This window comes from Ambystoma mexicanum, chromosome 1q (genome assembly GCF_040938575.1).
Source record: "Ambystoma mexicanum isolate Mex_15411 chromosome 1q, UKY_AmexF1_1, whole genome shotgun sequence".
Taxonomy (NCBI): Eukaryota; Metazoa; Chordata; class Amphibia; order Caudata; family Ambystomatidae; genus Ambystoma; species Ambystoma mexicanum.
The window spans coordinates 1,036,186,265-1,036,258,353 of record NC_090922.1 but is presented as its reverse complement, the minus strand read 5'-3'; positions in this window follow the sequence as shown (position 1 = coordinate 1,036,258,353).

Genomic DNA, 72,089 nt, shown 5'->3' with positions numbered 1-72,089 from the left:
CATCTCTGTAGCAATATTGTTAGAGTTAGACGTTATTTCTCTGGTTGGTGCATTCCATTATGGTGCATACCGTATGCATTTGCTCTGTTCGTTTCATAAGTACACAGTTTGCAGACCTACTGCATCTGTCCTTGCAATTCACATATAGGGTGCTCTTTGCATATGTTCAGTGTCTTTGCTGAATGGTACCCCTGACTTTAGGAGCAGGTTGGTTGGTACCCGATATCCGCGAACAGACGCACAGTCCTTAGTCACTGTGCCCATCGGCATGGCGCTACCGATTTTGTATGTTGTATGGTATATCTATACAAACTAAAGGTATCCTGGTAAAAACCTATGAAATTCAGTGAAAAAACATTGTTAAAGGGACGTTATGGTTAATGTCATGGTTTTATTTTGTAACATATTTTATTGATTTTCACATTAAGCATTTCACCACACAACATTAGATTCTACGGGAGTCGAACGACAACAACTTTCTAACAACCTTGGATCCAAAATGTCCAATCACAATGCTCACAATTCGACATTACCATCAGTATTATACCATTTATATGGGATAATGCATGTTCTGATATTTAGTAGTTCATGAAGCGTCTTCCCATTTCTGCCAGATCTTTTGGGCTAGCTGTGGACATCCTCTGGCCCTGTAAACCAGTTGCTCCATTGCTATGCATATATCCACATCAGTAACCCATTATTCATATTGCAGGGTTATATTAGATCCCCAAAGTTTCGCTATATTCCTCTTGATAACTGTTGGGGTGGTTGAGAGCAGTTTTTCGTATTGTGTCATTGCCCCTTCTTCCTCCACTCCCAGTAATAAGAGTTTAGGGTCTCTGGGAATAACATGTCCCAGGACCCTCGAGAGTTTGTCACAGCATTGCTGCCAGTACTGTTGAATTTGGAGCACTCCCTTAGTATGTGATAGAAGGTACCCTCCTCACGCTGGCATCGCAGGCAGTTTGAGTCTGTGATCCTGCCCCAGCGGTAGAGTGCCACCCTTGGATAGTATATTGTGTGTAATATTTTGAGTTGAATGAGCTGGAGTCTGGATGATATGGCCACCTCACAGGGGTACATCAGGATCGTGACCCAGTCTTCTGGGAGGATGACGCCCACCTCCATCTCCCATTTGGCCTTCAAGCTTGCTAACTCAGGTGTAGCAAAGGAGGTTATGGCGCTATACATAACCGAAGTAATTTTGGTATTGATACTGTCTAAAACTATATTTCTCTCCAAGGGAGAGCTTTCAGGCATGTCAGACAGGGCCGGGAGATGTTTTCGTAATGCGTGCTGTAGTTGTGGTTGTGTATATCGGTATCGTTCAGTAGCAGGGAGGCTGGGTCACCAACCCTTGTTATTCCAAGTGACACCTAGTCTGGCCATCCAGGGAGTTTGTTTCCCTCAGAGAGATTCCTGTTGTCCCATAGGGGTTGTACCGGGGTGATTTTTTTGTCCCAATCAATATGCTTGTGGGATTCTGGCCATATTAATGTCACATGTATGGACATTGTCCGGGGGGGGGGGGGTGTAGTGTCTGTTGTCTTGTAGAGACAGTTTAATGGGGACAATCTTGGTATCCCAGTGGTCGTCATTCTAATGTGTGGTAGTGTTGTATCACTGTGTAGCATATCATTAACTACTGTCATTTGACTTGTCCAGGAATAGGTCTGCAGGCGAGGCAGCCCAATATCCCCCTCCCATATGGACCATTGAAGTGTACTGAGTGCTGTACTTAGGCATCCGCCTCCCCACAGGAGCTTCCTATATATGCCCTCAATCCTATGGAACTCACCCGTTGGGATGTGAAGCGGGGTGTTCTGTAGAATGTATAAGAAGTGAGGCAGGGCCAACATTTTAAATAGTGCTGCTTTTCCAAGTAGGGTCAGAGGCAGCGAGACCCTGTGGCTTACATCTTCTGAGAATCTTGTCACAATTGGATGCAGATTTCTGATTACGTATTCGTTTAGGTCAGTTGTGATCTGTATTCCTAGATATCTATAATGGCTTGTTTCAACACGGTAGGGACAGCCATCCGGGATGACCTTTCCTATTTTGTTAATCAGGAACAATATAGACTTGGACCAATAAGTCGGCGAAAGATTTGTATCTCTCCAGAAGACGTGTTACTACAGGGCAGGAGTTAGCTGAGTCTTTTAGATAGAGCAATAGGTTGTCTGCATACAAGGAGCCCTTGTCCTCCCAGTCGGCTGCCCAGCGGAAACCGCTCCATCTTTGTGTGTTTCTCAATAGCCCAGCCATACAAAGGACAGCCTTGCCTCGTTCCCTTCCCCAGTTTAAAAGGTCTCGATGGCCATCCATTTACCTGAGTCTCCGCTTCGGGGGAGTTATACAGGAGTTGCACCCAGCCTATATATTGTTTGGTGCATTATTTCTGACAACGCCTCCCAGTATGCTGAATCAAAAGCTTTTTCAAAGTCTATCGATAATAGTGCTAGGTGGTCTTGGAGATCTTGTGCTCTTTCAAGTGCTAAGTGCAGTCTGCATATATTCATGCGCGTGGATCTATTCGGCATGAATCTGCATTTGATCCGGGTGTATCAGTGACATTATGACTCCCTGTAGTCTGTTATTTATGCCAAAATTTTGGTTTCACAGTTTATTAGGGAGATTGGCCTGTACGGGCTACATTTGTCTGGGGGTTTATCTGTTTTGGGAATCACAATTATGGTGGCTTTTCTAAGATATGCCAGCAGGTGGCCTCACAAGTGCAAATATATGCTCAGCAGGTGTGGGGCTATTTCATTTGTCCCTATCCTTTTCCAAATCTCAATCGGCAGACCATTCGGTCCCAGGGTTTTCCCCGATTGGAGTTGCGATATGGCCAGTGTCAGTTCCTCTTCTGGAATGTCTTTATCTAACATAGTTCTTTGGTCAGCGCTTAGGGAGGGGAGGTTAACCTCATCTAGTACTGAGGTGTCAATGGGGTCGCCAGGAATTTCATACAGTTTAGCATAATATTCTGCGAAGCCCTCTGTTATTTCCTGATCAGTTAGCAGTGGATCTCCCTTATCTGGTTTGATTGCTCTAACTTGATTATGCCCCTCATTTCTACGCTCTAGCCATGCCAGCATTTTTTTCCTGCTACATCGCCCATTTCATATATTCTGGCATGCATTGCTCTGTGGGCTTGTTTTGCGCAGTCTAGGGCTATATTTTGGAGGTGTTTCTGGGCCTACAATAGTGAGCGATGTGTATCGGGCAGGTCAAGTGCAATGTGTGCCTCTTCTGCTTGTTTTACCTTCTCTTCAGCCTCATGCAATGTTTTTTGATGTGTTTTTTTGTGCGCAGTAGTCCAGGATAGAATTTCTCCCCTAAGTACTGGCTTGTATGCTTCCCAGAGTATCCCAGGATCAGCCACCGACCCGGTGTTCAGTTTGAAATATGTTTTTGTGGCTTCCTGAATATGGTCTATAAAGTCTGGAAATCCAAAGTAGTAGTTATTAAAAATGCCACGATGGGGGGGGAGTGATCTCGCTGTCGTTATTTCCATCAGGAGGGGGGAGTTGTCTGAGATGCCCCATGGGAGCAGAGTTGCCATGGTTGCTTTATGTATGTCTGTCACAGGGAGGAAGAAATAGTCCAATCTCGAGAGTGAGGCATGGACCCCAGAGTGATATGAGTATTCATGTGTATCAGGATGTAAGTCTCGCCACACGTCTCTCAGCCCTATTGCGGAGGTGAAGGTAGCAAGTTTGGTATGAATTCTAGGATTTCTCCCTCTTACGTGCGATCATTTCCACGTGCGTGACTTCGTTGAAATCTCCCCCTAGGATTAAAGTATCTGACGTGTCTCTGGTGAGTATAGGTGTGATATCATTTATCAGTACATTCATTAGCAGGGGCGGTGAGTAGATTGGTAGTATAGCGATGGTCTGGTTCCATAATGCTCCTGTAATATGCACAAATCTACCCCCCGTGTCCTGTATCACGTTGGAGAGAGTGAAAAGAAGCCTGTTGTGTAGCAATATAAGCACCCCTCATGAGCCCATGGTGAAACCAGCATGTATCGCGGTGCGATAGTTGGTGAGCTTAAATAGGTTACATGTTGTGCCTGCCAGTTGGGTTTCAGTGAGGTGTACCACATCTGGTGAGTGCCTATTTAGGAGCTGTATGACTAAACATCTTTTGATTCCACTGCCCAGCCCGTTGACATTCCATGTCAGAAATCGTAAGGTTCTCAGGTCATTCTTAGGTGAGGCCATTATGTGTGGGATGGATGCTATGTGTCACTTTGCTGCATTCTCCAGGTGGATAGTTGCATGGTAGTCTTGTGATGTGTTGCAATTTTAACTAAATATATGTGAAATGGATCCGTGCATAACAAAAACAAATAAAGCAAATAAAGAACCCTCCCCCTCCCTATACTCCACCCAACCTGAAGCATCTGTCGCCCGAACAGTAAGTGACCGCTGATAAAAGAACAGTCAGCTATCAGACAAGCAATTCACTCTGAACAACACTTATCCCAAACAATTTTGTAGATAACCCTGAGTTTATCTCTAAGTCCCATCCATCCCAACAGTGGGGGGGTGATATCCCAGGGGCGTGGGGGTTTCCGTTCGAGGCGGCTGCTCGACTGTATGTCTATCAGTACGTGGAGTGGGCAATAATTGTGTGCCATATGGAAGTAATTCCTTTACTTTCCAAACGTTGAAGTATAAGGTTTTACCTGGGTCATGGTTCTCCAGGCTCTACTCCTCTTCTATCTGCCGCAGTGGATCATGTGCCAATGCCAGTGGTGGCAGGGCCGGTGGACCTCTCTCAGGCAGGGGTCGGGGGTTTCTGTTTCTATTGCCCCGCGTGGTTTTCCAATCCCCCTCGAATGTGCTGTTCTGCCCATTTCCATGCGTCCTTGGGATCCGTAAAGTGGACCGTCGTGCCCTTGTGATATATTTTGAGTTGGGCAGGGAACATTAGGCCGTATTTTGTATTTAGGGCTTGCAGTTGTTTTTTGAGTTGGTCAAATGATTGCTTGGCCTTCTGGATTTCCCTGGTGTAGTCTGAGAAGAACGCAATCTTGGAACCATTGTACGTTATTGTGCCTTTGGCGCGGGCCATTTGTAATAAAGCATCACGGTCTCTATAGTTCAGTAGCTTATCTATTATTGTGCACAGAGGTGCCCCGGGTACAGGGCATCCAGTAGGCATGCAGTGGGCTTGATCGACTGAGAAGAATTTAGAAAATGTCTTTGGTTCAAACATGTCAGCAATCCATTGCTCCAGGAACAGTTCCATGTTCGGAACCTCCACTTTTTCTGGTACGCCTAGGATTCGGATGTTGTTGCGTCTTGACCTCCCCTCACCTTTGTCCACTCTTTCCTCCATTGTTTTTATATGCGCTGTGACTCTGGCCAGTTGTTGTTCCAGATTTCGTAGCCCATCTTCTGTTCCAGATATCTGTTGCTCTGCCTCCCCAGTGCATGATGTCAGCTTCTGTAGGTCATGTCGGAGTAGCGAGACATCCATGCTAATACCATCTATGTTTTGCTCCAGGGAGGCACGCAAATCCGCGATTGCAGCCATCACGTCTCTCAGAGATATTGTTCTTTCTGATTCCAATATGGTGCCTGGGTGAGTTTGTTCCATTGGGGTGGTTGTGGTAGATGTGGTGAATTGGTCCATCCTGGCTTGGGTGGTCACTTTCTTGGGTTTGTCCTTGCCCATGACAGGCTTCACTGCTATGAGATTGCGGCGTGAGGCACTGCTTCACTGAGTCAAACCGGAGAGTGATATCCGGAGTGTATGCGAGTCTGCACGGACTGTGCTGGTCGCCTACAATTTAGTTTCAGGTTGGTAGATTCCATCAGATCATTAATGCAAGACTGCCAGTGCTGGCTGGGATTGTCTGGCTATGGTGTTCTTTTCCATCTCTGGTGTTGGTGCTGAGTTTGGGGCAAGCGGGACACCAAATCGTTTTGGTTTGCTCTGAGGAAGGGGGTTCCCCAGGGGCCATCAATGTGGTCTGTTGCTTACAGCCGTTGTCTCTGCAGTTAGGGATCTGCTGATAGCTCAGCTCTGCTGAGGTGGCAGTATTTATTTCTATGACATAGGAGAATGGGGTTAGTTGGAGTGGCTAGGGTCTCCAGTCTATCTGGTATGGTGTCGAATCCCGCAGCGGGTAGCCCACTGCTTCTTGTCACCTCAGTCAGGGGCTTTCTCTTTGGTTCGCCCCTTGGCAGGTACTCAGTCTGCACCAGGTCCTAGGTTATGTAGGATTACTACCAGGCTCTGCTATGCATATCCTGTTCACAGTGTCTCTCAGTATCACAGCTATCCATTTGTTCTTCCCCACTGGATTGTCAGAGGTTCTCCTCTAAATGGCAGACCAGTCAGTTTTTCTGCCCAGCAACAGATATAAAATGACCGTGCTGGAGATTCGGGGAGGTGGAGGGGTTCTTTGTTGTCCTACAGCGGATGGATCAGTGTTCAAATATTCTTGTTTCTTCTTTCTTCCGGTTCCTAGCCCAAATGTACTCGCTGCTTATGATCTTGCCCCCCACTGCACACAGTCCCCTTGATACAGGATGAGTCTGCAATATTTATCTAGTTGTATTATGTGAGTCTTCGTGAGTTCAAGCGTGCATCCTGCTCACACGGCCGATTTAAGCAATTCAGCATGTCTCACGCGTATCCCCTGCAGTTAGTATCCCACAGTGTCAGGGCGAGTCAAGCAGGGAGAGCATTCACCTCCGCCCCACCCAGGTAGCAGTTCACTGATCGCACTTCTGCCCCGGTCCCAGGGATGGAACACTTACCAGTTTCATGCTCCTCCACTCACACGCCTCCCCCTGCGCTTCGGTCGATGCGTGATTTTTCTTCTATGTATAGTGTGGTTTGCTCAGTGTAGTTGTTTGGGTGTTCCATGCATCGGTGGATCCAGGGTGAGTTAGTCGCGAGGTCACCGGCCGAGCCTTTCCCCCCGGAGCTTCCGTCTACCCAGGCGTTCACAGATGTAGTGTAGTGTTCCAGTATCAGTGCTGTTTTGACCACTGCAGAGGTTATCTGTTCCTTCGTTCGGTTGATTCTGTGCTATTGTCGAGTGTTTAAGATGGTCTGCGTGGCCTGTCACACCGGCTCCTTCCACCAACAGCATGGTATTGGTGTCCCGCTCAGATTGTTTTGGCTCGTATCCGCAGGTGATACGCCATCACAGCTCGCCTTCAGGGGTGCTCTTTTTGGGACAGGGTGTTGGGGCACGCTCCCTGCTCAGTCGCCAGCGTGTGTGGACCCAATGGTACAAACCACAATTAGCTTGTAGGGGAAATCTAGGGTGAGGAGGGATCTCGTACCTCCTTCCTCCTCACAGGGCCTCTCTCCGACCCCAAGGCAGTTTATCGTTAAGGCCCTGGAAAGTAGGCGTTGGACACTCACCGGATCCACTCTCTCTGGCTCGCTGGCAGTCCTCCCCTTGTGTCCGAGGTGGGACTGTTTCATGCAGAGCTGCATGACTTGTCCGCCACGGCTGATTGGCTGCGTTTAGAACGGGAGGTGAGTGGGTGATTGCCTCGTGGATATCACCTCTTGCGGCCCCGTCATTCTTGGGTATAGCAATCCTCGCCAACGATTGTAGTCCCAGGGACAGTGCTGTCTATGTTCCTCTGGGTGCCGCTCCGTATGTGTTGATCCCTGTCCAGCACTAGGCAGTTGCTCAACACCCGTGGATTCTCTACCTCCGGGTGGTGTTGTGGCACTGATGTTCTCTCCCTGGATTTTCAGATGACTGCTCCAAGGTGACAGGTAATCCCGGGGGGGCCTCTGTCTATATGCACTTCTCTCTCATGAGCCACCGCTGCAGGTAGGATTGCCACTTTTGTATGATTTTGTTCGGGCGGGAGGGCTCAGGCGGCCTCCTCCGTAGCCGTGTGTGCTTGCCGGCTGTGGGTCAGCCCGCGAAGCAGTCCGAGACGCAGGTCACATCTACCCCAGTTTGGTGTCGGACTGGTGGTCACGTCCGCTTGTTTGCTCTAGCCAGTAGCACTCCCCCATCATTGCGGCGTCAGTGTGGAGTAAGTCGCCTCAGCCCTCTCCGCTTATGGGCGGTAGCCCGTGCTGTATGGATGGTGTGTTTCCCGGGACACAATTGCGATGCAGTGATTAGTTATCCAGTCACTAGGTTATGGGTCACACCTCCGCACTTCGGTGCCAGCAACCTCCACTTACGGGCTTCCCCTCATTTTCTCTTTCGGCGTCTCACCACTCGCGTTGGCTTCCCAGTTGCAGCATGGAGGTTGCGGTCATTTTGTCCGCAGTTTGCCGCATTCATGCAGGTTCTGTTCTTCGGCTCCGAATTCATTCAGGTGGTTGCCATCAGGGCTGTTATCGCACCTGGTTGTTCCAGACACGGTACACATGCGATAGAGAGGTTTTTCTTTTCAAATCTGATACGGATAGCAGGCTATTATGCAAGATTTATACGGCGGCCATGGGAGCTTCAGGGACTCATGTCCGCATTGCTCTGCTGCTGGCCACGCCTCCCTCAATGTCATGTCATGGTTGATGTCATCGGTGTTAGTGCTTGCAGTGCACAGTGGTGGCGTGAGTTGTGGTTGCTTATGCCTACCATAACTGGCGAATTTCTTGGGTTTTTTGGTTTTACTTGTAGACATCATATGGATAGGTTGTTATAAGTGGAAAGTAATGGTAATGTCCCTGCAGAAAAGATTTTGCACTTACTTTGATAGGTTTTTCTTAGGGCAACTGAACCAGAATGTCCCCTTAACAACATTTTTTCACTGAATTTGATAGGTTTTTAGTAGTGCAGCTTAACCATAACATTCCTGTAACAAAGTTTTTTCACTGAAGTTGCTAGGTTTTTAGTAGCACAACTTAAACATAATGTCCCTTTAACAATGTTTTTTCACTGAATATATATATATATATATTCAGTGAAAAAACTTTGTTAAAGGGACTTTATGGTTCAAAGTAAAACCGAAAACCCCCTGAAATTCGGCAGTTATGGTAAGATAAGCAACCATAACTCGTGCCACCATGCACTGCTAACACTAACACCCAGGACATCAAAGATGACATCACAAATGTCATTGATGACATCACTGATGACATCACATGTCTGGCTCTCCCTTTTTTCCCTTTACTGACATATCTAGGCCACATAGTTTTCTTCAGTAACAGTCAGGAAGTAAAAATTGAAAAGGTACTATATTTGTAGACTTAGGGTCAAGTCACATCATATGAAACATATACATAGCGGAAGACACAGGCTTGAAAGAGAGCAATCCTTTCTGTGCATGAAGATAATCATTAGGGTTATCAGCACTTTCTCATATTTTTATTTATATTACTCTACCTTCCCTGTATATGCTCATATTTGTATACATTATACTCACTTTCCTTTCCTTTGTTTCCTTTGGGTGCAGTCACATCATGTGATACACATACATATGGTAAGTAGCAGCTTTGAAACAGAGCAATAGTTTCTCTGCATAAAGACAATCAGTTATGTTATGAACTCTTTCTGCTACTACTTCTGCTTTTTTGTTTACTTCACTGTCCCTGTATATACTCATATTTATATGTGTTGTTGTCTCTTTGTGTTTTCTCTGTAATAATTATGTATTAAGTGGGTTTTATTATCTACTTATTACATGTTTCACAGTACGCAAAACTCTAATAAGAAAGCAGTTATCATTTCACTATTCAACATGGCAAGATTATGAATATGACACCTTCATCATGTATGCTGCACACACTGCCTATGTTTCTGCATGAGTAGCTTAGTATACTGGATAGAACTTCATAATAGAATGCTATTTATATCAATGCATTGCTTAATGCACTAATTAGCTCATGATATTTATCCCAATGATCCTTGACAGTTTTTGGCCAGCATTATAAGAATCCCTTGTACAGAGTTTTTATGAAAAGTAAATGCACATGTGATGTCATCAGTGATGTCATCAATGACATTTGTGATGTCATCTTTGATGTCCTGGGTGTTAGTGCTAGCAGTGTACGGTGGCGTGAGTTATGGTTGCTTAACTTAGTTTTTTATTAGAACACAAACAATATACAAAGATGGAGTGTAAAAAGCAATTTCTTCTAACATTTCCACTTCACTCTCTGTGCCATTCCCTCATTGCATACAGCTAAGCAGTCACACAATACGGAGAACGTCCACAGAACACCCCCATTTTGTTTATTTTCAAACATTTCAGGACACTGCGAGTGTTCTTATAACACATGCAACTTGCCAGCGAACAATACGGACAACGTCCTCAGAACACCCCCATTTTCTTTATGTACGAACATTTCAGGACATAGCGAGTGTTCTTCTGGCTCACTCTTTTTTCTTTTGCTGACATATCTAGGCCACATGGTTTTCTTCTGTAACAATCAGAAACTAAAAATTGTATTTTATTTGTAGACGTATCCTACAAGTAGGTTCTTATAGTAATTCTCTTAGAGTCCAGTCACATCATATGAAACATATACATAGGGGAAGACACAAGCTTTAAAGACAGCATTATTTTCAAGCAAATAAATGACGATTTCTCTGTTTCAAAGCTGCTATTTACCCTATGTATATGTATATTGGTATGTGTTCTTGTCTCTTTCTGTTTTCTCTATAGTAATGCAATTATGTAATACATGGGTTTTATTAGCTACTTATTACATATTTCACAGTACACAAAAATCTATTAAGAAAACAATTATCATTTCATTATTCAACATATTAACATTACAAATATTATATCTTCATCTTGTACGTTGCACACAATGCTATGTTTCTGCATTAGTATCTTAGTATAGTAGATAGAACCCCATAATAGAATGCTATTTATATCAATGCATCGTTCAAAGCACTAATTAGGGTATGATATTTATTGCAATGATCCTTGACACTTTTTTCGCAACATTATAATAAGAATCCCTTGTACACATATTCATGAAAAGTACATACACATGTGATGTCATCAGTGATGTCATCAATGACATTTGTGATGTTATCTTTGATGTCCTGGGTTGTAGTCTTAGCAGTGCACGGTGGTGGCACGAGTTATGGTTGCTTAGCTTACCATAACTGGAGAATTTCAGGGGTTTTTCACCTAATAACAATCATGTTGAAACCCCTAATTCTCCTGTTTTTGTTTCTGTTTCTGCCTCACCTTCATAAATTATTAATATATGTTAAATAAAGTTTAATCTTTATATTGTGTTGTAAATAGTTTGGTTTTTTTTAAAAATAAACAATGTAGGTGTCCACGGACAGTGCAGGTGTTCTGAAATGTTCGTAAATAAACGAAAATGGAGGTGTCCTGAAGAACACTATACCTGTTCGTACTGTTCGCTAGCAAGATGAAACTATTCTAAGAACACACGCGGTGTCCTGAAATGTTCATAAAAAAAAAATAAAGTGTCTTAAAGAACACTATATCTGTCCGTAGTGTTCGCTATCAAGTTTAAACTCTTCTAAGAACACAATTGGTGTCCTGAAATGTTTGTACGTAAGCGAAAATGGAGGTGTCCTGAAGAACACTATACCTGTTCGTAGTGTTCGCTAGCAAGTTCAAACTGTTCTAAGAACACACGCGGTGTCCTGAATTGTTCGTAATTAAACGAAAATGGAGGTGTCTTAAAGGACACTATACCTGTCCGTACTGTTCGCTAGCAAGTTGAAATGTTCTAAGAAAACAATTGGTGTCCTGAAATGTTCGTACATAAACGAAATTTAACGTGTCCTGAAGAACACTATATCTGTCCTTACTGTTTGCTAGCAAGTTTAAACTGTTCTAAGAACACACGCAGTGTCCTGAAATGTTCGTTTCACATGCAACGCAATTTTAATTAGTTCAGGACCTGAACAGTGTCCGTAGAACATCAACGCGAATACGCTAGCCAACCTCCATGCATTTGGTGTCCTGCGGACATGCGCTTCCTTCGCAGACTTGTTCGCGCACGGATCATATGACCGCACCCACGCTGATCGCGTGTTCTGAATGCGGACACTGTTTGGTTCCCCGAACAAATTAAAAGTACATTTTCAATTAATCCATAATATTTTTCCATAAAATCTCACCATGGCACAAGTCCCATATAGTAATCCTGAGTTTCTACATACCTTTTGAAACTTTTCAAACCTTTTTTTGTCTTCGATCTGTCCGCGGACAGCACGCATGTCCGTGGACCGCGCACAAGCACCCCTATAAAAGGCTACACCCTAGAGCTCATTCTTATTGTGCTTCTGGCTTTTCTACAGAGCACAGTGAATTTTGCTGTCAACTGCAGATTTCCATCGCATCTTTGATGGCATTCCTGGCTGCTGAACTGCCACCTGGTGCTGCACCTGCTTCAGCACCACCCCCACCCCCTCCATCACCACCATCTCGTGGGAAGCATGGTAAGTAGAGCTTTGGGACCACTACTATGAAGCGACACCTGACGTCATTTCACTCTGGGGCTATTTGCAGGGTTGTACCTTGCAAAGAACGTAGCAGGTTGATTTCCTCTACTTCATCCTCTGTTTCTGATCCTGTCACCACAAGGACCACCTCTGTGGGACAGCGTCTTCCTCAAGCTGCCTCACAGGCCATACAGAATGCTGATGACCCTTACCTTTCGAGGGTCACAGTTGTATGTATGTACTGTGACACAGTACTCTGCAGGGGGGAGCAACTTCGTAGTGCTTTTGAGACTATCGTCTCAGAGCACGAGAAGCTCTGCTCACTACCCAAATAAAACCCACTCTACATCTTCCTCTCTCAGCTCGCCCATTCTTATCCCTGTGGTTGGTGTCCCCCCTTTACCTTCCTTTCCCCTCCTCTCCTAGTGTGTCGTGTATAAAAAACAAAAAAAAATACAAAATATCAAAAATCAAAAAAAAATAAGGCTCTTTTCAGAGCCGCCTTTCACAGTTAAAAAATAGAAGTGAAAATAAATGAAGCAGGGCCCTTTGTATTTTTTAGACGTCCGCAGACAGTTCGCGAACATTTAAAAAATTGGGTTGTTACCCCATCACAAACATTGCAATTTTCTCTGGGAGGAAGTGGTGGTTCTGAAAAGAGCCTTTGGGAGGTGTCTGTAAGTCAAAGATTATAAATGCTTAACACCTACTTCAAAATGGATGTTGTAATTCCAAAAAAGGTCGCAATGCATTTTGTACATTTCCCAGAAAAATCTGATTGTCACCATAAGTAAGATGGACTCCATCTTTGCGAAAAATGTTTTTACTACGAAACAGAATATTTTCATTGTGAAAAGAAGACATGCCAAAATCTTTTAAAAAGACACAAACAGCTTTATTAACATTGCGCCTTGCTTTTTCCATTTGTGGACCAAATGAAGAAGAACGAAGCCACATTTGCCTCTGCGCAATCCATGAAAATATCACTTGAGAATTAGGAAACATGTCCATAACCTTCCCAAGTCCTTCTTTCATAGCAAATTGTAAAAAAAACTCCAGTCACATGTCCTAAACTGTTCCCTCCACAATGAATCACAATTATGTCTGGATGTTGCTCTGTCTCCAAAGCAGCACAGAGAGGTAGCAAGTCTAACCACTTCATTCCACGTACTCCATGTCAGTGCACTTCCACATGCGGGAATCCAAGATCTACAGCTACTCCACAGCTTTCTGCATGCACCTTCAACCAATATATCCATGAATCTCCCAAAATCCATACACAATCTTTTTCCTAAAATACACAGACATAGCTATCTGTTGTTCTCTCAGAAAAAACAGTATATGAGAAACTCTCTTCTGGAACAACACACCCACTAAACTTTCCTGACCAATCCCTTTTAGTACTCATTCTCATTTGCATGACTTCTGAACCCAAAAATCCCCGGATGTAACTCCCGATGCCCGCGAACTACCGCCATGTCCGCGGACCTGTCGTAACACGAACAGCCTTTCTACCATTTCCACTTCACTCTCTCTGCCATTCCCTCATTGGATGTAGCTAAGAAATCACATGACCATGCACCAATCACATTCAAGACGTCTACATCTAACTGCATCATCATAGATCAGCACTGCAAATGTACTGTGAATCTCTCTGAGTACAAGTGTCATATCATTGGCAAGCACCATCTACCAGAAATAATGTACAAGTCTCCATGATTTCTACTTGCAGCTCCATGCATATCCATATGCATGAACACAAACTTCAGGTATGCATATTTTCTGTACAGTAGATGAACACATTTTCAAACAGACTTTTAGCTTGTGTAATCTGTAAAATTAATTTACTGTATTTTTTTCAATTTCCTAAAATCAACTATCACTTATAAACCTTTATACTATTTACTTTCTTTATACACACACACTCAAATCATGTTAAACTAACAGTTTTTAAATTAAATATATAGACTACATATATTCAAACAAAATTGCATGCAAGCACAATCTATGTTTAAATCTTTAAAAATAATACTTATACAATTTGATATTTTTTTGTTTTTATTTATTTATTTACTTAATTACTTTAATTTAGACATGACATTGAGGCGCTATTACCTAGAACAGCTTAGTTACAGAAATAGTGATATTCACTGGTATATTATAAATTTCACAAGACATAGTAAAGATATTTTTTTGTTTTGCTACAGTTAGTCATTCAATACAATTTGTTCATTAAGAACATATCATATGTACTGAACTGATGCAATGTATCTTATGTAAATACATTATTTTAATGGTTTTAAAGAAGGCACTGAGGATTTCAATTAAAAAAATCAATATCTAAATTAAAAACAGCGCTATATACAAACAAAGTTACTAATTTTAAGCTTTTACAATTGCAGTGAAGCCAAGTCTCCTGAAAAGAAGCAGCTGAATTTGAAGAATAAAGAAGAACTAAGAAGTTACCTGTTAATTTAAGAAAAAAAGTAAGTAGAATATCACCATAATATTTGTATTATTACTCAAACATACTATAACGTTAATACAAGCTATTTCTGTGCCTAAAAATAAAGATTGTGTACCATTTTGTCCAAAAATCTCCATGTCTTAAACAGTGATTTACAGCCAGAATGACCCACAAATTCCTATTTTTGGACACACAAATTACCCAACTGAACCGCTACAATTTTCATATTATAGAACAAACAACTGTTTTAATTGTATACATTAGATTTACTATTTGTACTTTTCTGCACCACTATCTTACTTTTTTTTTGTCATCTGAACCCCAGTTTAGTAACACATAAATTCAAGAATACCTATCCCTACTAGTTGTAGTTCCCAATGCACAATCACACACCATTACATACATCTTTATCATCTTACTCAAACACTCATGCACACAGCACACATACATTCCAGAACACCCCAACTCATATCTTCTTTATTTTTTTCAACAGACCCTAAAGAATGCCTACCAAAAGTCAAGTCCGTAGAAAGCAACACAAAAGTAGAGCAAATGAAAATAAAAGTGTCCAACATAAGCATCCATCTCTAGCAGAATTTGTAAAAAAAGTTGAAACAAAACAGCTAATACAGTCATTTAGTGAAACACAAGGGGGCCGATTCATGGAACAAACGTGCGCAGAAAATCCATGCGCAAGCAGGCGCAAGGGAGCGCAAGCGCGAGAAACGCAGCGCATGCGCACGCGTGCGATTCAATGAAGACGCTGCGCGTGTTTCCTGCTGTCCATGCGCCCAATCCAGCCATGGCGCACGCAGGCATACACGGCGTGCGCTACGCGCACAGCAAAAGCGCACATAGCGCGGCGCACACAACCAAAGTGGGCGGAACAGTGGGCGTAACATGCGGAATGGGGAACAACGCGTGAAAAAGAAGGCGTAACTGGGGAAGTACTGCAGGGAACTACACGGAACGCCCACACGCACGCGAACAATCCGTATTCATGGATTCGAATACGGGAAACCCGCGCACGGCAAAAGACGCGCACAGGCATCAACGCGTCCGCCACACGAAGGCAGGCGGAAGCGTCCCCACGCACAGTACAAATGTGCGCGCAAACAACAAACACGTATATACAGCTACGATGAATGCCCTATTTGTCGCAGCACTGATCGTGGGACACCGCAGGAGGAGGAGAATAGCCAGGGCACGCATTTTCGCACCACGGACAAGCCTTTTTGGGATGCCTGACGACCAGGTCTATGGCAGGTATAGGTTTCCACCCCATATCATCCTAGACCTGGTCAGGGAGTGGGAAGATGACCTTACATCCCCCACCCTTTGCTCCCAAGCATTGAGCCCCTTGGAGAAGCTGCTCAATGTTCTGCATTTTTTGGCCACTGGGTCATTTCAGCAGACTACTGCCATAGTGGGGGGGGTCTCACAGGCCACGCAGTCACGCTGCCTACACCAGGTACTGGCAATCATGACAGTGCGCCCCTCAGTTCGCAGGCACATATACATGCCCAGAACATCCGCAGAAAGGCAGGCCGTTGTCCTGCATTTTTTCAGGGTGGCACACTTCCCCAAAGTGCTCGGTGCCATAGATTGCACCCATGTGGCCCTACATCCACCTAGGGCCACTGAGCACATCTACCGAAACCGCAAGCACTGGCATTCCATCAACGTACAGGTGGTATGTGATGCAAAGGGAATCATCACCTCTGTCTATGCAAACTACCCTGGCTCCACCCATGACAGTTTCATATACAGAATGTCCGCCCTGAGCCGGGCTCTGGGAGCTGGGCAGCATGGCGACACATGGCTCCTAGGTGAGTACAAATGCCCTTGCACATGCATGCAAGTCACACACAGACAAATACCCAAACCCTAATAATCTCAACTATTATCACCTCCCCAGGGGACAGTGCCTACCCTCTGAGCAACCACATGATGACGCCAATCCAGAACCCCACCACACCACCCCAGGTAAGATACAATGCCGCCCATATTGCAACCAGGGCCATAGTGGAGTGCACATTCGGAGTGCTCAAGTCACGTTTCCGCTCCTTTGACCGCTCTGGCGGGCAACTACCCTATGCACCACCAGTAGTGTGCAGGATCATTGTGGCAGCATGTGTCCTGCACAATGTTGCAACACGGCAGGGTGTCCCGGTGGACATGGTGGTGCCCCCACATCCCCAACCACAGGCGCTGCCCATGGGAGGGGACAGGGCATGTGGCGAGGAAGCCCGGACCCAGCTTGTGGCCACATTCTTCACCTAAACTCCCACCCCTGCGGAGTGCACACAGGCCTGGCACATACCAGGTGACAATCGATGATGACAAAGAGACAGTCAACTGTCACAACCCTACCACCCTGAGACAGTTGCCATGGAAGTGCCACATCGTCTGCATCCCTAGCTACTTAAACACAAGCTATCCTGTGTGACCAAAAGGCACACATATGACATATGATATGATATGGCCTATACACAAGTATTTCAAGGTGCGATGATGCAGGGAGGGGGGAACAAGGGAAGACAGACAACAGTACTACTAGGCCAGGTGCTATTTAGATTGTGCAAGTGCAGGGGTAGGGGGAAGGGAAAAGTGCAAGGGGAAGGGGAGGGGGGGAGTGCAGTACAGGGGAAGTAGACCAAAAAACAAATACAAAGGTCGGCTGGTGGCAACTGCAAAGGTAAGTGCAGACAAGTGCTGGGAAGGGGGGGCTGTAGGGATAGAGAGACAGTCCCGCAGTGCAGGGGTTGCCAGGGAGGCAGTGCAAGTGGAGAGTGGCTGGGCCAGGGACCGAGGTCGGTGAGAGTGGCCCAGTTGTAGCTCCAGTGCAGTTCCAGTGAAGAATTCTGCAAGGGAGAGGCAGAGAGAAAGCAGAAGCAAAGAGGAAGGTCTTGAGGTGCTTCTCGAACCGGAGATGGTTCCCCTCAAGTTCAAGTGAGGCAGGAAGGCTGTTCCAGAGGGAGGGCCCTGCCGCGGAGAGAGATCTACCCCCAGCTAGTTGCTCTGAGAAGCGGATGACCCTGACATGCAAGGTGTGAATGACACACACCTGCAAAACAGGCCATGGCCATCACTGTCATGTCACTCAAACCCTCCCAAACCACAACATGACATGGCAAGCAATACCCATACACCAACACAGTAACGATAAGGTACACATTGCCATGTCCAAAATCTACAGTGGCATCAGACAATGATGCCTGACCTGGAATCAGAAGAAATGACAGACCAACAACCTCCCACCCAAAATAAGTCATTTCAAAATGCATTACAAGAGTTGTAGACGTAACATAACAATGAATGCTTGTATACATGCACATTGTGCATTGCAAAATCAACACTGCAGCTTCTGTGTGCTGTGTCTTACTCCTGCAACACACTGCTCAGTGCACTGCACAGTGAACAGCCATTGTGTGTGATGCACACCCTGAGCATCACATCTAAGTGACAGACCGCATCAAAAACCAAATTAGGCATGTACTGGATCCATAATTGGTCACATAACATGTGCTGCAGGGACACAGTGGCCACCAGAGGGCAAACAGTGTACACGTGGATATGCAAGGGTGGGAGTACATGTAGTGCATCAGAGTGCAAGTGTGTGGTTCTGCAAGGACATGCACTCCACATATGCATGTGCACTCAAGTGACCATCAGTGTTCTCTACACATCACATGTGAACATTCACCATGTGTACACCCCAGCATGTTAAACCACAACTATCCCCTCGCACCTGAAAGGTAAACACAACACATGAACATGCATTGATCAGCAGAACACAACATGTACATAGGATACCACCATTACAATGTCAGAGTTCCCATCACACTGCAGGGCAAGGCAACTATCAACAACAACCCCCCCCTCCCTCACAAATAACCATGACCCACTGAACAACTGCACCTGGGTCATGGAGCCTTCAAACCTCATTTCCACCTGGCCACAGGATCACCTTTACCCTTCGTCATCATCTCCCACCTTGTGTGTAAAAAGGAGCCTGCACCCTCAGAATCCACACTCATTTCCAAAATGACAAAATCCAAGCCAGAAAAACGAACCAGAACACCCTCCAGTAGATGACTTGACGTAGCAGTACCTCACAAAGGCCAAGTACTACCACAATGATGCAACAACCAAGGTAGCACAGTAAAACAATGTCACAACAGGATGTGAACCATGTGTGGTACATGACATAGGATGATGCACCATGAACGGATGTGTACTGTCACAGGTCCCGTGTACAGGCCCGGGAGTGTCACGAAACAACCACCCCCACCGTGTCCTGGGTGCCTGCAAGGTCAAACTCACACAGGCCCCTGAGACCCTGGTGGGGAAGGAGGTTCAGGGATATGCAGTCGGGACAGGTGTTGACACACTGGATGACTGGAATGAGTGGCAGGAGAGGGGAGGAGGAATGACACATGAAACCAGGGAATGCACGAAAATGTACTACCTGCATGAACACATACACAATCCAAACAAACTTGGACATCATTGTCATGGCCTTCTGTAGTCCAGGCTTAGGAGTGGTACGAACCAACCACCCCCTCTAGGGTTTTGGCGCCTGCAAGTTCGGGGCTTACACAGGCATCCGCAACCCCAGCGGGGAAAGAGGGTTAGGGAACGTTGCTTGGATAGGAACGGGAAGCAAGAACACCGGGTAGAGGGTACAGAGTTCAAAATTGCCTAGGATTCCGGGTGATTAGGGGGAAAAAACATATCAAATTGAACCACACATACATCCATGCATTAGTACACTCCCCAGCAAGCCTATGCAGAGCAGTTTGAAAGAAAAACAACAAGACACTTAGCTCTGGTTTTGAGTGCTGGCCTCCTGCCTGCACACTCTCAGGTCCAGTTACAGGAGCACTGCAATGCTGCAAAGAGAGCCACAGTCAACAACCTGTACGTGCCAATTACACAAAAACACAACACCAAACATGCCCCATAGCAACAAACTACTCTCCAAACAGACAATCTGGTGTAGATGCTTTGCACCCATATGTAACATTACCCCTGTGACGGGTCATATATTAGTCAATGCAGTAAGTCAGCCGCCGGTGGGTGCGTGGCAAATGGAACACCAATGTGTCACAATTCACACAACATGCAATGTTCCCTGGGTAAGCAGACAGACCCATATAGCAAGCCATGACTTCTGAGCAAGTTGCGTACCACCATGACCGAAACAAAGTTGTCAGTGCATTTATCATAAAGTACATGGAAATGATATGCACTGCACCCGAGTATGTCTCTTGCTGTATGTCCCTGTGAGCTGCCCCTTTCCATGTCTTGGAAGGCTACATGGTTGATACAAGTGCCTCAATGGACCTTGGTGTACCGGAGCGTATGTGCCACTGCCCCTGCACGTGTCCCAGACAACCTTACAATCAACAGCCATCAGTCCACCAACACATGTGAGCTGCATTGTGTGCTTCAACACCAATATTCGTCTAAGCTCACCCTCAGTGCTGTGACTAAGCCTGCATGTGCAACTCGCCTGGTGCAAGCTTTGCTGTGTTGTGGCCCCCCTGTGCTGCTCACTTTGCCTGGAGTTCCTTGGAACACGTCAGCAGGTCTAGGATGTAAGTCTGCAATCCCTGTGCCTCTGCTTGTGCACACATGTGCATGTGGGCACCAACAAACGTGTCCAGAATTCCGTCGTCCAATGGGCCATGTCTGCTGGCAAAGGTGCTCTGGAGGCTTATCCCCCTGCAGAAAGGGCATGAAACACATGATTAATGCTCCAAAGTCATCTGTGTGTGTCTCATCAGGCATCTCATTACTTGACCATGTCAGAGAGTCACATCATAAATCACACCATCAGTCCATCTTCCACATCCAAAGTGTGGAACACTATCTACAGCATGAAATGCAATAAGAATGTGTACAGTAAAGATAAGAAACATACTACACAATGCATAGCAATTAATGTACACATTAATCATGACACACCCCATCTAGCAAAAGCTGCACAGTGGACAATAAAACCAAAATCATCCCCACTAGGGGTGTTAACACAAGTCACACAGCACCAGACATGCCACAGATATGACAGTCCAAAGCCCTTGTGTAAAAGTCTGTGACACCGAAACATCCTTGCGAGCCCATGGATAAGGGAGGCAGGAGTGGCATATGTGAGTCAAGGACCCCAAGCAGCAAACACATACACAAGACAAGCCTGAAGGGCCCAGCTGGAACAGACAGTGGATGCCTTCAAAAGCCACAAAGCACCGCACCGTCACATGAAAGCACAATAGACAAACAATTTTAAACTAAATCAACTATTAACTAATTACACTAACAATGGAAAACCTACATTACCTAATTAAACTAACTATCAAACAGAAACTTAACTAACTAAACTAAAAGAAAAATCAAAAATGGCCACATACAACCCGGGGGGAGGGGAGGCACCCAGGAGGGGGGAGGTACAGGGTGCTGCTCAACATCCACATGCGATGATGCTGGGCCAAAAAAAAACCCTCCATGGGCTCAACGCCTGCACAGCCCGACCTATGTGGGAGATAGATGGTCGTCCAAGTCTGGCTCATCCTGGAAAGGAGGACGTGGCACAGTAGCCTGGCCATGCCTAGCCACAGCTTACCCCTCGTCGGCAGCAAGTCTGCCGGACCGGTGAGCCTGGTTATGTGTGGCGATGTGACGTAGGTCTGCATGCAGAACCTCACGTGATACACGTGCTTCCTCTTGTAAGGTAGCACGTGTAACACGGAGTTCCTCCTGCAAGGCCTGTTTGGACAACCGCTGCTCAGCCGAGATGGTACGCTCAAGCTGTGCAAACCTCTCCTCTGCCTGCTGCCTCTGGGACATCATAAGGACACCCAGAGTGGATCTGAGGGAAGCATACTCCTCCCTCAGGGCATCCATGTGCGCCTCTGCGTGAGCAGCAATTGCTTGACGCAGAGACGACATTTCAGCCTGGCGTGCCCTGTCTGAGGCCGCCATGCCCAGCCTGAGCGAGCGGGCCGTGGACCGTGCCACCTGCTGCTGGAGAAGCACCTGCCTAGCAGGGGGGAGCACAGATCGGGCCACACGCTCCATGCTCTCAGCGATGTTCTCCATTGCTGCCCCCTGCCGTTCGGAATTGGCAGTCATGTCTTGCTCCCACTCAGTATACTGCGGTTTCGCGCGGCGACTGCGTTGCCGGGCTTGACCCCTGCAGGACCCAAGGACCGGGGGTCCTCGCTGTGTTGGCACCACCCGCGGCTGCACGACTACATGCCCCGTCGACGTGATGTCCCAGGCACATAAGTGACTGGTGTGGAGGGTGACCCTGCGTCCCGATCCACCACGGGCAGAGGAACCAAGACTGTCTGATCCCTCAGTGCAGGGGTCGCAGACAGAGGAGTGTCCACATCAGAATCACTCACCCCTGACACATGGACTTGATGCTCATCCAACTCAACATGGACGTCAGAGTCGTCATCAAGGCTGGACTCATAGGCAGCCAGAGACAAGATGGACTGCAGCACTTGGGGGTTTTCGTGGCCTACCACCCCACGACCACCACTAGTGCCGGGTTGATGTGGTGGTAACAACCCTGTGTCTGGCATGACAACACCATCCTCCGCCTCCATTGCGTCATCACCTGAAAAATAGAGAGAAAAAAGGTCCCTACACATGTCAGAAGCACACAACACACACACACACCGACAGCAAACGCATCCGGCAGACATGTGACACACAACACATAACCTGGCATGCATGCTGGGTCAACTTTGAATAGCTTCTGTGATCAGACTTGTTGAAAGGTGGCAGTTTCCATGGAAGTGGGTCTATGCAGTGCAGAAAATGTGTACGTCACTCACTACCTACATGTACAAGGACTCCATGGTGTGTGCCAGGAAATGTGAAGGCAGTGCAATGTCAAATTCAGACATCACGTGCATTGTGCATTCAATGTGTACCATATCTAGAAGCCAAGCACCCCTCCACCCCAGTACCAAAGCTGGGATGCCCAGCATGGTATCAAAAGGCTGACCATACACCTGTGTATTGACAGGCAGTGTTGTCTGGCATCAACAGCTTAATGTGATTCAAGTGACAACACTGCAAATGATGCTGGGACAATAAGCAGGACACATGATGAAAACTCTGGATTCCGCCCATGTGTGAAGAAGACAAAACAACAGTTGGACAGAGTCATTGGCCATTGAACAGGCTGAGGCCTGTGAGCCACACAGATTGTCAGACCCTAAACATTTGTGCAACGCAGGACTGAGCCACAGTTGACATGAGAAGGCTGATGAGATGGCAGGCAATGTATGTAACCAAGGACTTGTATTACAGTGGTCATCCAGTCAAGGGCACATAGGGGCATGCGTGCAATGCACATGGAGCAAGAATGGGCACTCATGTCCCTGCGGGACATCTGACCTATGCACAGTACAAGTGAGATACCCTTCATCGAGTACTAAAGCTGTACCACACGGCATATGTCTGGCAGATTCTACGCTGGAAGTTAGCATCTACACAGGACACATGAACAAGAAAGTACACATTGGCAAGATTGAAGCAGACCAGTGCAAAGGTGGAACTGGGGTGCAGAGTGGCAGAGGAGGGGCAAGGGAGCATGCCTACATGAAGTCCCCGCATGCAGGCAGAGGAGACATGCATGACGGAAGCTTTGCATTACTTACACATCAGAACCATGTACACGTCACATGTAGCGGCAATCATGCACAACACATCCCACAAGTGAAACACACACGTCCTCAACAAACACGCATCAACACTCACTGGACTGCGCATCAAAGTTCAGCATCTCTCCCACTCCTTCGACCAATTCAGGTGGTATGAACTCTGCAACGAGAGCCTCATGCGGAGTGAGCTCTTCCTCCTCTGGTGCAGGCCCACCGCCAGTCACCAGAGTCAAGTTGTAATTAGAGGCACGCTTAGCCTTAGTGCTGCGTTTGATGTCATTCCAACGCTTCTTGCACTCTTGCGCCGTGCGCACCTCATGGCCGAATGAACTGACATGTTCCGCAACATGCTTCCAGTGGGTGTCACGTTGGGCAGCCGTAGTCTGACTATTGGCACACACTAGCATGTATCGGCTGTGGCCCCGCACGTAGTCCACGAGGAAGTCCAGTTCCTGCTTACAGAAAGGCATCTTCCTCGACGTGCAGGAGGTTGTGGCTGTGTGTGGGGTCCCAGCCTGTGCTGCAGGTGCAACCTTCCTCCTCTTGGACTGTGGCGCAGACCCTGGCTGGCTAATGCCGCCCTGACCAGTATGTCCAGTGGGTTCGGTGGATTGAGCCAAGGGAGTGGCAAGTGGAGGGATGACCAAAGGCCTGACTTGTGTCAGTGGCAGCTGGGTGCCCACTAATGGACCCTGCGCAGCAACATCAGCTGTGGCAGGGTCATTGACCGCAACAGTCCTGGTTGGCAGACTCACAACCGGGGTGCTGTTGGGTGCATCTGCCCCTGCACTTGCCAACACCCGGCTGTTCGGGGCAGCAGATGACATGACTGCCCCAGGGACACGTGTCTTGGTCTGAGCAGCCCGGCCTGCCCCTATGGTTTCCCCCCTGGCCTGTTGGAGATCTACCAAGGGCTCTTCAAGTGCCAACGCAGCCTGCACTGGCAGACCCCGAGCCTGGGTGGCGGTGTCCACAGCTGCACCTGCAGCTACTACTACCCTTGGGCCCGTGGTAGTCGATGGAACGGACTGCCGGGTCAAATGGGTGCCAGTGCCAGATGCAGGAGCTGCATCCCCTGGAACCACAGGGGGTGGTGGCATGACTGCACCGACACATGGCACAACATTGTGCTCAAGTGGCGCACCCCTGCCTCTTCCCCCTCTGTGGCCGCCCTGGACACCCTGGAGTCCCCCTACTCCCTGGTCACCACGGCCACGTCCCCGACCACACCTGCCACGAGGAGGACGCCCAGCTGTGGCGCCCCTCACCTTTGGTGGCCTCCCAACCATGGCACTGATGTAGTAGTGCTGGCACAGATGGAGTGGTGCCAATGGGAGGTGTACACCACAATTGACCTGGGAAATTGGGGTGAAGGGGGTGGGAAGCAAGATGTTAACAGCCCCCCTGCACCTGCAAGGCTGTATGCGACCCCGGCGATGTGGTGACGGGTCATGCAACGCTCAGGCACCCCAAAACTGCAGTAAAACCGTGCATGCAACCCTGCAGCCTACGTGCATGGATTCAACCTCCCGCAGTACGCGGTGGCACCCAGTAACACGAATAACGCGTACGCGTGGGACACGCAGGCTAATATGACATTGAAAATGGGTGCGATAAACAGGGGCACCCGCAGTGGGAAAAAGAGCGTGTGCGACTCACCGTCTGACTAGCGCGATGCAGAAAAACACGCGTAGCCAATATCCCTGCCAAAAGAAGAGATACGTCCTTGATAGCTGTGAAGTTGTGAAACACCAGGAAGCAGCAACACACGTCGGTCTCCACGAAAGGCACATACAGCGAACTGCTGGGCCCACTCACCTTTAACCCTGTCAAATGAAATTGCGTATGCGTGCAGACGCGCTTACGCGCTAAGGGCCTTTCCTCGAATTACACGCTGACGTGCCGAATTTTCACGTGCCAAATCACTCCGTATCAAGCTGGCCACGTGTAAGCACACAGAAGACCACGCTCCTGCCCATAAGGCCGAACTACTGCCCCCCAGAGCCCCGAGCACGCTCCCACCTGCCATCTGCTGCTGCCTGACTGCCTGCTGCCCACGTGCCCTGCCATTTTCTGCCTGCACATCAGCAAGGGGTGCTGTTGCTGTGACCACCCCTGCTGGAACCGAAGACTCCTGAATGGGATTCCATCGCTCCACAGCCCAGCCCCAGGACCCAGTTGCCCACCCACTCCTGCCTCTGGGGTTGTCATGTCGGGCACTGCAACATCTGGCACCACTGACAACCCCCGGCCAGAGAAGCAGAGGGGCACCAGCTTCAGTGCCACCGAAGTTGGTGTCCTGGTGGAGCAAGTCCTGTGGCAGTATGATGCCCTCTTCGGAAGTTCCCGCGACGTCAAGGAAGGACGGACTCGGATCTGGACTGACATTGTGACTGCCATCAACGCGGAGGGGGTGGCAGCCCGCGACTTCCAACATGTGAAGAAGCGCTGGGAGGACTTCAGGTCCAGGACCCTGAACAAGGCCCGGCGCCTCTTGAAGGCAGCGGATGCCAAGGGGCGCCAGGGCCACTTGTCGGAAGATCAGATGAGGGTCCTGGAACGCATATCCCCAGCGCTCCACGTCCAGGTCCTTGAGAGGCAGACCCGTCTGGAGTCGAGCGGTAAGTGTACATGCATCCTGATTGTGAGCTGTGCGTGTGGTGATGTTTCAGTAGTGTGCAGGTTGCACATCTGTTTGTATGGGTTCGAGTATGGGTGGGGGTGTACAGGGCCATGGGGCTAACACATGCGAGGGCTGTAATGTGTGAGACATGGATCGTGCTTGTGTGTGTAGGCTTGCATGCCAAATGCAGTTGTGTGGGCACACATGTTTGGATGAATGTGTATGTAAGTAGACATCTCCGTGATGTCACGCATGTATGTTGTTTTCAGCTGCATGTATCAGCACTGCGTACATGTGCATTTGTGTGTATTTGACAAGGGTGCAACAGTGATGCAACATGGATGCATGTGACAGCCGGATGTGGAAGCCTGATTGGCAGTTGTGACATGGATGCCCATCCGAACACTGCGACACTTGGCAGAGGTGTACACATGCATGCAAGTGTGGTGTTGTGTGTACATGTGTGGTGCACTTCCTGTGTTGCATGTGATGTCTGGCTCAGCTTTGCCTGCTCATGCTGTTGTATGGGTATGGATGGTGCTGGCAGTTGCAATATGGCTGTGGTATGGCTCATGTGTGCGAGTTGAAATGACATGTGTGTTGGGGATTGTGATGGCATGTCTGAGGTTTGCCAATGCCACTCATGTACAACTGTCATGTGTGTATGTGTCCATTGTACAGTGCCCTGATGCCTGTGTTTTATTTCTCCCTGTCTGCAGCGTCAACTGATGAAGAGGGCGGAGAAGGTGCTGTGGAGCACAGCGGCGGGGATCCCACCGCCAGCCGGGGACGCAAGGCCCGGCTCCCGTCCCATGTTGTCATCTCGTCGTCCCAGGCCGCAGCTGCCGGGGGGAGGTCCAAGAGGTGGAGGTTGGAGTTGGACTCCTCGGCAGCAGAAGGGGCAGCTGGGACCCCACAGGGCCCAATGGGGAAGATGGCACGGAGTCATCCAGGTTGGTGGGGGTTTGGTGGAGGAGGAGGCCGTGCAAGCAACAGAGACGGGGTCTGGAGGTGGGGATCCCACTGGTGTTAGTGGTGCAGTACAGGACCAGGGACAAGAGGCAGCACAGGCCGCCGCAGAGGTGCCTGTGTGCAATCATGTCCCTGATCCTGTCCCTGCATCATCTTGCACCAGCAGGGATGCCTACGTCCCGACCCGTTTTCAGGCAGGGGATGAGCAAACGACAACTGGCCTTCCTCTGCCTGCGGACGTGGCTATCCGGGTCCGGGTTGAGCCTGCCCTGACTGGTGTGGCGTTGCGTCAACGGACCATGCGAGGTGACGTGCAGTCTTTTCATGAGGAGACTGCACGTCATCTCGAATGGCTCGTTGACCACGTCAGCCTGCTGGGACAGGTCACCCAGTCCGGATTCCTCCGTTTGCTGGGGCTTGCTACGACCCCCTCCTCAACTGAACCCCCTACGTGCCAGTCGTCCTCCGTGCCATCTTCCCACCCATCAGTCACCTGGGTGCCCTGTGGAGCTGCCTCTGACGGTGCGGCCAGGCTGGTGGAGGAGGCATCCCTGCCACAGTCGGGAGTCGGACGTCCAGCAGAGGTGGCCACATCAATGACTGCACCCCAGCCGGCGGAGGATGTGCAGGCAGCAGGAGGCAGTGCACAGGCAGAGGCACAGCAGCAGCAGCAATGTGGTGGGAGCCATGAAGGCTCGGGGCCTTCAACATCGGAGGGGCAGGCATCGGCCGGAGGGCAGGAGGACCCAGGACAGAGAGTGTCTTCCGTGTGGCAGTGGTTGGGCCACGCCATAGATGGGGAGCGGCAGCGGGCGGAAGAGGCACGGCTCACAATGGTCAGGGAGGAGAACTCCATGCGCAGGGCCCTGAGGCGGGCCGAGTGCCTCAAGGCAATCCGCAGGGGTTTGGAGGTGGACACGGCGACGGCCCTGCGGACCCTCTGGGCCATGGAGGAGGACCGCCTCCGGGACATTGAGCAGGAGTTCGATGATGCCCTGGCCCGGGACATCCAAAAGTGAGCCGTCAGACTAGCCCGCTGCCCTTGTACATAGTTATGTAGGTAGTGTTAGGTTACCTTTGTTTTTTGCTTTATTTTGGACCTTTTGGACATTGGCCACATTTTTGTATATAGTTTATTTTATTAGTTAGTGTAGTTAGATAGGTTTCATTTATTTTGTTGGGATAATGGACCCTGGCTTGTTCGTCTGTACATAGTTCACTGTTGGATTTTATTTTTCTTTCACAATTTACTCATGGAGCAATGGCTTTCAATTATTATTTCCCATTGGATTTTCTTTTGTGGACCATGACTTTGGACACCATTACTTTGGATTATGATTTTTGGTTTTGCTTTTTTTCACGGACATGCTTCTTTTCATTTTTGTACATTCCCATTTCTGTTTCTTTATTTTTGATTCTATTTATGTTTCCTTTAATACATATTTTTTTATCGAACTTCAATGTGTAGTATCATCTCATTGGTTTCATGCATATCATGATATGGGTTTTGAGATTCACTGACACCCATTGGGTGTATGTGAGGGACATGTGTTTGTTTCGAAACTTGCAATTGGTTTTCTGTCATGTAATTGCCAATTATGAGTGGGTGGATGCAATACTCGGGTGGGTGTTTTGCATTTGGAGGCTGACCATAGGGACCAGGGATCTAGATTGTAATGACATGTTGGCTGGGGAACATGAGTTGGGGCCTGCTGGCAGGTGCCCCACAGTGCTGGGGGGTGCGGGGGTGGGGAACATGAGTTGGACATGGGTGGTGGCCTGCTGGCAGGTGCCCCACAGTGCTGTGGGCTGGGGGTGGTGGGAGACATGAGTTGGACATGGGTGGGGGCCTGGTGGAGGGTGCCCCTGCACTGCTGGGGGGTGGGGGTGGTGGGGAACATGAGTTGGACATGGGTGGGGGCCTTCTGGCAGGTGCCCCACAGTGCTGGGGGGTGGGGGTGGTGGGAGACATGGGTGGGGGCCTGGTGGAGGGTGCCTGTGCACTGCTGGGGGGTGGGGGTGGTGGGAGACATGGATGGGGGCCTGGTGGAGGGTGCCCCTGCACTGCTGGGGGGTGGGGGTGGTGGGAGACATGAGTTGGACATGGGTGGGGGCCTGGTGGAGGGTGCCCCACAGTGCCGGGGGGTGGGGATGGTGGGAGATGTGGGTGGGGGCCTGGTGGAGGGTGCCCCTGCACTGCTGGGGGGTGGGGGTGGTGGGGAACATGAGTTGGACATGGGTGGGGGCCTGCTGGCAGGTGCCCCACAGTGCTGGGGGGTGGGGGTGGTGGGAGACATGGGTGGGGGCCTGGTGGAGGGTGCCCCTGCACTGCTGGGGGGTGGGGGTGGTGGGAGACATGAGTTGGACATGGGTGGGGGCCTGGTGGAGGGTGCCCCACAGTGCTGGGGGGTGGGGGTGGTGGGGAACATGCGTTGGACATGGGTGGGGGCCTGCTGGCAGGTGCCCCACAGTGCTGGGGGGTGGGGATGGTGAGAGACATGGGTGGGGGCCTGGTGGAGGGTGCCCCTGCACTGCTGGGGGGTGGGGGGGTGGGAGACATGAGTTGGACATGGGTGGGGGCCTGGTGGAGGGTGCCCCACAGTGCTGGGGGATGGGGGTGGTGGGAGACATGGGTGGGGGCCTGGTGGAGGGTGACCCTGCACTGCTGGGGAGCGGGGGTGGTGGGAGACATGGGTGGGGGCCTGCTGGCAGGTGCCCCACAGTGCTGGGGGATGGGAGGGGTGGGGAACATGAGTTGGACATGGGTGGGGGCCTGCTGGCAGGTGCCCCACAGTGCTGGGGGGTGGGGGTGGTGGGGGACATGAGTTGGACATGGGCGGGGGCCTGGTGGAGGGTGCCCCTGCACTGCTGGGGGTGGAGGTGGTGGGAGACATGAGTTGGACATGGGTGGGGGCCTGGTGGAGGGTGCCCCACAGTGCTGGGGGGGTGGGGGTGGTGGGAGACATGGGTGGGGGCCTGGTGGAGGGTGACCCTGCACTGCTTGGGGTTGGGGGTGGTGGGAGACATGGGTGGGGGCCTGCTGGCAGGTGCCCCACAGTGCTGGGGGGTGGGAGGGGTGGGGAACATGAGTTGGACATGGGTGGGGGCCTGCTGGCAGGTGCCCCACAGTGCTGGGGGTTGGGGTGCAGGGAGACAGGAGTGGGGGCCTGGTGGAGGGTGCCCCTGACTGCTGGGGTGTGGGGGTACTGGGAGACATGCATTGTTGATCAGTAGTGCAAGGTGACATGTGGCTTGGCTGGGGGGCATGCCCATGGTGGATGGGCTGCCTGCGGGACATGAGCAGGGGTGCAGGGTAGTCCCCCGTGGTGTGGGCTGCCTGCAGGGGCCGTGGAGGTTGTAGAGCGAACACCTGGGAGGACCCACACGGCCAATTCACGTGTAGTACTCCCCAGGACCCCTGAAATACACGTACCCTGATGGAATCGCGTGTGGAACTTCCTGCGCACCCCTGAAATACTCGTACCCTGCTGAAATCGCGTGTGGAACTTCCCGCGCACCCCTGAAATACACGTACCCTGCTGAAATTGCGTGTGGAACTTCCCGTGCACCCCTGAAATACACATACCCTGCTGAAATTGCGTGTGGAACTTCCCGCGCACCCCTGAAATACGCGTACCCTGCTCGCACGGGGCCAATCGCGTGTGGAACTTCCCGCGCACCCCTGAAATACACGTACCCTGCTGAAATTGCGTGTGGAACTCACTGCGCTCCCCTGAAATACACGTACCCTGCTGAAATCGCATGTGGAATTTCCCGCGCACCCCTGAAATACACGTACCCTGCTGAAATCGCGTGTGGAACTTCCTGCGCACCCCTGAAATACACGTACCCTGCTGAAATCGCGTGTGGAACTTCCCGGGCACCCCTGAAATACGCGTACCCTGCTGAAATCGCGTGTGGAACTTCCCGCGCACCCCAGTGATACACATAGCCCGCTTGCCATGCTGGTACAGGGTTAGCGCAGCCCTTTGCGTTGGATTGGGGATTTTGATGGCTTTTCCCTGCGCAAGAGGCGTTCTTGGGGGCGTAACTGGCGCTGCTGCAGGGTCGCTGCACCACTGTGCGCCACGGCTGGTTTTGGTAGCTGGAATCCATGAATAAGCTGTGCGGAAATGGATTTTAGCGCACGCGGCTGGCACAGGGATTCGCACGCGCACACTGTGCGCCAGCCGTGTGCGCCACTTGTGCGCTGATTTCTATGAATTACCCCCATTGTGTTTGCAAATGTTAGTACTTCACAGAAATGCAGCAAACAATCCTGACAACACGTATAGTGTTTATGGAATAAGACAACAATTGGACTACTGTGCTAGAATTTCTAATGTACTTACTACAAGTACTGGAAAACAAAAACATACCTATAAATGAAATCTTTCAGATTTCATACATGTGGAAACATACATGCACTCTCTGCAACAATGTGACACAAGAAGAAATCCCCAATGAACGCTTCATATATATATCAATGCCAAATTGTGAATCCATTCCATTTCAGTGACTTGTACAAAATGCAAACCATGGTAGATTATGCTGTACCTGCAATTCAGATAATCGCTCCTAATACAAACACATAGTAAATACATAATACTAATGCTTCTATGTTACAATGCAGATGGTACCAAAAACAACTGCAAGCTGACTGGATTCACACATGGTCAAATATCACTTGGTAAGAAAACCTTCACAACAATAGGTATAATCTACCACACAGGAGCCACAACCAATTCAGGGCACTACACTGCATATATAAAAAAGAAATGTGGATGGTTTGAATGTAATGATAGTACCATTACTCTAAAGCAGAGATTACCAGGAAATCTTACAAATGCTTATTTGATGTTCTTAAAACCAAAATTTGATAACTAAACTGTATTTAAACCCTAAGTAAACTTGTGTTAAAAAAAATATAAACTGTTAGAATACTCCAAAAGCTATCTAACTGCTCAAAGATTCTTCAACAACTAATCAGATAAATGAATACCACTAAATTAGACCAAAGAATACACAGTTAGAATATGCCAATTGGTATCTAACTGTCCCAAAATTTAACAATATCCAAATAGATAAATCAATACCACTAAAATATATAAAAAAATAGACAGTTAGAATACGCCAATTGGTATTTAACTGCTCCAAAATTGTATAATATCAAAACAAATAAATAATATGTTACTGCTCCAAAAAAATACAACAAGCCAAAGTATAAAGCATTAGCCAGTAACAACAAGTGAACACTGAAAACAAACAAACAAATAAACTGTAGCATAACAGAAAAAGGTTTTTTTTTAATCCAACATGGATTTTTTTTTCTCCCACAGACCCAATGATTTTAGCAACAAATTCAGAAACTGAGCAAATTGCACAGTACTCTGATTTGTAATCTACTAAATATGAGGGTCCAAAAAAAAGTATATTGATTATACAATGTAATAAGTCATTACAAAATACTAATACTAACATGCTATTTTCTTTTATCACAGAAATTAACAAGAAATACATGTACTCCGGTTACTAGACCAAACAGTAAGTATACAATAATAAGGAGAACCATAGGAGCATATCACATCCATAGTATCTAATACCTGTGTTCCTTATACATTTGTTTTTCACCCAAAGTTCTAAGCAAATATGAGTGTGTTATGCTGCGGTGGTTGTTGCCAGGGCATAGAGTCTTGGGTGCATGGCCAAATGGCCATGCACCCAAGACTCTATGCCCTGGCAACAACCACTGCAGCATATCACATCCATAGAGTCAAACATTTCAACTATGGTCTATGGAAACTTTTAATGTCCGCGGACATTATGAGTGTTCTTAGAACACTTTCAACTTGCCAGCGAACAATACGGACAGAGTTTTCAGGACACCCCCTACGAACATTTCAGAACAACGCGATAGTTCTTAGAACACTTTCAACTTGACAACGAACAATACGGACAGTGTCCTCAGAACACCCCCATTTTGTTTATTTGCGAACATTTCAGGACACCATGAGTGTTCTAAGAACATATTCAACTTGACAGAGAACAATACGAACAGCATCTTCAGGACACCCCCTACGAACATTTCAGAACAACGCAAGAGTTCTTAGAACACATTCAACTTGACAGAGAACAATACGGACAGCGTCCTCAGGACACCCCCATTTTGTTTATTTGTGAAAATTTCAGGACACTGCGAGTGTTCTTAGAACACATTCAACTTGCCAGCGAACAATACGGACAGCGTCCTCAGGACACCCCCTACGAACATTCCCCGGACACCGCGAGTGTTCTTAGAAGCGTCTTCAGAGCACCCCCATTTTGTTTATTTACGAACATTTCAGGACACAGCGAGTGTTCTTAGAACACTTTCAACTTGACATTGAACAATACGACAGTGTCCTCAGAACACCCCCATTTCGTTTATTTGCAAACATTTCAGGACACCATGAGTGTTCTAAGAACACATTCACCTTGACAGAGAACAATACGAACAGCATCTTCAGGACACCCCCTACGAACATTTCAGAACAATGCAAGAGTTCTTAGAACACGTTCAACTTGACAGAGAACAATACGGACAGCGTCCTCAGGACACACCCATTTTGTTTATTTGCGAACATTTCAGGACACTGCAAGTGTTCTTAGAACACATTCAACTTGCCAGAGAACAATAAAGACTATGCCTTCAGGACACCCCCTACGAACATTCCAGGACACTGCGAGTGTTCTTAGAAACGTCTTCAGAACACCACCATTTTGTTTATTTGCGAACATTTCAGGACACCGCGAATGTTCTTAGAACACATTCAACTTGACAGAGAACAATACGGACAGCGTCCTCAGGACACCCCCTACGAACATTCCCCGGACACTGCAAGTGTTCTTAGAAGCATCTTCAGAACACCACCATCTTGTTTATTTGCAAACATTTCAGGACACCGCGAGTGTTCTTAGAACACATTCAACTTGACAACGAACAATACGGACAGTGTCCTCAGAACACCCCCATTTTGTTTATTTGCAAACATTTCAGGACACCATGAGTGTTCTAAGAACATATTCAACTTGACAGAGAACAATACGAACAGCATCTTCAGGACACCCCCTACGAACATTTCAGAACAACGCAAGAGTTCTTAGAACACATTCAACTTGACAGAGAACAATACGCACAGCGTCCTCAGGACACCCCCATTTTGTTTATTTGTGAACATTTCAGGACACTGCGAGTGTTCTTAGAACACATTCAACTTGCCAGCGAACAATACGGACAGCGTCCTCAGGACATCCCCTACGAACATTCCCCGGACACCGCGAGTGTTCTTAGAAGCGTCTTCAGAGCACCCCCATTTTGTTTATTTACGAACATTTCAGGACACCGCGAGTGTTCTTAGAACACTTTCAACTTGACAATGAACAATACGACAGTGTCCTCAGAACACCCCCATTTTGTTTATTTGCAAACATTTCAGGACACCATGAGTGTTCTAAGAACACATTCAACTTGACAGAGAACAATACGAACAGCATCTTCAGGACACCCCCTACGAACATTTCAGAACAACGCGAGACTTCTTAGAACACGTTCAACTTGACAGAGAACAATACGGACAGCGTCCTCAGGACACCCCCATTTTGTTTATTTGCGAACATTTCAGGACACTGCAAGTGTTCTTAGAACACATTCAACTTGCCAGAGAAGAATAAAGACTATGCCTTCAGGACACCCTCTACGAACATTCCAGGACACTGCGAGTGTTCTTAGAAACGTCTTCAGAACACCCCCATTTTGTTTATTTGCGAACATTTCAGGACACCGCGAGTGTTCTTAGAACACATTCAACTTGACAGAGAACAATACGGACAGCGTCCTCAGGACACCCCCTACGAACATTCCCCGGACACCGCGAGTGTTCTTAGAAGCATCTTCAGAACACCACCATCTTGTTTATTTGCGAACATTTCAGGACACCGCGAGTGTTCTTAGAACACATTCAACTTGACAACGAACAATACGGACAGTGTCCTCAGAACACCGCCATTTTGTTTATTTGCGAACATTTCAGGACACCATGAGTGTTCTAAGAACATATTCAACTTGACAGAGAACAATACGAACAGCATCCTCAGGACACCCCCTACGAACATTTCAGAACAACGCAAGAGTTCTTAGAACTCATTCAACTTGACAGAGAACAATACGGACAGCGTCCTCAGGACACCCCCATTTTGTTTATTTGCAAACATTTCAGGACACTGCGAGTGTTCTTAGAACACATTCAACTTGCCAGCGAACAATACGGACAGCGTCCTCAGGACACCCCCTACGAACATTCCCCGGACACCGCGAGTGTTCTTAGAAGCGTCTTCAGAGCACCCCCATTTTGTTTATTTACGAACATTTCAGGACACCGCGAGTGTTCTTAGAACACATTCAACTTGACAGAGAACAATACGGACAGCGTCCTCAGGACACCCCCTACGAACATTCCACGGACACGGCGAGTGTTCTTAGAAGCATCTTCAGAACACCACCATCTTGTTTATTTGCGAACATTTCAGGACACCGCAAGTGTTCTTAGAACACATTCAACTTGACAGAGAACAATACAGACAGCGTCCTCAGGACACCCCCATTTTGTTTATTTGCGAATATTTCAGGACAATGCAAGTGTTCTTAGAACAGTTTCAGTTTGCTTGCGAACAAAACGGACACATATTGAGTCCTCAGAACACCCCCCCATTCAGTTTATTTACAACATTTCAGAACGTGATGTCTGCAGACAAATCGAACACAAAAAGAACGTCTAACACATAAAAAAACACAACTTTCATCCTATCTCATACACTCCCAATACAAATTTTGAACAAAGTTTCACCGCACCGTCTGCGGACGACCGTGAATCCAAGATGGCAGGCGCTACCGAAAATCTGACGCACTTCACGCTCCATGCTGTCCAATCAGCGAACACGTTGCGTGTCCGCGAACATCACGCAAGCCGATTGGCCAATCAGGACACTGTCCGTGGACCGGACACAGATATCACTAATTTTTATTACCTACTTTTTGGTCATTTTAAAACAAACTTGTTTATTTATTTATTTGTTCTTTAGAACACTACATTGCATAATGAAGTATGTAGTTTATTACACATCTCCCGATAATCCCTGATTAGTTTTTTGCCAACATTACATTCACAACCCCTTGTATGAAAAGTAAATGCACATTTGATGTCATCAGTGATGTCATCAATGGTATTTATGATGTCATCTTTGATGTCCTGGGTGTTAGTCTTAGCAGTGTATGGTGGTGGCGCGAGTTACGGTTGCTTAGCTTACCATAACTGGTGAACTTCAGAGGGTTTTCGATTTTACTTATAACCATAACGTCCTTTTAACAACGTTTTTTTTACTGAATTTCATAGGTTTTTATTAGTGCAACTTAACCATAACGTCCCTTTAACAAAGTTTTTTTCATTTAATTTCATAGGTTTTTATTAGTGCAACTTAACTATAATGTCCCTTTAAGAAAGTTTTTTCACTGAATTTCATAGGTTTTTAGTAGTGCAACTTAACCATAACGTCCCTTTAACAAAGTTTTTTCAGTGAATTTCATGGGTTATTACCAGTGCATGCTATTTTCCAACAACTTACTAATATCATACTTAGCCAATAAGCAATATTTTTGTAAAATTTACAAAATTTCACCTTAAAACTCTTCCATTTACCACTTTCTAGCATCATTTTTAGAATGGTGACGTGTTTGCGAAGGCGTCTGCACTTTCTTGATCGTATCTGTGCTTCGAAGACATTTTGGAACTGCATTTTCTACTGATCTAGGAGCTTTCAACTTCAAAATTTCCCTTGCTCACCTCCTTCACCTTTTCGCACTCATTATCCATTACCAATCTAGTACACAGTACATACTTGGAAGAATTTTATCAAAACTGCTATTTATCTTACAAATGGCACCGGTTATTGCCATCCGTCCTCCCAAGAACCACCACCACCACCAGCCGGAGGACCTTCACAACAAAAAAAGTGCTGTATTTTCAAAGACAATGAAGAGGACCAAGATGATGAGGTAGAGGAAGTGCCTACTTCTAGCACCAAGATCGAATCATGGGGGGTGCCAGTTCTTTGCTACTGTTGGGAGTGTACCAAAGGCTAAAGCTACCAAAGTGAAATGCACTGAGTGCAGTTTTGTACTCAATCGCAGACTACCTGGACAGTACTCCTACGGGACCACCTCCATGCGCCGCTACACCAAATCAAATGACAGCAATGTTCTCAGAAAGGTTGTTCCTTTCTCAGCAAGTAGTAAGCTGTCTTCCTCCACCTCATCTTCCTCAACGAATACTGTAACCACACAGCCTGATGTCTACGGGCATTTGTGCGTTAGAAATAAATAAATAAATAAATAAATAAATAAATAAATAAATAAATAAATAAATAAATAAGGAGGGCTATGGACCATTATCATCCATTACAGCCCCTGAAATGGTGGATAAAGGCCATTAGCACCCCTGGTTCGCACTTTTTTTCCCTTTCAAACCTATCCTACCTTCGAATAACTTTACCATAAAGCCAGTCCCAGGTAGTCATAGCCACTTTAACACCGTTTCTCGTCCCTAGCAGTCATGGCCAGTAGCCAGATTGTCTGCGTCATGACCTTATGCCATGACTCAGACAATCTGGCTACTGCCCATGGCCACAGACTATACTTCAGTCACCAAAGGTATATGACTATATTTTGTACCTACATTGTTACACTTATCAAAAATAAAACACAGGATAATTTGCAAAACCATGCTTTAATGTCCTTGCCAATGCTCCTCACAAGTTTGATCGAAATCCGCCCATGTTTTATTTTTTTAAAAGTGTCAAAATATATGTACATACAATAGTCATATAACTTATCCCCCACTTGACAAAACCCATTCAGTCTTTACACAAACATTGAAGGTTGGGTCTATAATATCTCTCAAAACATTTGTCCACATTCGTCAAATGGCAACAAAGTTATAAACCATCTAAAAATGTTGAGACACCCCTGCTAATTTCGCCCCCTCTTGAGAAAATCCCACCAAACATTAGAAAACCATTTATATCGAGATCCAAAATCGTTTTGCCAAATGTTGTGCAGATTCGTCAAATGAGACCAAATGTATATGCCTTTACAATATTTTGGGACCTCCCTCTAATTTTGCCCTCTCTTGACATAATCCCACAAAACTGCAAAACCATTCAGGATTAGTACTAGAATAGAAATGAAAAATAACATGCAGTTTTATTGAGTGGCGCAAAAGTTATAAGCCATCCAAAAACTGCTTTTCCCCAACCCTGTAGTGCAGAATAGGAAGTGTCCATGAACACCACAGGACTGCCTCCCAGGACATCTGGAGTGTTCGCAGACTTTCAGGGTGGGGGGATGAAACAACCTGTTTCTTGGCTTCTTGTGGCCATATCCAATCCAATCCTCACCCCCCCTACGTCCCCAGCGATTGTTTGAGTTTGACGAGTGCAATGCTGCTTTTTCTTTTTTACCGTGCTGTCCAAGATGGCAGGCGCCTCAGGAAAAACGACGCATTTCACCTTTTCCCACCACCCAATCAGCCGCAGCAAAAGTCCACACATTTTTCTGGCCAATCAGAGGCCAGTCCGCGGACAGCACAGCCAATCAGAAGCCAGTCCGCAGACCGAACAGGGAAGTGAGTCCGCGGAGCAGACATAGGTATCACTAATTTTTTTGTCTAAGGTTTTGATCATTTAAAAAAAAACTACTGGACGGATTTACACCAATTTAACAAAAGCACGCTTTTGGGACCAAGTCTCTGCCTCTGCCGCAAATTTGGTGAAAATCCGTCCAGAGGTTTGGGCTGTAGGCGCAACAGAAATGATTTCCCATTATGTCTATGGGAAAAAAATAAATTTTGGGACCCCCATATAACTGTGCCCCCCCTTGAACAAACCTCACCAAACTTTGCAAAAAAATTCAGAGTGGGCCATATACTTGTTTTTGCAAAGTTTGGAGAGGATTCGTCCAGGGGGAGCAACGCTATAAGCCACCCAAAAAGTGCTCTTCCTATGTGTTTAGCAACTTAACCATAACTACATGGCTGCTACCGCAGGTCATGTAATATAGTGTGGCACAGCAGAATAATAGCTGACAGCAAAGGGAGATTCAAGAAAGACTTGCCTGGCCCAGTGTAAAGATTTGGGGTCGCCGAGAGCCTAACCGTGTACTCGAGAAGATACAAAAACGTGAGAAGCGAGCTCAGCTTATGTTTGAGGTGTAATGAAAATCATAGAGAGTGCCAAAATGTCTTCATTTAATGGTATTAAAATTCATCTATTGAATGGCAGACCGCAGGAATGATGATGGATGTTGGGCTAATTGGGTGGGGAGGCATGACCAAGCCAAAACCCCCTGCACCTAAAGTCCCAGTTGCCTGTTGCTAGAGTGTGGAATATTCCAGATGGGCACAATTGTGCTATCCAATTATAGAGGGCCACGTATTAAGGAGTCTTATAGTTTGAGAAGCCAATGGTATGTCATATATTTCCATGACAAGGAAGATGACTTGCACTTGGGATGGGCTTAGTTGCCCATCTGACCTTAGAGATCCAATCACGTGCCTGTAGCCCATAGAAAGTACATGTAGATGTTCCCCGTTGACCAACCATAATCCCGAGTAGGTTTTCTTATTTTTCCACGTATCCTGAAGTCACTCATGATGAATATTTAGTGTAAAGGCAATGTTTTTTATGATTATGTTGAAATAGGTCTTTGCGGCGTCCGTTGATGTCTGTTGTACTCCCTGTTTTAAAAACTTGCTATTAAAGCAGTTTCAACTTTTGCCAACTTCTTGAGTCTGTCTGATTATTAAAGTTTGAGTAATATCTGCATCCCCATCGATTTCAGATACTGTTACCTCGTCTTAAAGGACCCGCACTTTGGGTTCAATTACCTGTGTGGGGAACTGTAAATTCAGGGCAGCATTGTTGAAAGTGTTCACTGTTGCAATTGATTGTATTTTTTTTATAAATCCATTAAATAGTACAAAAAAAAGAAAGAAACTAATTTGCAGCAAAACAACCTTCAATGTTGTTACACTAAGTATATCTAAGTATACTTAGTAGCTCCTAGCAAAATTCACTGTTTAAATATCACAATAAAAATGCACACCTCATTTTTACCGCGAAAAACATATATACAGTTTTAAAAATAGAGGTGCAATAACTATAACAAATGGACACAAAGTGAAAGTGTGTCACCTACATTATTTGACTTGAATTATTCCTATCGTAATTTGGGATATAGACATACCAGGCCCACTGAGAGTGAGGTACACAGCACTTAAGGATGATAGGTGAAGCAGGTTTTGTTCCACAGCTTTCCATCCACCCCTTCTCACTGTTGTAGACACCACCCTAAATGGGATTGGTATGCCCACATGTGGGTCCCGAGCTTCCTGTGCCTGGTGTCCCAAGCTACAACCCACTCATGATGCCCACAGATGATGAACTTTGTGCAAATCCAGTGTGCCCATCTATAATCCAGAGATATTTATATAATGTCTGGATAGATTAAACTCAGGGATGTTACTCATATTTAGGCTGGGGCATTCTCAATAGAAGTACTGAGAAAGCTTACCCAGAGATCCCTTATATCCACAGAATATGTTCATTGTGTAATAAGGCTGTCCAAATATGCTTAACATAACAGATATTTGCCCATCATTACAAAATGATTTTTTTTTCGTCTGAGCCCATTATTTATATGATACAATGTTTATATAATATAGGAAGTTTTTTTCATAGGGCTCTGTTTCATTGGATTTGTTTTAGACTATATACTAAATGAATAATGAACACTTTGGGGTTAAAACACCTTCCTGTCATTTTGTAATTTGTCATTTTAATGATAAACCTGATATTAAATAATGCCTGTTGTTGGGATGAAATGGGTTTTTATGTGCATGTAATATCAATATATCACATCATGAATTTATTTTAAATGTGCATTCATTGAATTTTAAGCAATATTGTTCATTCTTACCACTTCACTGTAGCCATAATCTCCTGGTGAAATGTGTAGCCTGCCGTTACAGAGGGTACCTGTTGTTGCTTACCTTTTCCCTATCTGCTCTGCTCAGAATGCTTCTAATGTCATGAGTGCCTGGAAGTGGAATGTTGTGTGAATGTTCTCTGCTGGGTGTTCTCTGAATGACAGTTGGTGAGAGGCTGGCTTAGATAGAGGGTGACCGGTGGATGTGCCCCTATGTACCTGAGTCCTCTGAACTGTAACCCGGTCTATGTAACCTGCAACTGAAGTAAAGACGTTTCCTTTTGTACATGGGACACTGAGCCACCAAGACACTTCATTTTGTCAGTCCCTCAGGCTCTTGGTGGCCACATCCTGCACAATACATAGGGCTTGCACAGGGCATAATGGCTGTGACCAAATTACTGCTATTCTGCAGGAGTACAGGGATGAGAGGTGGTTAAACCATCAAATAAGCCCACACTACCTCTGAACCAGCAGTGATCACAATCATACAAGTGAAACAGGCACAACCTGAAAGGCATGTCTTCATTGCCTTATGTGGTAGCTCAGGCCAAGGGCAGGATATGTAACAGTAGCAACCCAAGCCACATAAGTGCAATGGTGCAACATAAAAGAATGTCCAACATAGGTTCTTGTTTTGAAGGAACATCCATGACTCTGCCGTTAAATTCACACTTAGTTATGTTATTTAGATGTTACATTAGTCCTTTAAGTTACAGGACAAGAGCCCACTGGCTCCCACCACCCAGGCTACATCCTTTCAACAGCCTATTGCTAGGGAGATTTATGCAGCAACCATTAATGCAGGGACTTCTTTCACTCCTCAATCAAAAGTGTCACTTTAATATTCCTTTTTGGTTCAATCTAGCCCTGTATGTGACTCATATAGCACCACTTTGGTCCCCCCCCCCTTTTCCCCATATAAGGCAAGAAGCCGGCTAGTGTACAGAAAGAATTTATATTTATTAAGGAATAGGAACATTGAGATATATACAAAATCCCAAATCACGCCATCTCACTCCGTGGTCCAAATGCTTTTCTTTCCTGACAATTCAAGTTTCACAAAATAAAATAATCAGTGGTTTTAGGTAATTCAATTCACAGACTCTTTAACCGCACAACACATACAGCCAAACCACTTTGCCTGGTGTTCCTTTTACCAGCATGTAGCAGCTTGAAAAATGACAAGATCATGAGGTAGTCATTCGATTTTTTAAAAGTTTAATTTAAATAACAGGCAATGGTTGCCTATTGGTAAAAACAATTTCACCCATGCAGCGCTTTGTATTTTTAGTTTCCCTGCACACTTAAAAATGCTAGGAGTTTTGGTTAACTTAATCACATGTAAAACGATTACTTTTTAATTTTTTTATTTACTGTGTTTCGCTGAGATGTCAGCTTTTCACAAAAATAGAAACATAAATACATTCAAATACTAATTCATGCATACACCCTACACATACATTAATCTATATAATCATTACCAAATAAAACCCACTGTGTAGAACTAAATTCCAATACAAATATAGATTTTTACATCTGAATAATACATTCAATATGAAAGGAAACATAAAAGGAAAAGGAACAAAATTGAAAAAGAAAATTAAAATACATTGGAGAATAATAAATCAGTTCAATATTCTCTTTACATACTGCATATTTGAACAATCTCAACACCCCCAATGTTAACTTGGGGTCACTGCGCGAATGTAAAAATAATTTTGAATTGTGCTGCACTCTTAGCAAGGCTGGCAGGTCATAACACAATCAGATTTTCAGAACAAACACTTCGGATTACTATTTGCAACCCCTTTTCTTTCACTAGTATGCAACACAAAATTTCCCGTCTCTCAGGAGTCTCTTTCTCCCGCCAATAGAAGGTGTGCTTTTAAATCATTGACTCCATCTGTTTAAGTTTGGGAAGACACAGTCTTGTCCCAGCATACAAACTCAGGTAGTTAGTTGATCATTTGGAACCCCTCTGCTTTAAGGCAGAGTTCAGGGGAATGTGAAGGTGTAGGGAATTGCGTTTTTAATGCACCCCACCTATTAGGGAATTTTGGGGTTAGCAAAAATGAAGAGGAATACCCAATTACTTTACAGACTTTCACCTTCACACTGGAAGCAATGTTAATTTTGAATTTCAGCAAAATCAATCACCCTGTGTAATTTGGCAATGTGGAAATTCATTAAATGATTGTTTAGAAAAAATTCTAAGGACCTACCTTGTGTGCCCACTGAATGAACAATGGAAAAACTATTCAATCAAACTGATCCCCACCAAGCTTGGTATGGATGGACAAGTTTACTTACATAAATATCCCTGGATTTGTGCTCATGTAAAAGAACATCAAAGCTCAGGTCATCTACAGGTACAGGACAGGGACCATCAGCCACGGATATGCTCCAGGTTCAAAGCCTCTTATTTGCCTCTCCTTGGTCATAGTTCCCAGCCTATATCCCCTTTATTGGTTTTCTGCAGCCATCTCATCAGCAGTTCCAACACAGGTAATTTCAGACAGTCTCCCTGATTTTCATTGTGTGTCCTCTTATTAATCTTAAACCACACCCACAAAAATGTCTAAATGATGTCATGCCAGCTCATTGGTCATTAGTTTTGATTGGACAACTACCTTCCATCCCCTTATTCAAACCTAGCCACTTCTCCTTTGATTGGTCCCTTCAGTTGCCAACCCCCATTTTGTGGGGGATCAGGCTACTTCTTTGAATTAAAATGTTTACACATTTCAATTTTTCACTAACAACTCTAATATGACAAAAATATTTATTTTACAAATAAGCACTAAGATTTGTCTAATCACGCCAGGCTTATTGCACTATGCCCCATTGTGGCACATTGTTGCAGGTTTGAATGCCAATTTTTGGCAAATTACAAAAAAATGATAACAGTTATTAACCAGAGATTTCCTGTACAGATGTCTAATTTAATCCGCTATCATTTCACCGAATCTCTGCTTTGTGCTATTTTCTGGGGAGCTAGAAACACATTTCAGGTTGTAGCTTTAGTTCTCAACGTTGAATTTTATCACAGTTAAATTAACAATTTGGGCTTATCCTAAGCCTCCCAGTGCTATTTGTCTCATTATCGTGTGATCAATGGTCCCTGAGAAAATTAACAAAGTATTATTTTCTATGTAACCCTATAACATTGCTTTAATTACATACATATTATTCCTTCAATTTTCAAATTAAGTTTAGTTTCTCCAAACTGAACAGGTGATCTGGCCATCGGCTTCCTGTGTTCACCCATGCCTGAAATAAAGTCCATTAACCTTCTTTCTCCAAGGGTTAAGCCCATGCAGGCCCTTATCTTTGAGAACAGAGGCCAGCTCCACCTCAGCACTCAGCACATACAAAATAAGGTGATCAAGTCCTCCATGTCACACAGTATCCACCAAATGTCTACGTAATAAGTAAATGTTTTTTAAAAAAATACATAATTTGTGTTCATATATCAAAGGTTAAAACGTTATTTGACGTGATGTACATATTCCAACAAATGATAAATGGACGATTACATGTATTACATAGTTATAAAAATACTCAATTCAAGCAGACACAAAAAACAACAATATTCAACATAAGACCCAAACAGAAAAAATTCACACATATGTGTAAAGTGCTGAAAAAAACCTCTGGAATTTCAGGCTGCACCTCGATTCTTGCTAGTCTTATTTTCCTATGAAATGCACCTTGTCTGCAGTATTTTACTTTCTTCTTAAAGAGTCAACACTGTGTGTTTCGGCCATCTAACAAGCATTAGGTGATGGCCCTGCCACTTGCGGCCTTCATCAGGACATGACAAGTTTTTCAACAACCAAATGTCTCCCTGTGTCTACAAATAAAAGGAAACATATGTACATGAATTATGCAGATATGGAATGAGAGTGTGACATGTATTTTAGATAGGACATCTAATTGCGTCATCAGCTGTTCCAATTGTCATTTAATGTAGTGCTGAACTTCTTACCTTGTGGTAGTAGTCGGGTGACTAGGGGGCCCTAGCGTGGACCACTTATTTTGTTTGGTGTTCTCCAGCTTACACATGTACCTATAAACAAACATAATATATTCCAAATCTTCCATTCACGGGGTTCAAGTTTGCTAAACTATGTTTGTGAAACATCCAGATTATATATATATAACTATGTATATACATTGGCGTATCACCACAATCTATTCACTACCTAGCCAGCCATATGATTACTTTGTCTACTTGCTTTACTGCGTCTGTATAATTGGAAAATGATTTTGCATTTTCTTCAGTGCCTTTCCGTACATGCAATTTTCATTTCCGGAGAGAAATGTTACATACTTCATTACTTCGCCATCAGGTTCTACAGGGTCCCAGTGGCTGCGAGGATTAAGTTTAAAACCCTCTGCATTGTACACAAGGCCTTCTGGGGTCTGGGGCTGCAATACCTTCAACTCTCTCTTCCTAAATATCTTCCTTACGAGCTCTTCGCTCATCTGCCTCCAACTCCCTCAGGGTCCGTCGCTTCTCCAAGAAACGAGTTGGTGGCAGATCACTCTCTTCGGCAGGGGCCTCTCTCTGGAACAGCCTTCCTGCCTCTCTGAAACTTGAGGAGAACCATCTCCGGTTCCAGAAGCTCATCAAAACCTTCCTCTTTGCTTCTGCTTTCTCTTCCCCTCCCCCCTGCTGAATTCCTGACCGAAACTGCACTGGTTTACCTGGCCACCCTTTCTGATCCCTGGCCCAGTCCCAGCTAATTACCCACCTGCACTGCCTCCCTGGCAACCCTTGAACCTGGGGACCGCTGTGCTGTATCCCTACAGTCCCCTGCCAGCACTTATGTCTGCACTTCCTTGCACTTGCCACCAGCTGGCCGTCTTATTTATCTTATTTATTCTACTTTTCCCATGTACTGCACTTTCCCCTCTCCCTCCCCCCCACACTTTTCACTTTTTCCTTCTTCGCCCCTTCCCATGCACTTGCGCAATCTGATGGACACCTGGCCTAGTAGGATCGTTGTCTGTTTTCCCTTTGCCCCCCCCTTGCCTCGTCGCACCTTGAAACACTTGTGTATAGGCACGTTATAAATGACATATCATATCATATCATATCAGGGTCTATATCCTTGCTTCATTCATATCTCTTCTGTGTGCGTCACCTCAACTTCATGTACATCACCAATTCTTTCCTCAATCATTTTCACACTTCTTCCGGAACTTCCTTCAGAAGGTCTTAATTTCTTTGTGGATACATGTAGGGCTTTCTCAATGGATACCTTGTTTCAAGGACTTTTTTGCTTTATTGGGATTCTCACTGGTATTGCACATGTCGCAATTTCCAGTTAGCAACATAAAGGCAGAATGGGGGCGGAGCTTCCTATAGAGGTACTTGGCTCCTCCTCTACATAATTACACTAATGCATTGAGTAATTCCACAGAAACAATTACGCATTACATGAATCATAACATAACTCGATCACTTCCAAATATATTGGTCTCAGCTATGAAATCAACAGGGTACATAAAACAGCAACACAAAATGAACAAAAAGAGAGAAGAAAGAAAAGGGGGGAAAAACAGAATAAAGGACACCACTCATACAAACCGTCTACACTCATACATCAAGTAGACAGATATGACAAATATCCACATTGACCAGAACTCCTTTCCCCAACTCAAGTCACCTGCAGTCACCTACAAATTAACCAAATGCTCACCCACCATACAAGCTGTTAAAGGGCATCCAAAGTTCCAAATAAACATCTTCTCGATCCTGCCTTTGAAACATAACTTTCTCAAACTGAGATAATATCAGCACATCACTCACCCAATTCTCCACCTGCATCTTTTTTCTTGTCTTCCACACTTTCAAAATCTGTTTTGCTGCCATCCTAGTACTTTTTCAATCCACTAACTATATTGTTTAGCAATTCCATGCCGTCCCCTACTAGATAACAAAAGAGTTGGCAAAGGCGTCGTTGGGAAGTTTATTGATAGTATTGTGTTTAATCTGTCCAGTAAACCCCCTCCAAAACTCTATTGACCGAGAACAGTTCCACAGCATATGAGCAAGCATCCCCCTCTCTTTTACATACCCCCAACAAACATTGGCATCAATCAGGCTCAAACTGTACAAGCGCACTGGAGTCAAATAAAGGCGCCCTAAAATCATCTACTGTGAGTCTCAACTTCAGACCCAATTTACTTCTAAAGCCTGCACGCCACATTTGCCCCCATTCACTATCTGTAATTCCACATCCTAAATCTTCCCATGCCCCTATCAACTTTCCCCAAGATTCAACTGTAGAACAACCCATTTGCATCAGATTCAAGTAAGTGGATACCATGCGTGGCAAGGATGAAAATATAGCACAACCTTCCGGTTCATTCTCCATTGGTACCGATAACATATTCAACCCATTGTACCAAAAGCGATTCAAGTTCCCTAAACCTACCCCTCTATTTCCCAAACCGTATAACCATTGTATTTCCTCAAAGAATAACACCTGCCCATCCCGTAGTACATCTCCTGTATCTAGAATCCCTTTAGAGATCTGACTCCGCCAGTTTAAGGTCTAGTTTGCAATCTGAAGACCAGGATTGTGCCAAATAGAAGACTTATAATGCAAACAGAAGTTCCATTAAAGTTAGACAACCACCAGACAAGTGCTTTTATGTACATGATAAAGTTAAAGCGAATTTCTGAGAAAAACATATTCCTCTTTTGATTTCATAAAACGCTGATGGCACGTCATGCATCTAAGCACTGAAGCAGTGATTCACATATGTACTATGGTATAGAAGACCGGTTTTTCAGCTTGTTCCAAAATGTCAACAACTGGTCAATGCCATGAATGCCGCCTGAGACGCATCTCTAGAGCAGGTGAACCAGAACCTGAAAGCAATATCACGTGGATTCCAGAAGCATTAGCCCAAAATGTAAGTTCGGAGTGAACACCTATTCCCTGGGAGATTGGAAAGGATGTCAGGAGGGTGAATACATGACATGCCAGGGATGGTAGGGAGGGGAGCAATGGATCAGGTAGTTTATTATTTGCAGATAGGCAGGGCTAAAACAAGAGCGAGATGGGAAAGGGTGTCAGGAGACTAAATGTATTTTGGTGCTCGGAAGTTGGTGGGGAAGAGTTGGTAGATGAAGGAATTGAAAGAGAAGGGGAAATGTAGAAGGATAACTAATATATACATATATAATACAATATATTTCACTATCCTTTCCGATTAATCCTAGGTCTCATTTTCACCCTGCCAAGGGCACTGAGACTGACCTTATCGGGTTGAAAATGAGTTCTAGCAACCCTAGACCCCTCGCTGGGTCGTTACCTGCCCGGCACAGACTCATCTGAATCATTCCGTCCACAGAGCTCCTTTCCTCTCATTATATTGTTATAGTTTGTTAGCACAGGATTGCAGGACCAATTATTTGAGGCAACATTTCTTTTTTTAAAAAAGGGGCATCGAATCATATGTGAGTGATAGTCTTGACTTTGTGACCAGGGGTTTGGGGCTGTGGTGGGGTTTGTGGCCAGGGGGCTGAGGCCGGGGCAGAGTCTACTACATCTTCAGAAAGGTTCATTTTCACTCTCTGACACATAAACATGTAAAAAAGTGACTAGACCAAGGTACACGCTCTGTCATGGTGCAATGCCAGATAAACTGCTGTTGTGCTCACGAAGTGTAAAGATTGGAAGTTTGCTGTAAGCAACAAAAGGGCCCAAACTGTTCTTTTGATTTTATTTTTGTATTTTTAAATCAATGTGGCCTACAAATGTTTCACCCCATAAGACAATGCTAAATGTTTTTACCATTTAAAACACCACATGTAGAAAACTGTTTTTCACCCTGCTTACTAACCCACAAATATGCATATTCTAATGTGCTCATTATGCATACCTTCAGCGCCACGGCGCAGTTTGTAAAAATTGTTTTGGTTTCTTTGTTAGTGTAAAATAAAAACCCTGTTTTTGTTACCTTCACCTCTCCAGGTGTTTTTGTGTATTGAGCTAGCAGCCTTCTAGCTCCACTGCAAACTCGGTGACAATTTGTCACGCCTCTGGTTAAGGTAGCTTTTGACTCAATTTCTGTTCTACTGTACTTTCACCCTCTCGAGTCAAGCCCCCATACAAAAAAGAGGGTACGCCCACCTATCTATCACCCCATAAGTTAAGCATTGTGTCAGGTCAAAGTATAATTATTCAATTCAATTCATACATTTATTTCGGCAAATAGGCCATAAAGGCAACATGAAAATAATCTAAATCAATCCATAAGGATTTACAGCACATGGTTCCATCAGAAAATACAATATATAAAACAGTTGTGCAATTCAATAAAATTGCCCCAGTCTAATTCAGGCTCTTGACAGATAGTTTAGTTGTTGCAAAAACCACATCCTCATGTAAAGTTTCCTCACACAGTGCACCAGCATAATCCAGTCTCCTGATTGCATGATTTTTAATGCATTATTTCAAATTAGTCCCCGGTGAGGGGCAATCAGATTGTTACAAATAATCTGATTGGCCCTCGCTGGGTTGTTACCTGGTCGGCAAAGACTCACCTGAAGCATTGCGTTCAGAGCGCAAGACCCACGGAGCTCCTTTCCTCTCTTCCCGGCTGCCATAGAACGGGAGAGGGGACTACGGGTAGTCCCTTCTCCCGTTCCACGGCAGCCTTTTTGGTTGTTTACTTTTTTTCTATTTTTTTAATGGGCGCCATGTAAAGGGATCAGGAACTATGTGTAGACCCTTCTCTGAGATGCCTGGCAGCCATTTTGTTTGCTTATCTTTTCTTGAGTTGAGAAACAGTTTCAACGCAGTTTCTCAACTTGAAAAAAAATGCTATTACTACCCCCGTACGACATGCCAGGGTACTAATAGCAACAGAACCCTCAGAGGGGGGGAATTACTGGTTGCTAATGCCACCACTGATATGTTAAAGCCCTTGCTTCGCTTGGGCTTGTAACTATCTCCCTGCAGGCGTTACCAGACCGGTAATGCCCCCCTCCTCGGGTTCTATTGCATTATTAAGACGGCGGATCTTAGAATAAGCTGGACAAACAAACAAGAAGTGCTGAAGTGATGGAAATACACCTGCACAAAATGGCCAGCTGCCATTTCGCAGTTCTGAGCCATACATTTGTTAAGGTAACGTGCCAGTGGGAGGATATTGAGCCTTACTTTCATATAGAGGGAGCGTTCCAGCAGGGACTTAATGGGGGTCATTCCGAGGTTGGTGCTAAGGGAAAAACGATGCCGGTAAAGGAATACCAGAATCGATTACTGCTACAGGAAATTCTGACCTACCAGACCGCTATTAACGGCATTATAGAGTACAGAGATGTTCATAACGGACTGGGCGCGCACGCGACCCTCCATGCCGGCATTAGCGGCATGCCGTAAACTGGAGTAGATCCGAAGTGAGGCGGAGATGTAAATAACAGCCTCATGAAGTCAGAAAAAGTGCTTACTGGCATGCCGTAAATACCGGCATCGCCGACCTACCGTTAAATGCCCTGAGCAGTGTTCCCAACTGCCACAGGTGCACACAATCAGCACAGGTGGAGGTAATGGAGTCTGGCCCAGTACAAAAGGAGCACACCCACACACCACACCCCCTCCCATACCAAGATGATTCCAATAGTATTTGCATTACTGGAGCTGGAGGACTTACTTGCATTGCCACAACATCAACAATAACAACAACAGCAGCCACCACAGAGGAGACGCAGGAGGAGAAGGAGGGTGAGACAGGCCCAGAATGCCCACCAGTGCAGCCACCGTTACCACGCCGGCAGCCCCCAATCCCTCGCATCAGAGCCAGTCCTTTCAACCTAACCCCAGAGCAGATCCACACCCTGTACCGTCTGGACCGGGACACCATCACCACCATAATGGACCTGATACACGACGACATAGTGAGCCTCATTGAAAGACGCACAGCCATCCCCCCCCTCTACTGAAGGTAGTGTCTGTGGTCCACTTCCTTGCAACAGGCACCTACCAGCACACAGTGACGAACATGCATGGCATATCTCAACCCTTTTTTCCAGGATACTGAACCAAGTGCTGGATGCCCTCCTCAAGCACACAAGGGACTACATATCCCTACCATGGACTCGCCAGGAAATATTTGATACACAAGTTGCCTTCCATGCACTGGCAGGCATACCAAATTGTGTAGGTGTCCTCGACTGCACCCACGTAGAGTTGGTGTGTCCCACATGCCATGGAGGCGGTGCCGTAATGCCATCCTGCACCATGCAGTGCATATGCACCATGTTGCTGTCTCCAGCATATCACCACACAGGACAAACATCCCTGGGAGTGCATCAAACTGAACCTACTAGGGAATCCACTGTCCGGCACAGGGCCAGCACACTCACAGGAGTGCTGCATGTCACCATGGGAATGATCAGTGCTGATTTCCCAATATTGCACAGACTACTGCCAACGCTCCCCCTAAGTAAATCTCACAGGACACAACACCTCACTAATTTGGCACTAACACAGCTGTATACACGATGCATGTGCAACAAGATGGCAGTGCACACCATGTATCATCTGGAAGATGCAACCCGCACCATTAGACAGTGGCACAGGACACATGGAGAGAAAGAAAATGGTGTCAATGCATCCAGGGATATGTGCATAAGGGCAACGATAACCTGCTGGCATGTGTGATTAGTACAACTGTCCCTCATCATTCCCCTGATATTTACCTTAATTTCCCTCTCATACAGGTGATAGTGGCTATCCCTTGAAGCTGTGGCTCCTCACCCCTGTCCGAAACCCACAGAACAGGCACGAGGAGGACTACAATTGTTCCCATACCTGTACCCGTGTGGTCATCGAGCAGACCTTTCGCTGCCTCAACCGGGCGGGTGGGGCCTCCTCTACAGGCATGAGAAGGTGGCCAAGATCATCATGGCATGTGTAATACTGCACAATATGTGCATCCGCCAGAACGTGCCCCTGCCCCTTGACATTGAACTGCTACCACCTGATGAAGATGAAGGGGAAGATGAAGATGTGGCAGGACATCATCACGGTACCGATGCACAGGAGGGACGTACTGTGCGCCAGTCAGTGATTGCACAATATTTCTGACACACATGTCAGCAGAGGGTGACATGATGGTTGGACAGAGGACACTGGGTGTGTGGGTACATTTACACTATGCACTGTAAATGATTAAATGACACATGCACATTGATGAATGTCCACTCAGGTCTTCTTTTTCAAGCCACCGGTGTATTGAATGTGGTAGGAAAGATTTCATATTCAAATGTAATTTTCCCTCCATGTATCAACCCCCAAACCTTTTTCTGCTGTTCTACACCCTGATCTAACCTTTGCCAGAGAAGCGCAGCCCTCAGCCACACTCCTCTGGGCTTTCACTCACTTCCTATGGGGAAACTGACATGCCCTTAAGACAATCAGTACTGGGAGACTTTGTTTTCCTTAGTCCTTTCCTCATGTTGCAGCTTTTGTGCAACACGTAACAAGAGTGCAATGTAAGTTACTTTACCGCACCCTTGGGTCTCTAGTCATTTCAAAGGCCCTAGAAACTCTCGCTGGACTTTTTATGGACTGTGCAGATGCGTCACGGACAGGACTGGTGGCAGCTATCGTTTATCTTATGTTTTGAACCCTTTCTTGCCATGTTATCCGCGCTTAACGCATTTGGCACAAATAGGTGGCCTAGCTCCATAATGGCCATGCCACGAGGTTCTTTGTCCTGTCCTTTGGCCATCTTGCCCATTCGCCCTCCCCAGATCGAGCCGACCCGGGTCAGTCCTTATTTGGTCCTGCACTTTCCCGTGAAGCCCCAAAGCTTTCGCGGGCTTCTGCATACCTTGTGTGTGTGTCTCCAGGATGTGAGCTGGGATGTCTGTTCCCAATACACATCCTGGGTGCCAGAGAGTCTGGAGTCTCCTGAATGCCTGGGACCACCGTGGTCCGTGATTGGTCCACGTATGGGGTGAGTTTTTGTGAGCAGATCTCCCATTGGGTCCTCTCCGTTTTGGCGCGAAGGGAACTTTGGATAAGAGGTGGCCGAGAACATCACTACCATATCGATCTCCTGAGTTCACACGAACAAAGGATAAGGAGCCAAGTATCGTGCAACAAGAAGAGTAGAGGAACCACTGGTGACCCTCTGGAAGGTTTGGCACCCTGAGCCTGCTGTCGTGCTGCGAGACCCCTCTGCATCTGATCATTCTAGAAGGTCTACGAAGGTGCTTTGACCCAATGGAACAGTGGGACCAACTATTCTCGGCACCTTCATCAAACCCTGCAAGTAAGCCTCTTCGGAAATGTCCCTGGGCCAACCAGTGGGCTGACCAGCTTACGCAGGACGTTTGCTCTGTCACCGCCGCGGTTTTGAGGAAGCCCATGAAACTTGGTATACTGCTTGCTTTGTGTCCACGACACCCTCACAATTTCGTACACTTGGCATTCCCAGATCTGAAGTGAGACGAGTGCGCCCGGACCGGAGTAAACGTGGTTACCGTGTTGCCCTGCTGTGGCAACAACCTGTGCAAGTTCGCTGCACTTGTGACCCGCTTGACCCTGAAGCCTGCTACTGTGGAAACTACATGGTGTCGAGGCGTCCTGATTGCCGCATTCGAACCTGCCAGCGAAGTGGACTGTACTGGCGAAGTCTGGCTCTGCCTGTGTCAGGGACCGGTGAGTAGTCCATAGCCCAACCAGTGGCCCCTAGCGCAGGAGCCCATTTTTATGCACAGAGTGGCCCCCAAGGGCCCCTTTCTTTTCCACTGCTATTGCGAAATAGCGACTCCATCCCGCACTCTCAACCTGCCTCTTCCCGCAAGTGGAGGTCCTGCTTGAATAGTGGGGACTTGTTCTTCATCAACCTTATCCACCTTCCTGAGCTGCTAGCTCAGGAAGAGATCCTATCTTGTCCATTGGCACAAGCGCGTGCATGTACTATTGAGCATGAGGCTCCTCTCTTCGTAGAGCTTGGACTGCCTCTTAGTTAGGTGTATTCTTGATATGGAACTGGGTCTAAAGATTACTTGCACTGCCTGTTTTTCTCCCCATCTAGGTGGTCTACATATTTCGTGCTTCTTAATCCGTTCAACCCCTCTGGTCTTGTATATATATTGTGTTGATTGTGATGTGTTGGTTTACTTTAGTATTATTGTGATTCTTTGCTATGGTCTATATTACAATGGCCTTGTAATAAATGTGTCTATATTTTTAATATAACACTTGTCTGGAGTAATTTGTAAGTGTCCTTGCTTTGTGTGCTCATTGAGGTCTTTCAGTCACCCTCACCCCTCGTGAGACTTAGTCTTGACCGCCTGCCATAGCTACCCTGATTGGTCTGGCTTGTCCAGAGGTTACCCTGTTCCAAGAAACCAGGTTGGCCTCCTGAACCTCTGCCCCTCCAGGTCAGAGTTCAGAAATCCATCTTAACGAATTGGTGTACAGCGGTGGGATAGGACTGAAGGAATCCAGTGTTGCGCACGAGTGAAGGCATTTCGAGTTATTCCTACCAGGACATATAATGAATTGTTGTAGTATAACTTTTAAAAGGCCATAGTCCTACCTAACAGTATGGAAACAAGTACCTTGTTAACTTTAAATGCTTCGAAATCTGACACATTAAGAAAGATGTGTGCTGAGAGAGCTGTTTCCTCTCAAGGCACAAAAGTAGAAATGATCCAGAGAATCATGGACTGGCAAGAAGCTCAGCTTAGAGCTATAGCTTCTGAGGACAGTGCAGAAGGAGGTGGGCCTGCTCTCACTGGTAGAACTGATGGTTCTACCACTGCACTGATCCACAGCGACCATGAGGACATGGAGGATGTAATGTCAAATGTTTCCTCTGCCAGTGCTGATGGGGAGGCCATAGTTGAATTCAAGAAGCAAGAGCTGCTGTTTAGGCAGAAGGAGCTTGAGTTCAAAATGGCCAAACTAAAGATAGAGCAGGCAGAAAAATAAAAAGACAGGGATCACCAGCTGGAACGGGCCAAGCTTCAAGTTGCCAATGGGTCCCAGGGTCCTGGACAGGGGTCTGGGGCCTCTTCTCATCCAAGGTTTCCAAAAGATCTACTCGGTGTGTATGAGGAAAAGAATTACATTATGGACTGGCTGAATACATTTGAGTATGCATGTTGACAATGCTGATAAAATTGCCTGGTTACTTAGCAGACTGCCCCATTCTGGCTGCAGTGCCATTATGGAAATGTTGAAAGCTGAGAGAGCAGATTTTGCAATGTTGAAGAAAAGTCTCATCTTAAAGTTTGGAAAGACTCCTGCCCAATACTTAAAAAGATTCAGAGAATATAAGAAAAAAGAAGGTGGTACTTGGGTATCTTATGTGACTGAATCCTTAAAAAACTTGACTGGCTGGGTTAAAGGGTATAAGGTTTCTACCTTTGAAGGTATGTTAAGTCTTGTCATGCTGGAACATATTTATGCATCTTCTTCCCCTGAGCTTAAGCAGCATTTGGCAGATTCAAAGGCGATAGATCCTAAGAAGCTAGCCATTGCAGCAGATTTGTGGGTGTCACATCGAGTGTCCCATAAGGACAAGACTCATCCTGGTAAGGAGGAGGAAGGGAAAAAGTCCAAAGATAAGGAGGGTGGGAAACTTATAAATCTTCTTTCCAAAAGGGCCACAAAAAGAAAAATAAGGGTAAGACACAAGAGAACTCACAGGGTAGTGGATGTCAGCCTCCGAAACAGCACTCTGGTTATAGTAAGCCTCCCTATGTGAACAGACCCAATGGATATTGTGTTGCTTGTGGAGCAACTGACCACGTGAAGGGGGAATCCCAGATGTAAGGTCAAAACCTTGGGGATCCACTCTGCTAATCTGGCCTTCTCCTCTTACGAGGAGGAAGAGATTATTTTATACTTTATTTTTTGTATTTTATATGGTTTATACAAACCTTCAAAATATTTACAAACAATCAACAAAACAACAAGCAACATACATCAATTTCCGTCATTCCACAGCCTCCTCCACTCCTCCCGCTCCCGCCAACGTCTGCAAAGTCCAGCCCTCCATTTGGCCAGTGCCTACATCCTGCCATCATCAACCAAGCTAAGTCGCACTTCAATTATTCGTAAGAAATTCGTCAATGGAATTAGCAGTTTTGAATCAGTTCCATTGAACATATGACCCCACCAATCATCCGCGCACAATGTCGGATGGCATGCGCTCCATGGACCCAAGTGCAAACTTCTTTCATTGCAAAGATTTTTGCAAAAAAGGACCAGATGCTTCAATGTTTCTGGGGCTCTTGAGCAAAATCTGCAAGAAAGATTTGCGATTTTATTGCATTTCCACATCTGTAAACGCTCTTTGTTTTTAAATAGGTTCATGCGAAATAACATGAAGCGTCTACGTGCGTTGGGATCCGGGAATAAACTGATGTAGCGTTGTGCCGTATCAAAGGCACGAGTTTCAGCTGGTACATCTGTCATCAGTTTTGCAGCTGCTCTTTGTGCGCAAGTTCTCTCCCAATCTATGCGCCAGATTTTTATTTGTGCTGCGTCCGGATTTTCGTGGAGCATATCAATCTTGATGTCAAATTCAACTAGTATGCTTTCGCATCTTTGGATCCACATAGCCACTAAGTTCTGTCCTTCGGCCGTTTTACGAAATAAGGATAACAGGTTCCAAGTAATTCGAGCTTGAAGAGAAATCAGGGATAATTCATATCTAATGCAGGATGTCATCGTTCCTCGTGGAAGGCCGAGTACTTTTGTCCAAAATTGGTTCTCTAAAGAGGACCATACTTCATGAGAGCAGCCCAGAGCGTTTTCTGCCCCGTAGATTAGAACTGAAGTGACCTTCTGTTGATAAAATAGTCTTAATGGTTCGTGAGAGAACTTTTCAAATTTCCTTTTTATGATTAAGGCTTGGCTGGCTAGTTGAGCACATTTCCTTTTGGCTTCGGCTCTCCAGGGACCGTCATTGATACAGGAACTTAAGACCATTCCCAAGTATTTCACACTTTGTGATCTCTTCAGTATTGCTCCGCCCAGAGTCCATCTAAACTTTTTCATTGTTTTCGAGGACCCTCCTTTCAAGTTCTTAAATGTTAGGATTTTGTTATTTGGGTTGATCAACAGCTGATTCTCGCTTACGTATCGCTGAATAGCATCAAGTTTTCTTTGTAAACCGATAGCTGTTAAATCCATTACGACGAGATCATCGGCGTAGAGAAGCCATCTTATGTGTGATTTATTTATTTTCGGCGGGAATTAATTCACTTCCTCTATCTCAATGCCAATGTCTGAGATGAACAAGCTAAATATAGCTGCGGCAAGCGGGCAGCCTTGCTTGACGCCCTTGCCTGTGGCTCTTGCTGATGACAATGTTCCAGCTTGGTCCAAACTTTATGAATCTTTATGGATGTTTCTGTATGAAGGTCTTGGATGGCAGATACAAGATCTTCTGGACAGCCCCATCACCGTAATGTTACCCACAGAAGGTCGCGATCAACGGTATCGAAGGCGCTTGAAAAATCGATAAACGCTAGATGTACTACAGTGTTGGTTTTGATGGCCTCCATTTTTACCAATTAAGTAGTAAAAGATTTAGGGAGCAACCAACTTGTTTGACAAAACCCGTCTGTCTGGCGTCAACATGTCCCGTGTTTACAGCCAACTGAACCAAATTCTGTTGGAGTGTGGTAGGTAAACCTTGCCCAGGACATCTAATAATGCCACCGGTCGATAGCTTTTTGGATTTGATCTGTCCCCTTTTTTATAAATTGGTATTATGATCGCCGTTTTCCATGATTTGGGGGATTTACCTGCGATATTTATTCTTTCGAATAGAGCTACACATATCTCTGCCCAAATCTCGGGATGCTGTTTCAAGGTGAAGTTCGTTAAGCCATCTGGGCCCAGTGCTCTTGAGTTATTGGCCCTTTTAATTATTGCTACAATGTCATCTTTACAGTAAGTGATGATTCGGGGTGAGAATGATAGTTTGAACTCTTCACCCATGGTTTTGTTGCCCCTGTATAGCTCCTCGAAATGAGCAGTCCATTCCGTTTCAGACACCAAACATGTTTGTAACGATTTTTGTGGCGCCTGCATGTAGTTCATAATCCTCCAAAACTCTTTTGTATTTTTGTTCCTTAATATTGATAACATTGTCTCATCGTCGTTTTGTAGAGTTAGATGCATGTGGCTCTTCAACCAATTTTTATAGGACTGTTTAGCAGCTCTTATTTGTGTTTTCCTAGTAGTCATTTCCAATGACTGGGCCTGTCAAATGTTCTATCGCAGCAGCCGTTTTCGTTTCTGAATTTCAGGGTCAAACCAGTGTTTTCGAACCAAGATTGTATTCTTCGACCCCGCGTTCTTGGTCTTAAATTGAAACAATAGTTGGTCGTATTCTAATTGCGTGGAATCCTGACAATAAGCTGTTGCCAACTGGGCTACCTCATGTTCTTCTAAGCGGAGTCTTACCCTATTTGTCGCGACAGAGATATTATGCTGCCACCTCGGATGACCTTCCTCTAATGATGTATTGAGATGCGTTATAAGCATATTATGGTCTCTAGTTGTTTGCTTCTTGATCACGAAGGAATTTATACGGGCGTGCAAATCAGTTGACACAAAGATGTAGTCAATTGTAGAAGCTGAATCTGCCACCTGCCACGTCGCGGCAGGTGGCATATCTCTGGTTGTATTCCCATTCAGCATTTGCAATTGTCTTATTTCTGGATCAGTTCGTTTAGTGTTAGCCGCTCTCTTTTGTGAGTTAAATTGGGTGAATGACATGTAATGCAAGGATGACTCGCGTAACCTCACATTTGAGGCCCCCCTTCTGTCTTTTTAGGGCTACTTTGTGTATTTTGTTGTCTTTTCTTGCCGACTGTTGCCGTTAATTAAGTTGCAATTACTTTTTTTGTTTACTGCTGTCGTGCTTTGCAAGATGTTATTCACAACGTTTAACGATTCACGGCACTCATATTGCTTTTGAATCACCTGCTCATCAAGTGTCACGGTTCTTACCTTCCGTTTTGGGACACAGGCATCCTTCATCGTGTCGTTTCAGGCTCCAAAAACATGATCATTCAGCTCCTCTAATACATTCACATCGGAGTTCGTCCCAGGTTCCCGGTCCATCTGGGATGCCAAAACGGCTCCAATTGAGCCCCCATCCTGGACCTGCACAACTATCCCAGACTCTGGCTGTGCTCCCTGGGTCGGTTCAACCGCCTCCACCGCTCTAGCCGCAACAACGCCCGAAGACAGAGGAGGAGGCAACACTCCCAGATGGGGAGGGGCTCGGCCTCCACTGTCCAAACGGACCTCACACCCCCCGGCGAGCACACAGCGCATGCGGCCCCATTCCAGTGGAAGACGCTGCGCCCGCTCCACCACAGACTCCGGCACCGGCCCCCGTCACAATGGGGCTCTTAGAAAGATCCAACCCCTGGACGCCTCCATTCACACCCAGCGCCACCTCCCCGGGACTCGGCCGTGTACGCGAGACACTCCGGACAGGCGACACACCGAGTAAGTGCTCGTACTGTTTACACACATGATCGTCGGCTTGAGTTGGGCTCCGACGGGGCTTAACCAGTCGACGAGACTTGAGTTCAAGGGGGGTGGGGATATTCCTTGAGTGTGTAGGCTGATTTCACAGCAAGCATCACAGTTCAACGGTAGGGTTGTTTTTAGTCCGACGTTCCCCCCGTGATTTTGTGACGGGTGATTACTCTTAGAGCATGTGTGTGCTTGGCTACTTGTTTCATTATGATTGCTAATGTTGGTATTGGAAATAATGTTAGGAACCACGACTGTTCGCTCCTCGTCATGATCTTCGCTCGCAGAGGTGGAGGTACATGAGTAAAATCGACTTACTTTCCTCTCACAGGTTCGATTTGCAGTACTGCGGACTCCAGTTTCCTCCTTTTCACCAAGTTGGACATGCTTTTTCTGCACCCGTGTTCTGGACTTTGGCGAGTCCATAGATTAGTGGCGCAATCGCAAGCGCCACTCGCCAAACAGCCTAACAGCAGTAGTCCAGCCCTTTCACTGCAGGGCTTACACCACAAGGGTGCTAGAGGCGGCCTCTTAAGGGTCAGCTGGTCAGCAGGTCTTCCTCCCTTAAAGACACACGCATCTCTCCAGTGGGTATTAGTTAGAAAACACCACTCCTCTTCACTCGCCACAGCCTAACAGCAGTAGTCCAGCCCTTTCACCGCAGGGCTTACACCACAAGGGTACCAGAGGCGGCCTCTTAAGGGTCAGCTGGTCAGCAGGTCTTCCTCCCTTAAAAGCACACGCACCTCTCCAGTGGGTATTAGTTAGAAAACACCACTCCTCTTCACTCGCCACAGCCTAACAGCAGTAGTCCAGCCCTTTCACCACAGGGCTTACAGAAGAGATTACCAGAGCATCCTTCTCCTCAGACTCCTTCCCCAGTGGGATAGAAGCTGAGGTAGCTTTAATTTCCCTGGGTTCCTGGGAGCCTATAGTCTCAGAGGCTTATGCTAGGATTCCAGATAACACTAAACACTACTTTAAGGACAGTGTGCTGATCAATGGAGTAGATACTCCAGCTCTTAGGGATAGTGGGTGCAGTCGGACGGTAGTGCATTCTACCTTGGTAGACCCAGAGGAAGTTGCCAGAGCTACTCTGATGCCCACTAAGTTGGCTGATGGCCCACCTCTCATGTTCCCAGTAATACCTGTAAATCTTACTATCAATGGTACAGCAGTCAGGATTGCAGTGAACATTCAGAGGAGTGTCCCAGGAAAGGTCTTGTTGGGCAATGATCTCTGAGCTTTAGGTCTTGTGGGAGACACTGCTGACAGACCCTGCACAAGGTCTCAAACGAGGGCAGCACTGGCCAAGACCAATGCCCTGCCCCAGCCAAAGGGGAAACCCAAGGCTAAAGGAGTCAAAAAGTAAAAAGGGGGAAAGAAAATATTCCCCCTAACTCACCTATCACTGAGGTGGAGGTAGTTGGTCAATCACCAGGACTTGACAAGGCAGTGGTGATGCCTGAAGTATTTGACCCCAATGACCATCCTGAACTAAACGATTTGTTAGTAGAACGTGGTCCTGACAGGGAAGAATTCAGTAAAGGCCAATGTGAGTGCCCATCTCTGGAAGGCCTAAGGAGACATGCCTGCTCCCAGCTTGAGGGTGAACCTCGTGGGAAGCATCAGGTTTATTGGGAAGGTGGGCTCCTGTATAGTGAGCCTACAGAGTCTACAGAAGGAGACCATAGGAGGTTGGTGGTACCCCTTGCTGTAAGACCCTTCCTCCTGCAGCTGGTGCATGAAGTGCCCCTTGCTGGTCACCTTGGTATTAAGAGGACCAAGCTAAGGTTATCCATGCACTTCTACTGGCCCAAGATGGGGGTGCAAGTAGAAAGCCACTGCAGGAGATGTGCCTCCTACCAGTTATCTGGTAAGAGTGGTTCAACAATCCAAGCTCCATTGGTACCACTCCCAGTTTTGGGGGTACCATTTGAGAGGGTAGGGATTGATATTGTTGGTCCCCCTGACCCCCAAACATCCTCAGGCAATAGGTTTATGCTGGTGCTGGTCGACCATGCCACCAGGTATCCTGAGGCCATTCCATTGAAAACTGTGACTGCCAAGTCAGTTGCAAAAGCTTTACTTGGCATCTTTACTAGGGTTGGCTTCCCTAAAGAAGTTCTGTCTGACAGAGGCAGCAAATTTATGTCAAAGTATATGCAGGCTATGTGGAAGGAATGTGGGGTCACCCATAAGTTTTCTTCCGCATACCACCCCTAGACCAATGGTCTGGTGGAAAGGTTTAACAGGACCTTGAAAAGGATGATTGGGGCTCTGGAAGAACCTCAAAGAAGAAAATGGGATCTTCTTTTAGCATGCTTACTGTTTGCCTACAGAGAGGTACCACAAGAGGGTGTTGGCTTCAGCCCCTTTGAACCTCTGTTTGGTCACCCTGTATGGGGACCCTTAGCCAGAGTCAAGGAGGGATGGGAGATGCCCACTCCCCCCATTACTACCAACATAGTAGACTATGTGTTATGGCTCAGAAAAAGGATGGTACTCCTGATGGGTCTGGCTAGTGACAAGTTAAAGGCAGGACAAGCTCTGGTGAAAAATTGGTATGATCAGAAAGCTTCCCTCATCAACTTTACACCTGGTCAGAAAGTCCTGATCATGAATCCCATAAGGCCTAGAGCTTTACAGGATAAATGGTCAGGCCCTTACACAGTGGTGGAGTCACTGGGGGAGGTCAACTAGTTAGTGGACCTTGGAAGGCCTGGGCGGGCTCCAAAAGTGTTCCATGTAAATAGGCTGAAGGCTTTCATCCCAAGAGTTGAAATCGCAGGACTGTTATTGGCTTCTGATGTTGCTGAAGAGGAGTCTGAACCTCTTCATGACCTATTCCAAAGCAGTCCTTCAGATAGCTCCATTGTGGGTGTCCGAGTGGCCCCTCACCTGACTTCTGATCAGCAGGCTGAGGTGGGAAGTTTGCTTAGGCAATTTTCCCCCTTCCTTTTACAGTCCCCTGGTTTGACAGCTTGGTGCAAACATAACATAGACACAGGAGACAGTATACCTACCAAAAGTAGGGGATACAGAATATCAAACAAAGTACGGTCTTACATTAAGACAGAGGTCAACAAAAGTTTGGATCTTGGGGTGATTGAACCCTCTAGTAGTCCTTGGTCCAGCCTTGTGGTTCTGGTTCCAAAAGCAGGTACTTCTGAATTGAGGTTCTGTGTGGTGGATTACAGGTCTCTGAATGCTATCACTAAGACAGATGCACACCTCTTGCCTAGAACAGATGAGTTGATGGATACCTTGGGCGCCTCCGAGTACCTCAGCACGTTTGACCTCACTGCAGGCTATTGGCAAATAGCCCTTGCAGAACATGCCAAGGACAAGACAGCTTTCTGAACTCCAGAGGGCCTTTACGAGTTCTAGGTAATGCCTTTTGGGTTGAAGAATGCACCTGCCACCTTCCAGAGGCTTGTCAATCATGTGTTGACTGGGTTGGACGAATTCTCTATTGCATATCTGGATGTTATAGCAGTTTTCAGTGCCACCTGGGAAGACCATGTGAAACACCTTGGGATTGAGTTACAGGCTCCTCAGAAGGCCAGTAAGTGCCAGATTGGACAAGGCTCAGTGGTTTACCTTGGACATGACGTAGGTGGGGTAGGATACAGCCTCTACCCAGTAAAGTACAAGCAGTACAAGACTGACCTACCCCCACTACACAGACCCAAGTGAGAGCCTTCTTAGGACTCACTGGATATTATAGAAATTACATGGCAGACTATGGCACACATGCTGCCCCTCTGACTGCTCTCACTACTCCACAGAAACCCAAGAAGTTAACTTGGACCGAAGAGTGTGAGAAGGCCTTCAGAAGACTCCTTGTGCCAGGCCTCTGTGCTCAGGGCCCCTGATTACCAAAGACCTTTTATTGTGCAGACAGATGGCTCTGACACTGGGATAGGAGCTGTACTATCACAAGTAGATGAGAAGGGTAAGGAACACCCTATTGGCTTCATTAGTCACCAGTTTAAGGACAGAGAGCTCAGATGGTCCACATTAGAGAAATAATGTTTCTCTGTTGTGTGGGCCCTACGGAAGCTGAGGCCCTACCTTTGTGGGACCCACTTCACTGTGCATACTGACCATAAGCCCTAAAAGTGGCTAATGAACATGAAGGGAGAGAATCCAAAGTTGCTTAGGTGGTCCATAAATCTGCAAGGCTTTGACTTCACTATTGAGCATAGGCCAGGTGTCCAATTTAGCAATGCTGATGGGTTGTCCAGAATGTTTAACCAACCTCAACAAAAAACTCATCCAGGGGTGGATTAGTTCCCCCTGTCCTTAGTCTGGGAAGGGCGAGTGTTAGGAAAGATTTAATATTCAAATGTAATTTTCCCTCCATGTGTTATCCCCCAAACCTTTTGCTGCTGTTCTACCCCCTGATCTAACCTTTGCCAGAGAAGCGCAGCCCTCAGCCGCTCTCCTCTGGGCTTTCGCTCACTTCTTATGGGGAAACTGACATGGCCTTAAGAGAGTCAGTACTGGGAGACTTTGTTTCCCTTAGTCCTTTCCTCATGTTGCAGCTTTTGTGCAACATGTAACAAGAGTGCAATGTAACTTACTTTACCGCCCCCTTGGGTCTCTAGACATTTCAAAGGCCCTAGAAACTATCGCTCGACTTTTTTGAACTGTGCAGATGTGTCACAGACAGGACTGGTGGCAGCTATCGTTTATCTTATATTTTGAACCCTTTCTTGCCATGTTATCCGCGCTTACCTTGTTTGGCACAAATAGGTGGCCTAGCTCCAAAATGGCCATGCCACGAGGTTCTTTGTCCTGTCCTTTGGCCATATTGCCCCTTCACCCTCCCCAGGTTGGGCCGACCCGGGTCAGTCCTTATTTGGTCATGCACTTTCCCGTGAAACTCCAAAGCTTTCACGGGCTTCTGCATGCCTTGTGTGTGCCTCCAGGATGTGGGCTGGGATGTCTGTTCCCAATACACATCCTGTGTGCCAGAGAGTCTGGAGTGTCCTGAATGTCTGGGACCATGTGGTCCGTGATTGGTCAACGTATGGAGTGAGTGGTTGTGAACAGATCTCCCATTGGGTCCTCTCCGTTTTGGCGTGAAGGGAACTTTGGATAAGAGGAGGCCGAGAACACCACTACCATGTCGATCTCCTGAGTTCACACAAACAAAGGATAAGGAGCCAAGTATCCTGCAACAAGAAGCCGAGTCGAGGAACCGATGGTGACCCGCTGGAATGTTTGGCACCCTGAGCCCGCTGTCGTCCTGCGAGACCCCTCTGCATCTGATCGTCCTAGAAGGTCTGTGAATGCGCTTCGACCCATTTGAATAGTGGGACCAACTATTCTCGGCACCTTCATCAAACCCTGCAAGTAAGCCTCTTCGGAAGTGTCCCTGGGCCAACGAGTGGGCCGACCAGCTTATGCAGGACGTTTGCTCTGTCACTGCTGCGGTTTTGAGGAAGCCCTCGAACTTGGTATACTGCTTTCTCTGTGTCCACGGCACCCTGACACCAAATTTCGTACAGTTGGCATTCCCAGGTCTGAAGTGAGATGAGTGCGCCCAGACCGGAGTAAACACGGTTACCGTGTTTCCCTGCTGTGGCAACGACCTGTGCAAGTTTGCTGCACTTGTGACCCGCTTGACCCTGAAGCCTGCTACCGCGGAAACTACACGGTGTCAAGACGTCCTGATTGTTGCATTCGAACCTGCCAGCGAAGTGGACTGTATTGGCGAAGTCTGGTTCTGCCTGCACCGGGGACCGGTGAGTAGTCCATACCCCAACCGGTGGCCCCTAGAACAGGAGCCAATTTTTACGCATGATGTGGCCCCCGAGGGCCGCTTTCCTTTCCACCAGTATTGCGAAATAGTGACTCCATCCCGCACTCTGAACCTGCCTCTTCCCGCAAGTGGAGGTCCTGCTTGAATAGTGGGGACTTGTTCTTCATCGACCTTATCCACCTTCCTGAGCTGCTAGCGACACTGGAAGAGACCATATCTTGTCCATTGGCACAAGCGCGTGCATGTACTATTGAGCATAAGGCTCCTCTCTTCGTAGGGCTTGGACTGCCTCTTAGTTAGGTGTATTCTTGATGTGGAACTGGGTCTAAAGATTACTTGCACTGCCTGTTTTCCTCCCCATCTAGGTGGTCTACATATTTCGTGCTTCTTAATTCGTTAGACCCCTCTGGACTTGTATATATATTGGGCCTCATTACAACCCAGGCGGTGGACCATGGTCCTTGCCGGAATCCGCCATGGTGAATGGCGGAATTACCGCCCCATTCCAAGGTTGGCGGGCGGTAATTTCCCATTCACCATGGCCCCTTCCCCATTCGCATTTTTGCCCATAGGGCTCAATGGGAATGGGGAAGGCGCTAAGTACGGTGCCGCAAATTGCGGCACCGTACTTAGCACCAAGGTCCCTTTGCGGGTTGGATTTTAACGCCTGCAAAAAGCAGGCATTAAAATCGCCAACCCGCAAAAGTACTTTGTAATCAGGCGTTAAGGGGTTAACGGCGCCGTCACCTTTTGCAGCGCCGTTAACCCCTTAACGCCACGGTTGTAATGAGGCCCTTAGTCTTCACTGCCTGCCATGGCTACCCTGATTGGTCTTGCTTGTCCAGAGGTTACCCTGTTCCAAGATACTAGGTTGGCCTTCTGAACCTCTGCCCCTCCAGGTCAGAGTTCAGAAATCCATCTTAACAGAATGTAACAATATAAACGTAAGTGACAAAACCCTCCACCACCCTCACCCCCGTCGCCCCACAACACCCCCACACACCTTCACCCCCTCCCCCCGCAACTCCCCCACACAAGTCCCATTGAGTCCCCGAAGCCTACATGAGGCTGCCATAACATTCACTCGGCACTCCCTGAGCCAGAGGGTGGCATGTTCTGTCGGCACTGTGCATGGAATGACCTGCAGAGCAGGATTGTTTGGGTGGAACTGCAGGATGACGGTGTGGCCTCCTGCTGAGGTTGTGGGGTGCAATGACCTGCCTCCAAGGCATCCGCGATGCGCCCTAGCACCTGCCTGACGGCTGAGACCTCCTCGCAGAGGCGGCTGTTGTTGTCCGTAATGGACCGGCCTAGTGCAGCTAACTCTGTACGCCACTCCTCTCTGGCCTGACGGTTGTCCTGTACAAACTCACAAACGAGTGCAGTGAGCAGGTCAGTCTGCTGCGGCCCTGCGGGTGCACCTGTGGATGTGCTGGGAACCTGGCTGTCATGCCCAGCCTGCTCATCCTCCCCAACACTGAAAACTGGACTGAGATGTCCCTGGGTCTGGTCATGGCCGGACTGCTCTGGGGTGGTGGCGTTCCCGGTATCGATCGATGATACTTGGGGGAATGCAATTTGGTTAGGGGTATGGACCACATCCATAATGTCGTCCTCCATGGTGCCCCAGATGTCCTTCTGGCTGTCATCCACTGTCAGGGGTGCCGTGGCTGCCACCTCCCCAGCCACACTAGACTCCTTCGAATGGGGTGTCTCACAGGTGTCTCCAGGCAGGACAGTTGGTGGGGTGGTGGTGGTGCTGTGCCCTCCATGGGCCTTGGTGGTACAGGTGCAATGTGTACCTGTGGTGGCTTGGTTGCTGGCACACGGCGCCCACTGGCTTGTCCCCTGGAGGTCGACGGCCGGTTGCTGTCCTTGTGGGACCTCTTCCTGGGTGTGGCCTGTGCAGGCGTGGTGTCCTGCTCATCGTTGTCATGGTCACTGCCTGTGAGGGTGGAAGAGAGGGACGGCATGAGTGATGTTTTGATGGGCATCATACATACAGTGGGACAATTGCTCATACACACAATTCTGGGTAATAGGCATTTGTGTTCGTAAGGGCACGCCATTTCATACATGGGTGGTTAATGCAGGCATATGTCAGCATCACTCATATTAGCCAGGAACAGTGCTGTCTGACATGCATAGTATTTTGGTCATGCACGCTGTGTGCCTCATGGAATTTCCGACTTTGTCTGGTATGTGTCATGTACAATATTGCCTTGCAGCAGGCATCAGCATGTGTCTCTGATGCTTCGGCTGACTTTACAGGGAGTGTGTGTGTGTGGCCGACCATGGCGTGACTCTTTGTACTGACATTGGCCTTGACTTTCATCAGATTTGGCATAGCATTGTTTACTTTGGACACTCACCTCCATTGCCAGATGTAGTGGCGCCACACTCCATCTCACCTACGCCTTCAACGGATTCCGTCCCAATCATGCTTGCGCATGTGTCCTCCCACAGGGTGAGCTTTATGGGTGAACTAGGTCCTCCTCCAGTTTCCATGGCCTGGTTGCGATTGACAGATAATATGTTGCGCACCCTTAGGCGCAGGTCGTCCCATCGCTTAAGGCAGTCTTTCACTGTGCGGGGTGTGTTGCCCACTGCACTAACCTTCTGGGCAACAAGTGCCCAGATCTATTTTTTACGTAGCACTGCCTCTCTCCTCATGTTGCTGGAGAAGACTGTGCCTGCATGCTCGTCCAAAGTGTCCACAAGCATCTGGAACTTGTCCTGATTAATTCTTTCCTTTCTGAGGCGGGCAGATCCCTTCTTCAGGGCCTTCGCCATTCTTGTCTTGTAGGAGGAAGTTTTCTGACGATAAGCAATGTCCCAGGGGTCCTATGTGCAGAGGATGGCAATGGATTGTGTTTTTAAAAATGGCTGCCGTGCTCCATCCCATTTCTGTGCGATGACACTATTTCCGGTTCCGCTTATTAGCGGTCACCGCTAATGACGCATTGAACTATGTCGGTAGTGTTATCTGCGCTTAGCTTGATGCCGGTAAGGGCTTTTTGGGAGCCTTTTGCGGCATGGCGCTAGGTACCTTACTGGCATGGCGCAAAGCTCGTGCCCGCAAGGTCGTCATAGTCCTCTATTAGTGGACTGGTGCCAGCACGGACACGCTATTTGCGCCATGCTGGTAAGGGACGTTACTTACCTCCAAACTCGGAATGAGGGCCAATGAAAGTTAAATATCTCTCACAGTCATAAGAAATTTTCTCATTCATATAATTTCACCCCGCTGACAATTTTAAACAACTCTCTACTCTTCTTGTTTTCACCCAATCGTTGTATACATCTTTAATTACTACCTTACAAATTGATGATAAAAATGTTGGGATGTCCCAATATCGTTGCAATTGCAACAAATAGAAAGTTGATTTAATGTAAACCAGCCAGGGGAGATTCAGTGCCCCCTTACAAACAGTTAGATGTTCTAGAGTTTCTTTATAAATTGAAAATTCACTACTGGCAGTAGTTTAGCGCCGTAAGTACACAAACTGATGGCCTGGGATCTATACAGCTCTAGCGCCAGGACGATTGCATTGTTTCCAAACTTCTTTGCGAAGCTTACAACAGCTGTACATGGCTTTTCAAAGATAACATTAGCTTTCTCAATTTGACTTTTCCATTTGGCATTCGAAAAAAATTAAAAGCATAAATTGTCAAAGAGGGAAACTTATTCAATTATAGAGCCACCTATTTCCATCTGCGGATTGGAATACTTCTTCATTTTCTTCCCACATCTGATATAGTTCGTTTCACTGTATTTATGGTCAGGCCTTTCTTGCTACTGAATTCACTATGACATTTTAATAATTCTGCTGTGTGTGCAGGAGATTAAGGGGGTAATTCATAGAATTCGGCGCACAAGTGACGCACGCGGCTGGCACACATAGTGCGCATGCGGCAGTCTGCGCCAGCCGCATGCGCCAAAACCCATTTAGGCGCACAGCGTATTCATGGATTAATACATCCATAAGCAGCCGTGGCGCAGAGTGGTGCAGGGACCCTGCAGCAGCACCAGTTATGCCCCCAACCCCACCCCGTGCACAAAAAACATTGCACAAATCCAGTACATGGTGCAAAGGCCAGTGGACAAGCATACAGCCCCCCAACCACAAAAACATGTGTAAAAGTCCCCGTGCACCCCCCAGTATACACGTACCCTGCTCGCGCCGGGCCTATTGTGTGTAAAACTCCCTACACACCCTCGGAATACACGTACCCCGCTCGCGCCAGTGAAAATGCGTGTAAAACTCCCTGCGCACCCCTCGGAATACAGGTACCCCGCTCGCGCCAGCAAAATCGTTTGTAAAACTCCCCGCGCACCCCTCGGAATACACATACCCCACTCGCGCCAGCGAAATTGCGTGTAAAACTCCCTGCGCACCCCTCGGAATACACGTACCCTGCTCGCGCCAGCAAAATCATGTGTAAAACTCCCTGCGCACCCCTCAGAATACACGTACCCCGCTCGCGCCAGCGAAATCGTGTGTAAAACTCCCTGCGCGCCCCTCGGAATACACATACCCCACTCGCGCCAGCGAAATTGCGTGTAAAACTCCCTGCGCACCCCTCGGAATACACGTACCTGCTCGCGCCAGCAAAATCATGTGTAAAACTCCCTGCGCACCCCTCAGAATACACGTACCCCACTCGCGCCAGCGAAATTGTGTGTAAAACTCCCCGCGCACCCCTCGGAATACATGTACCCCGCTCGGGCCAGGTACATTGCATGGAAAAAGTCCCCGCTGTGTTGTGGGCTGCCTGTGGCGTTTGCCCAGGGTGAATGGGCTGCCTGCGGGGCATGGGGAGGGTTAATGGGCTGCCTGTGGTGCATGGGGTGGGTGGATGGGCTGCCTGCACGTATTCCGGGGGTGTGCGGGGAGTTCAACACGCGATAGGACTGGCACGAGCGGGGTACGTGTATTTCGGGGTGCGTGGGGAGTTTTACATGCAGTTTGGCATTGTGGGCCCTCCTGGGTGTGCCCTTTCCCCCCTCCCCATGCCCTGTGGGCAGCCCACACCACAGGGGACTACCCTACACCCCTGACCATGCCCTGTAGGCAGCCCACACCACAGGGGACTACCCTACACCCCTGGCCATGCCCTGTAGGCAGCCCACACCACAGGAGTCTACCCTACACCCCTGACCATGCCCTGTAGGCAGCCCACATGGCACCATGCACCTGTGATACCCGACTCATGTCAAACCCAACCATTGACGGGCACCTGCCAGCAGGCCCCGACTCATGTCCCCCACCCACCCACCATTGACGGTCACCTGCCAGCAGGCCCCGACTCATGTCCCCCACCCACCATTGATGGGCACCTGCCAGCAGGGCCCGACTTATGTTCCCCCCAACCCACCATTGACAGGCACCTGCCAGCAGGCCCCGACTCATGTCCAACCTACCATTGACGGGCACCTGCCAGCAGGCCCCGACTCATGTCCCCCATCCATCCTCCCACCCACCATTGACGGGACCCTGCCAGCAGTCCCTGACTCATGTCCCCCCACCCAACACGTCATCACACTCATGGCCCTTATGGCCACCCAAATCCCACCCCACGCCACCCCAGTCCAAACACCCAACCAAGCATTCTATCCACTCCACATTGAAGTCCCAATGTCATGATAGAAAATAAATAACCAGCATATACATGTCCCTCAGACCCACATAATGGCGACACATGAATGTGAAAAACCACATTGTGACATGCACAAAACAAATGAGAGAAGACCACACAAGTAAAGTATAGAAAAAAAGTGTATTGAAGAATAAACCAAATGAATAAAACAAAAAAAACAAAATATTAAAAAAAACATTCCAAGTCCGGAAGTCCAAAGATGAAAAAATAAATGAATGCTGTAACCAATAAAATCCAAAGTAAAATGGCTCCAATGGGTCCGTCCATCAAACAAAAATCAGAGTTTCAAAAAAGCAAAGTATTCCACCATGGGTCCAAGAAAATGAAATCCAGGTCCAAAACTATTTACAAATGAACATTCAAGGGTCCATGAGCCCCACAATCCAAAGGAAACCTAACCTAAATCATACCTAATAAATAACTATATACAAAAAGGCGGGGAATAATCCATGCGCCCCAAAGGAAAAAAAACTCCTCTTCAACGTTCTGGAGGTGGGCCTCTTTCCTGGCCTCTTCCCTGGCCCCGAGGTCTCACAGGGATGCAACCATTCCTCCTCCAACTCCCTGCGAGTTGCCTCGAGGCACTCAGCCCACCTCAACGCCCTACACATGGAGTTCTCCGCCCTGACCATAGTGAGCCGTGCCTCTTCTGCCTGCCGCCGCTCCGCATCTACTTGCCGGCCCAACCGCTGCCACATGGAAGACACTCCCAATTCAGGGTCCTCCTGCTCCCTGGCCGATGCCTGCCCCTGTGATGTTGATGGCCCCGAGCCATCATCGCTCCCACCTTGAGCCTGCTGCTGCTGTGCATGTGCCCTGCCTGTTGATGCCTGCATGTCCTCCTCCTGCTGGGGTCCAGTTGTTGGGGTGGCCACCCCTGCTGGACCTCCGAC